The sequence below is a fragment of the Megascapheus bottae genome, chromosome 31, assembly GCF_031878675.1.
Source record: "Megascapheus bottae isolate mThoBot1 chromosome 31, mThoBot2.hap1, whole genome shotgun sequence".
NCBI classification, from domain to species: Eukaryota; Metazoa; Chordata; class Mammalia; order Rodentia; family Geomyidae; genus Megascapheus; species Megascapheus bottae.
In genome coordinates this window covers 1,535,369-1,604,065 of record NC_143539.1, presented here as the reverse complement: position 1 = coordinate 1,604,065, position 68,697 = coordinate 1,535,369, and the positions used below count along the sequence as shown (strand labels likewise).

Genomic DNA, 68,697 nt, shown 5'->3' with positions numbered 1-68,697 from the left:
TTCTCTCGCTAGGCTGGAGTTCCATCTCTGGAGCCATAGCTCCACTTCAGGATTTTTGGTGATTAAGCGGGTAGGAGTCTCATGGACCTTCCTGCCCTGGCTGTCTTCACAGCATGATCCTCACAGCTCAGCTTCCTGAGCAGCTGGGATGATAGGTGTTGAGTCACCACAGCCTGGCAAGTCCGTTTTTGGAGGGATGGTTTTGAACTAATGATCCAAGCTTTCCAGGCGAGCATTCTACCACTGGAGTCTGGATCCCCACAAGTCTGAGCCTCCCCCTCTCCTCTTGTTCTTACTGGAGTTTAAACAGGTCTCATGCCTGCCAGGGCACTAGAGCTAAGTGACTGGGTGCTTGTAATGGTGAGGACTGGGGCAGTGGTCAAGGGATGTCCTCGACCTCCTTCCTTGTCTTGTGTGTCTCAAGCGCTGAACTCTCGCTAAAGGATCTGTTGCAAGGCTGGCACTGGTAGGGTTTCTCTCACATGTGAATTCGCAGATGGTTTCTCAGATAGGATGAGCACTTAAAGCACTGGCCACACTGCTGGCATTTGAAAGGCTTCTCCCCCGAGTGAATCCGTCGATGGTCCTGGAAGTGACTGTCGTACCAAAAAGCTTTCCCACATGCCTCACATTCATAGGGTGGCTTTTCCCAGTGGATTTTCTGGTGCTTAATGAGGGCGGAGAGTTTCCCGAAGACTCTCTCACACGCAGTACACGGGAACTTCCTCCCATCTGAGACAACAAGAACAAGAATTTTGTTTTGTTTTATTTTGGTCTGTCATGGGGCTTGGACTCTGGGCCTGGGCTTGGTCCCTGAGCTCTTCAGCTCAAGGCTTCCACCCTACTCCAGGAGCCACATCACCACTTCTTGGTTGCTAATGCTTAATTGAGATAAAAGTCCCACTGATTTTTTTTTTGTTTTTAGTTCTGGGTTGTCTTTGAACCACAGTCCTCAGATCTCAGCCTCCCAAGTAGCTAGGATTATAGGCATGAGCTACCGCACCCCACTAAGAACAAGAAATTCTAAAACCTCAGTCCTGTTATCCTAGCTACTCAGGAAGCTGAGCTCCTAGGATCATGGTTCAAAGCCAGCCATGGCAGGAAAGTCTGTGAGATTCTTTTATCTCCAGTAACCTAGTGAGAAACCAGAAGAGCAGCCGTGGATCAAGTGCAAGAGCACTAGCCTTGTGCAAAAGAGATTCAGGGACAGCATCTAAGCCCTGAGTTCAAGCCCAGAACTAAGCAAATAAAACACCAACGACACTACGCATTTCTAGTTTAGCAAACTTTGCAATCATGTTTTGGGCCTTTGTTCTATCTTGTCCATTTGAGTGTGTTTTGAGGGTGCTATTTGGCTCCTTTCTACTTCCTGTACTTTTTCATGATGGTTCCTTTTTCCTCCCTCTCCAGGCTCTTTGTGTTGCTGCAGACATCTGATCAGGTCTGGTGTGGAGACAGCAAGACCTGTGCATTGCATAAAGAGGAAGGCATGTGTGCTGGAGAGCAGGAGAGAAGGCAGACACCATGGACCCCACGGGATTATTTCCATATGGGGCATTTGTGACACTAAGACACCCCTGCAATTTCACACCCTGACTTCAGCGTCCAGCTGCCGTGGAGTCAAATGTGTAGGGTGAATGGGAGGTGCTGAGATGGGGACATGGTGTCCTGTGTCACTGAGTGGCTGGCATTTCCACTCAGCTACAACGGGCATGCAGGCCGGGTGCCAATGGCTCCTGCCTGTCACCTTCCCTACTCAGGAGATTGAAAACTGGAGAACCACCATTTAAAACCAGCCTGGGCAGTAAAGTCTGTAAGAGTGCATCTCTATCTAACCAGCCAAGTGCTAGAATGAGTGTTTGGTAAAGCACCATCCATAAGCAAGCAAATCAGTTGAGAGTGTAAGACCTTGTGCACATGCACACGTACACGGACACACACACCAGAAGAAAATGAAGCAGCCATAGCTGGGAGCATGGCCTAGTGGTAGAGTGCTTGCCTACCATGCACAAAGACCTGGGTTCGATTCCCAGGTACCACGTACATAGAAAAAAGCCAGAAATGATGCCGAGGCTCAAGTGGTAGACTCTAGCCTTGATAAAGTCCAAGGATAGTGCTTAGGCCCTGAGCTCAGGCCCAGGACTGGCAAAAAAAAAAAAAAAAAAAAGAAGCAGCCACATTACCTTCCAAATGTGTTTTTTTTTCTTTATTCTCGTTAGTTTTGTATCTCAACCTACAGGATTAGGTGTTTCACTGTATGTCTGGTACCACTTTTAGCCACACCTCCACTTCTAGTTTTCTGGTGGTTAAGTGAAGATCAGACACTCATCAACTTTTCTGCTTGGGCTGGATTTGAACCATGGTGACCAGATCTCCTCCTCCTGATTAGCTAGGTTACAGGTGTGAGCCACTGGACACGGAATGAAATGGGTTTTTCTATCCCAATCCTTTCTAAGGATTGTTGAAAATGAGGTTATCTGAGAGGCGCTTTCACAAAGCTGGCCCCGTGTTTATGTTTTCTTTTTCTTTTGGAAGGTCCTGGGGTTTGAACCCAGCCTGGGTACTGTCCCTGTGCTTTCACGCAAAAAGCTAGCACTGTACCACGTCAGCCACAGCTTCACTTGTGGTTTTGGTCTTTAGGGACAAATAAGAGTTTCACAGACTTTCCTGCCCGGAGTAGCTTCAAGCCCTGATGCTCAGATCTCAGCCTCCTTACTAAGTGGATGACAGGCATGAGCCGCCAGCACCCAGCAACGCTGTTACAAAATAGTGTGCAAAGAAATTGTGAGGATGAACTAGAAATGGGGACACAAGATCCTCACCCACGAAGATCAGGTTACTGTACTTGTCCTGCATGATTATCTTGTACAGAATCCGCTGAGTCGGGATCAGCTCCCGCCACTCCTCCTTGGTGAAAACCACAGGTCTGTCCTTGAGCATCAACTGTCCAAAGAAGGAAAACCAAAAGCAAACATCTTGAGCATGTGACCATGGGCACAAGAGACTGAGAGCATTAAGGGTATGGGTGTGTTGAGCAAAGGAAGTGATTTAAAAACACATGTTCGATCTATATAACATTATGTCTATAGAGTGTTTATCCCATCATAGGTTTTTATGTCTATGTAGTTATGTTTCTATCTCCAAGACCATGTCAATAATCTGAATATTGAGTCATTTCTCTTGTACTGTTTGGATATGTATCTATGACATATAAACCCTCAGCTTAATTTTAATTATGTTCTAAATCTAAGTGCCAGTGATTGTATAGAGATTCTCTTCTTGAATACTTGTTTGTTAAACATGACATTTGAAATATGATGTAAAAACAATGTTAATAAATTCTTTGATTAAAAAAAAGAGAACTTAGGAAAAAAAAAAACCCAAAACCCCATGTTCAGCCAGGTGTGGCGGCTCATGCCTTACATCCTAGCTACTCAGGAGGCTGCCATCTGAGGATCAAAGTTCAAAGCCAGCCTGGGCACAAAAGGACTGGAGACTCTTATCTTCAATTAACCTCTAGAAAATGAGAAGTGGAGTAGGGTAGTAGCCTTGAGCTGAAGAGCTCAGTGATAGCACCCAATGCAGGCTTAGTTCAAGCACCATGACCCGCCAAAAAACAAAACAAAACAAAAACACATGTTCAAAATGGAGTAGAACAAGAAGTTATTTCATTTTTCCTTTTTCTTCCTCCTTATGGTTTATCCTCTCTTGTCACTCTGAGTTTGCTATCCAGTGTATTGTATATACTTTTATTTATTTGAATTATGGAATGGAAGGGGAAAAGGAAGATGAGGAGACAAAGGACAAAGGAAGAACCAATGTATCCACAATAATCACAAGACTATTTTGGAAATGAACTTTACAAATTGGGAGGGGATAAAGGAAGAAAGGAGAAAAACATGGGAAGGGATAATAATATTCGAGAAGACATGTACTCACTACCTTAGCAAGGTAACTGTCACCCCTCTATACATTGCCCTGACAATTAAAAAAAAGGATATACCGGGAGTTTGGCCTAGTGGTTAAAGTGCTTGCCTAGCATGCATGAAGACCCGGGTTCGATTCCTTGGTACCACATATAGAAAAAAAAAGCCAGAAGTGGTGCTGAGGCTCAAGTGGTAGAGCTCTAGCCTTGAGAAAGTCCAAGGACAGTGCTCAGGCCGAGCTCAAGCCCAGGACTGTCAAAAAAAAAAAAGAAAAAGAAAAAAAAGGATATACAATGAAGGCATCACCATAAGGATGCTCTTTTTAATGACTCTGTTTCTGTTATATGCAGCACCCTGACCCATGCAAAGCTCTACTAGTGAAAATTTAGGAAGTCAGGGACTCCACAAGGCCAGAGGGGTCTGAAGGCTGTCAGAGACGATTCTGGGAAAAGACAACAGTTTAGCCTTCCTGCTGCATTGAGATAAACAAGGTCAGGATGCCCAGAAAAAAACCTGTCATACAAAATTGCTAACTGCAAAAGTTTTGCTCTGTGACTGCTTGCTTGCTTGTGTAGAATCTGCCTGGCAACCTGCGTGTGGTTTTGGCCTTTAAAAACCCAGCCCTGCTGAACTCAGGCACTGCTCTACTATCCAACTAGTGGGGTGTAGTCGCCCCACCGCTATGCGAAGATAACCAGGCTGAGTGTTGGTGATTTAATTGCCGTGGGTTCGAGTCTCACGTGGGCGGCCAGTATACAACATGAAGCAGGATCAACTATGTGTTCTTCTGACACGGAATGTTCTCGGGTGTGTCAATGTGTGTATTTATACATATAGGCACATTACATGTGTACGTACACAAATACATACCTCACATTTTACACTGCACAGTAATGAAGTAAATATTGTCCAGCTTTAGATTTTGATTCTTCCCAAGATCTGTTATTTGAATTTACATGGTCCATTTTCAAAGGTCTCGACTAGCCCAGCACTGGTGGCTCACACCTGTAATTCTGACTACTCAGAAGGCTGAGTGGTGAGGGTGAGGGTTCAAGGCCAGGCAGGCCTTACCTCCAGTGAGCCACCAGACATGGAGACTTAACAATACCTTGTTGCATGATGAGACACTGAAGAAAAAAGGAAAATTCCCAGGCTCACACCTGTGATCTTAGCTATTCAAAGTTCCAAGCCAGTCTGGCTAGGGCAGTGCATCAGACATCATAGGGGATTGTAAGCTCTTTGTACAACACCTTAATAACACTTAAAGTTATATTAAAAATAGATTGTAGAGAGAAGGGCAATGACAGAATGGAAATAGAAGCTAGGATCTCTGTTTCTCAATGTTTATTATATGTATGATTCTATATATTAGGATTTAAAATAGATAGAACTGCATTAACTCTATGCCTTTTGTTTCCTTTTCTGAAAATACAAAGATGTAACCAAGTATAGAACGAGAATGCTTGCCTAGCATGCAGGAAGCCCTGGTACCAGAAGTGTGGCTGTGGTTCAAGTGGTAGAGCGCTAACCTTGAACAACAACAAGAAAAAAACGTTGACGGACAGTGCTGAGCCCCTAAGTTCAAGCCCCAGGATGGGAAAAAAAATGAAATGCATGTCAGCAGAATGACAAGCTGCTTTGACATCTGCACCTGTCAGGCAACACATCCAGGAAATGCATGGTTAAGGAGCCTCTTCCTAACCACACAGGGGAGCAGAGGAGGGAGCGGAGTGAGGGGCTGGGGGCTGGGCTTCTCTACTGGAGGACATGGCACATGGCTCAGGAAGACCTCGACCTGATACTAGTTATTGGCTAAGAGAAAATGAATGGTGATGGGAAATGGCCCGGAGTCTTTGAGTGACTAAATGAAGTCATCAGCCAACATTGTCACTGCACTGACAGTAGAGGCCAGAGAAAGAACAAGATGTCACCTGAATCCACTCCTTAATAACCAGTGGGTTAACCAGGATTCAAGCCACACCTGATCTCTACACTCTGCAAACTCCAGTATGGCTCAGTATTTACATTTCCCACCTGAGGATCCAGACATCTAATTCTAATTCAATTTCTGAGTTAAAAAAATATATATATTTTTTTATTTTTGCCAATCCTGGACTTGAGCCCAGGGCCTGAGCACTGTCCTTGGGCTTTCTCAAGAGTAGCACTCTACCACTTGAGCCATAGAACCTCTTCTGCATTTTTTTCTTCCTGTGTTTGTGGTACTAAGGAATAGAACCTGGGTCTTCGTGCATACTAGGCAAGCATTCTTACCACTAGGCAAAAGTGACAACTCAATTTATGAGCTGTTTTAAGCAACAGTTGCCATCTTTTATCAATGGCTTTTGCTTGAACTCATGGCATGGGCACTGGAAATGAGCTTTTTCGCTCACGTCTAGAGCTCTACTACTTGAGCCACAGCTCTACTTCTTGCTGTTTGGTGGTTAACTGGACATGACAGCCTAATTTTCAGGTACCAGTGGCTCACGCCTGGAGGCTGAGATATGAGGACTATGGTTCAAAGCCAGCCTGGGCAGAAAAAGTCCCTATGAGACTCTATTCTTTAATCACTCTAAAATCAGTGTTAGAGCTGTGACTCAAAGTGATAGAGCACTAACATTAAGCAAAAAGAGTTCAAAGAAAAGTACCCAGCCCCTGAGTCCAAGCTCACAACCAACCACAAAACGTCTCACAAGGGCTAGGAGTTTGGCCTAGTGGTAGAGTGCTTGGCGAGCACGCACAAAGACCAGGGTTCCATTTCTTGGTACCACATACATAGAGAAAGTCAGAAGTGGTGCTGTGGTGCAAGTGGTAGAGCTCTAGCCTTGAGAAAGCCCAAGGACAATGCTCAGGCCCTGAGCTCAAGCCCCAGGACTGGCAAAGAAAAAACTCACAGATTTTCCTGCCTTGCCTGGCTTTGAACCATGATCCTCAGATCTCAGCCTCCTGAGGAGCAAGGATTGCAGGTGTGAGCCAGGGTGCCCAGGTCTAATCTCATCCTGGATGGAGCTACTACCACACATTTCCTTCTCCACTGAGGTCAGAGGACCTAGTTCCACTCCAAACAGCACCTGGCAATGCCTGTCCCATGTTCAGAGGGCAGTGATTGCTGAATCCCTTCGCAGGGATGTGAGTGAGCAATTCCTGGTGCCATTCTGTCCAGACAGAAGTGTGAGGAAGAGGACAGAATGGAGAGAGGGTTCTGCCTAGAAGGGAGAAGAATCTGGAAAGTTTCACCTTGACTAGCAAAGAAGCAAAGCAGAAAGGAAAGTCAGTGGGGCATGCTCACTGGCAAGGAAAGAGAAGCAGAAAAGTCAATGTTTTCCAGGCCCCTCTCTCTCTCCCTCTCTCTCTCCCTCTCCCTCTCCCTCTCTTCTCTCTCTTCTCTCTCTTCTCTCTCTTCTCTCTCTTCTCTCTCTCTCTCTTCTCTCTCTCTCTCTCTCTCTCTTGGTCTTAAAGCAGGGCTTGAACTCAGTATCTGAAGCTTTCACTCCTTGGCTGGTGCTCTACCACCTGAGCCAGGACTTGAACCCCATTCAGAAATAACCCTGTGACATTCCAGGAGAAAGTGGGGATCTCACCCTGACTTGGGCCGGAGGTTCCTTGGAAGCAGCCATCATCTCCTCCTCTTCTTCCTCCTTCTCTGAGTCAGATCAGCTGAATCGACCGCTCCTTGCTCTGGAGGGTCTGCCTTTAAGGCACTGGCCAATCCTCCTCACCTGCCTTCCTCACCACAGGTGAAGGCGCCTGGGGCTCTGCCGTGCAGATCCTGCAGATCCTCCATCTCGTGCTGTCCCCATGTGCATTCTCAAGGGAGGAGCTGGGAGCTGGAGACTGAAACATGACTTCCTCCATTGCTGATTCCTGGCTGCTTCCCCTGCCTGCAGAGGTAAACACGTTACAGCCATGGGAAAGTGAGTCCAGAGAGCGCGAGGGGGGACGAGCTGACCCCAGGGTTATCACCACTCAGGTGGATCTGGTGAAACTACTGGCTGCAGAGTATTTTATCCAACAACTGCACAACACACATTCTTCTTAGCATCCCTTAGAACTTTCTCCAAAACAGATCATTATTCTGGGACATAAAGTATCGGCACATATAAAAATATTGAAATACTCTCTATTCTAGCAGACCAGTCTGTCTTGGAGACAGCTTACCAGTTACATCTCCACCCTCTATCCTTACCTGTTTACAAAAATCTGTTAAGTTAGCCGGGCACCGGTGGCTCAGGTCTGTAATCCTAGCTACTCACGAGGCTGAAATCTAAGGATCTTAGTTCAAGGCCAGCCAGGGTACCAAAGACTGTAAGACTCTTTTCTTCAATCAACCATCAGAAAACTGGAAGTGGCACTGTCGCTCAAGTGGTAGAGTGCTAGCCTTGAGCTAAAGAGCTCAGGGACAGCACCCAGGCCCAGAATTCAAGCTCCATGACTGACCAAAAAACAAAATAAAATCTTCTAAGTTCTACTTTTGTGATGTCCCACTGTTTTGCCAATATGACAAGCATATTCTTGCCCCAGTTGCAAGTCTCATTGCACTCCTCAGAACAAGCCTCTCCCTCCAATTCCTGTAGCCACAGAACACCTCCTTCTCAGAACTGACTCTCCAAAATTCCCACAGTCCACGTAATGTGATGAGTGTTGATAGTTTAGTTTTTGTAGTCATCTGTCAGGATTTGCTGTCTAATTCTGGTTTTGTGTTTTGCAAAAATACTTAAAGTGCTTGACCATCCACATGTGGTGTTTTCCTGGCGCAGGGGACCCGCTGCGTGTGGCGCTCTCCTTTAAAAGCTCAGCCTCACCGAAGGTCGGGCAGGTCTCCTATCAGCCCAAAGGTGGGGAGTGGCCACCGCACTGCTATTAAACTGACTCCTAGTTCTGTTCACTGAGTGCTGGCGATTCTATGGCTGAGGAACTCAGAGGCCTCAAAATGGCTGGGTTATTCCAGTTTCATTCCGTGTGGCTCTTGAACTTGGGGCCTGGCTGCTGTCCAAGAGCTCTTATTGTGCAAGGCTAGCGCTCTACCACTCTGAGACATAGCTCCCCTTCCCGTTTTCTGGTGGGTAAATGGAGATAAGAGTCTCACAGACTTTCCTTCTCCAGTGTGCTTTCAACGGTGAACCTTAGTTCTCGGCCTCCTGAGTAGCCAGGATTACAGGAAGGGGCCACCACTACCTAGCTTATTTGTACCTTTAGATCTGACTCCACATAGGAGAGAAATACAGATGCCCTTCCTCTCTCAGAGCCCGACATAGCTTCACTCAGTGCCATTTCTCCAGGCTCATCCATGTCCTTGAAAATTTCTCCTCCTCCAACTGCTCTTCCTTCTTGGATGATCAGAATTGGATTCCTCTTAATGCATGAGCTATGGTGGGAGAATCATTGTGGAAGTGCAGTGGGATGGATGATTGATGGAGAATGTTTTCTTTTAGAGCCATGCATGCCTCACTCTCCCACAGCAGATCCTCTGCAGGACACAAGAGGAATGGAGAGGCGGGAGAGGCCTCTGTGCCTGTGGGGGTCGTGTTCTTCTCCCAGAGCAGGCTTGGGATCCTGGGTAATGTCTCTCTTCTCTACCACGATTCTGAGAGTCTCCTGCAATGCTTCCAATTTCCACTGTGTGGTAAGAGTCAGGGCTGACTGTGCTGGCTGCTGGGCGGGGCCCCATCAAGCCAGGGACTGCTACTGCCACTGGCCTCTTGAGCTACATCTCAGAAGGAGGTGGCAACCCTCCCAGGTAGATGCTCCTTCCCGTCCATGACCTGAAATCCACCCAAACTCCGCGCTGGACGCCAGCTACCCTTGTTCCACGTCTCTTCTCGCCCTACTGGGATCAAGGAGATGTAAGCCACTCTCCACTACTATTGTTCTCCCTCAAGAAGCACCAGTGAGAAAGCTTGAGTCCTTTCATGGTAATTGCCACTGGGGAAAAGGAAAACTTTTCTGTTAACTCGGCTTGCGAAGAGGTTTGCACAGAGATTGCCATTCCAGATGAAGGGATAACTACAGCCCCTGGGGAGGTGGCTTCAGCTGCTGTCACCCTCCCAGGACCGTATCTAAGGAGCCCGCTGTGCCCCTGAAGCACACACGTTGGTCTCAGTAAGGACCAGCCTGCCATCCACATCATGAGAGGAAAGGCGAGCATGGACGTTTGCTGCTATCCTCAATGTGCAGCCTGCAGGAGAGACGCCATGGTGAACACTCTAGGTGAGGGATCACCTCTAGGTCGGGGATCCTGGGTGGAACCAGGTGCCATGACAAAGCCACAGAGGAAGGATAGAAAGAGGTGGAGCAGTGACCACATGTGGGGTTCCGGGCCTTCCACTCCCAGGCTCTGGTGGTTCCGATCTTCCTGTCCCCTCACAGCGTCTCTCAAGGTTCATGACAAGTGGTGAGGAATCCTCACTTTCCAGGTGCTCAGGGATGCTGTTTTCCCATCAGTCTGTAGTATGAAATACTTGCACACCATTCCCCATGCTCTCTTTTTCTCTGTCTTCCTGCTTCTCCTCCTTAAACTGTATCATCCCCATCAATAAAATCTTCCTGGTATTTTGTTACACAGTGTGTTCAATGTTAAGAAAAGGGCAGCAGCCTGGGACTCTCTGCAGTCAGTGTGTTGGTGCATAATGCATATGAACCAGGCGCATATCATGGATGTTTATAGTTATTTTGAGTTGGTTGTGGGGTGAGGCCTGGGTGCTGCCCCTCAACTGGCTTTTCTCTTTGGTTTGTTTTTTCTCAAAGCTAGTTCTCTACCCCTTTTTAGCCAGAGCTCCACTTTGAATTTTCTGGCGGCTAATTGGAGATCAGAGTCCAGGGATTCTCCTTTGGGGGGCTGACTTTGGACTGCAAACCTCAGATGTCAACGTCCTGAGTAGCTAGGATTATAGGGGTGAGCTATCAGTGCCCTGCTTGTTTATACTGTAAATCTGATTCTACATAGGAGAGAAATACACATCCCCTTCACCTCTCAGAGCTGACTTTCCTTCGCTCGCTGCCCGGTCTCCAGGTGCCCCCATTCCCCTGATAATGCCATGAGCTTCTTGTTGTTGGATGAGCAGAATTGGAATTATCTTGGTCCATGACAGATTATAGGACAATATTTCTGCTGGGATGAATGCTGGCTGGGGAATGCTGAGTTCCCTTGGTGCCATTCCTGGCTCAGTTTCCCAGGCAGATCTCTGGATGGGACACAAGGAAGGGAAGCCTGAGAGACGCCTGTGTGCCCGTGGGGGTGATCTTCCTATCCCAGACCTGGTGGGGCTGCTGGGAAATTTCTCTCTTCTCTACCGTTATCTATCCATCCGTCTCCTGCACGGGGAACAGAATGAGAGCCACAGACTTCATTCTTAGGCTCTTGATTGTGGCTAACGCCTTAAGGGTTCCGGGCAGGGGCATTCTCCAACCATGCTGGCTTGGGGCTGGAGAGCCTTCCTCAGTGATTCTGGGTGCAAACTGGTCTTCCACGTCCCCCGCGTGGGCAGGGGGTGGCGATGGGAAGCACTGGCTCCCTGGGCGTCTTCCAGCCGTCAGCACCACCCCCGGGGACGGCAGGTGGGCAGGGTGAAGGGGAAGCCCACAAGCACACTGTCTCCCCAGCCACCTCAGCTGGGCTGGGAGCCTCGTGGGGAACCTTCCTTTTCTCAAGCTCATCACCGGACCCCACACACACGACAGCGTAGCCACCTTACGAGCCTGTGGATCCTGCTCCTCCGGGCGGCAGGGCCCGCCGCAGATGTAGTCCATGCGGCCGTGCCCTCAGTGCCTGACGCGCTGTGTCTGGGGCTCAGGCTCTGGGCCAGCGCCTCCATGCTCTCCCTCCTGTCCAGACAGGAGCCCCTCCAGGCCACGCCCCTTCAGGCCACGCCCCTTCAGGCCACGCCCCTTCAGGCCACGCCCCTCCGCGGCCACGCCCCTCGCGGCCACACCCCCAGGCTGTCAAGCTGGACAACTACAGGAACCTGGTCTCCCTGGGTGAGGACGACCTCCCAGCACAAGTCTTTGCCTTGTTTTCCCCTGAATGTCTGGAGAGCCCGAGGTTCCATGGCTAGACGTAGAGCTCCACCAGTTCAGAGACGGCAGCATGCTAAAGTGACCTCTGGACTTTAATAATAACTGTCCTGTGTCCTGCCTGCTGTGCAGTGCATCTCCACGTCCTACAGCTTGAGTGTGCAGGAATGCATGTCAGCAATGGCAGGCGTCTCTCATTTTATTTTGCTCCTTTTTTCCCTCGACCTTCTTCCCTCTCCCTTCTCCAGTCTCCTTTCCTTTCTCTCTCTAGAGCTTTGCGCAGTCTAGGCAGGTCATCTCATCACTGAGCTACATCTCAAGTACCATGACACACCTTCCCTCCCTCCTTCCTTCTTTCCTTCCTTTCTTCTTTCTTTCCTTCCTTCTTTCCTATTCTTCTCCTCTTCATTACCTTTCCTTTTTTGTTGTTTGTTTGTTTGTTTTGAGAAAAGGGGTTGCTTTGTAGCCCTGGTTGCATCACCTTGCTGGGATTTCACACATATGACACCACACTGGGCCCATGGCAGGTGTTGAATGTATGAATTTCCTTGTGCTTCTAACTCAGCAGTGTTGAGATGGAGGCAGTCAGGGAAATGTGTGAATTGTCTTTGTGCATCCATCTGGAATGGCCCCTTCTCACATGTTCCTGGGACTGGGGATTCTGGAAACCCCGCAGAGCATTGTCTTTCTATAAACAGGAATCTGCCCTTCCAGCGAGAGTGTGATTTCCGTGTTGGAGCTTGGGGAAGAGCCCTGGGTGGCACAGAGTGATGTGAACACATCAGGGGAGCTGAATGGATGGGATGGCACAGAACATGGGAGCGCAGGTAAGAGCTCAGATGGGCAGAGATGGAGCTGGGGAGGCTGGACACCAGTGGAAGTTTCCTGTAGGAGAACACGTGTTTCTCTGCTGTGAGCCCTAAAGGACTTGAGGATTTCCCCCTTGTCACCTGTCCTGCAGAGTAAGTGCCATTCTGTGTCTCCACTACATTTCCTAATCCATTGAAAGAGCTTCCAGGCTGACTCTCCGGCTAATGCTGGCTGTGCAGGGCCTGCACTGTCTCTTCTGAGTAGTTTGTTGGACATAAGAGTCTCATATACTTTCTTTCCTGGCTGGCTTTGAACCACCAGCACCTGGCCTGGGCTGTCTCTTTTATATGGGGCCTTTAATTCCTTCAGATGCAGACCTAGAGGTACATGGGTGGACATTTCACTTCTTATAGTTGGTGCTTTTTTTTTGCCAGTCCTGGGCTTGAGCTCAGGGCCTGAGCACTGTCCTTGGACTTTCTCAAGGCTAGGGCTCTACCACTTGAGCCACAGCATCACTTCTGGCTTTTTCCTACGTATGTGGTACCGAGGAATCGAACCCAGGTCTTTGTGCATGCTAGGCAAGCACTCTACCACTAGGCCAATTTCCTAGCCCCTAGTTGGTGCTTTTTCTGCAGCACAAATTCTTTTGTATTTTTTAAGAGAAAACTACTTGATTATTTTATCACGGTTTACTATTTCTTTTTGGTGTTGTTTCGATAACTTCACCAGCATGCATTGTGCAACACAACTGCTAGATATATCTCTTGTTCATGTTAAAATCTGCTCACTTGAGTGGGTATGGGAAGTTTATAGCACATATTCCAGGTTTTTCTGTTTGGGGTTTCTTTTCTGGCATTGTCATATTGTTTCCCTTTCTTCGCACTTCAGCTTTGCAATTCAAATTTACCAGTAATTTCATTCTGTAAACTGCTTTGGGCTTGAGTTATTACAACACATGGTGTGATATGTGGTGATATTTACCTGAACACACTCAGTATGTTGTACACTGGCATTTTTTTCTCTTTGGTTATGATATAACCATGTGGCTTTTGGCACTTACATGTGTTATGGGACCCTGGGGGAAAATCCTGTCTTCCTGTCAATGAGATTGGTTCAGGATACACCTTTTCCTCACAGGCTGTTTGAAATCAGGCTTACCTTCTCTTCGGGTGGATTCCATGTGATCCACTTTGCCATGGAGGAATCCTGTTCCTTCTGTGTTCCTAAATATTGGATTTCATGGTTCTCAGAGTCCCTGTGGCGCCTCAGTGTCTGTGTAATTTTTGCCCTGGTGTTCTCTCCTTCAGCGCGCAGTATTTCACTCCGTGATTAATGAGATGGAAACCTGTTATCTTGCAGATCCTGGACGTGTAATTACAGAATTACCACCCAACAGGGGCAGCAGTAGGGGAGAACTACCTGAAAGGCATGAGGACGGCAGCGCTGAGGAGTTGTCCTGCAAGGAGGTCCAGAAAGACGCAGGGAACTGTGAGTGGGAGTGGAGAGACGCTGAAGGCAGAGCTGACGGGGAGCTTGTGGTCCCTGCAGAAGATGGCGGTGGCAGAGGAGAGCAGGAGGGCGGGAGTGCCGTGGGGAGGCAGCCCAGGAGGACGTGGCTGGGACGGCACCTCCAGGAGCAGCTGTGTCTGCCTGAAGGGCCAGGGGTGAGGAGTGGAGTGGAGAAGTCCTTCCTCACCAGGCCCCCCATGTCTCCCCTCAGGGGAGCCCCTCCTGTGGGAAGACGGACATTGTCCCCGCAGGTGACATTGTCCCCAAAGGTGACGGTGCCTCCATCTGTTCTTCTTTAGACATGTAGAGACCCATGGCCCACCTTGGGGAAAATCCTCACAAGTGCCGGGCGTTGGGCTTTCCCAAAGATGGACATTGTCCCCGCAGGTGACATTGTCCCCAGAGGTGACGGTGCCTCCATCTGTTCTCCCGTAGACACGCAGAGACCTAAGACCCACATTCAGGAGAGGCCTTACAAATGCCAGGAATGTGGCAAGTCCCATGGCTTCCCCCTCTCTCTGGGGTGTCACCTGCGATCTGCACTGGGGAGAAGCCTCACCTCTGCACGAAGACCTGCTCAGTACCAAGTGTGAGAATGCTTTTCCCACGCATAGTGACCTCTTGATTCCTGAGCGAAGCCATCGTGACCTGAATCCCTACTCGTATGCCGAGTGCAGGAAGGCCTTCCACACATGTCTGGAGATGTGCCAGTGAGCGCTGCCACGGCAGTGTGGAGTTCTGTCCACGCACCCAGTGTGGGAAGGCTTTCAGCCAGAGGTCCCACCCGCCATGCACTGCAGGCCGCACACCGGGGAGAGGCTTGGTGGTAGAGCGCTAGCCTTGGCCCAGAGCAGCTGATCCTGGGGTTGGAGCTTCTGTCCCACCCAGCCTTGCTCTTCCCTGCATTTACCTGGTCCCATGATCACACATGTGCACAGAATATTCGTGGTCCCCTGGCAGCCATGTTTATGGAATATTAGGTGATGCAGAGGCCTGGTACTCATTCAACCCATGAGGAGAACTGGAACCCTTGCTATGGCTACTTCAAGGAAATGACCAGCCCCTCTTGAGGGACGCACTGTCAATCTTCCCCTCAGGAGGCGGGGCTTCCTCCTCAGCAGTGCTGCCTGTCTGAGCCCTTGTTTCCTACTGGCCTCAAACCCTTCTCCATTTGGTAAGATGTCCACACTCACCGGGCCTATGAATGGCACCTGTGCAGCATAGGGCTTCGTGCTGTCCTCCTGGCTCCTCACTAGAAGCCAGGGCAGCACTGGGGTTTTCCTGGTAGAGGGAAGTCTCCAGAGCCAGGGCAGCTCTGCTGGGGCTCACCTGCTCCCAGAGGCCAGGGCTGCGGGCTGCGGGCCCTGCCATGTGTCTCTGCAGTGGAGGTGGGGTGGTATCTCCTTGGAAGTCTCATTCTGAAGGTGAGAGTTGTGGTATCCCTCGCCCCCTCCTTCCCTCTTCTTGCAGCCCAGAACCCTGACACTAGAGGTCTGGGGATCCCAGAAGTGGGAGAGGGGTCAGTGTAGGGACGGACCCTGCAGATTTTGTTCCCTAGCATTGTTAGTCTGAGAAGAAAAGAAATGAGAGTTGAGTGCTAGGTTCATAATGAATTTATTGACATTCACGCTTCAAAACTAAAAGTAATTCCATGGATGAAAATTAAAAGTCATTCCCCAATAAAGGGAAATAATTAGTAAAATTAATTACAACTAATTAAGCATCTGCATACCCTTATGTGATACCTCTTGAAAGCATAGAGCATTGCAAGTGTTCTTCAATAGTCCTGTCGATTACAACTAATTAAAGTTATCAATTCAGGGACCTAAGAACTCTGTGCTCCCAATTTTACGTCAGGAACCCTACGTTTTAGATACATTTATAATGTTTGGAAGCGATTTGTTTTCACTTTATACTCATTTCTGGAAAGATCTATTAATTATTCCACCACAAATACTATTGAAACTCTTCCTACTGTGATTTTGCCTGCATACTTCAGTGGCCAGGCTAGTTTTCCTGAGTGAAACATTGTTCTTAGACTTGGTTTCTTCACCTCGGAGCCTGGGCATTATCCCTCAGCATCTTGAGCTCTAGCCTGCGGTTCTACCACTTGAACTATAGATCTACTTCAAGAATTTTCACGATTAACTGGCGATAAGGGTCTCGTGGACCTTCCTGCCCTGGCTGTCTGCACACCATGATCTTCAGATCTCAGCTTCCTGAGTAGCTAGGATTAGAGGTGTGAAACACCAGAGCCTAGCAAAACCTGTCTTACTGTAGGGTTCCTTTTCAATGAATGATCCCAGGTGGGGAGGCAAGCATTCTACCACTGGAGCCTTGGCTCCCCACAAATCTGATCCTCCTTCCTCTCCTTTTGATGTTACTGGAGTTTAAACTCTGAGTCTCAGGTCTGCTAAAGCGAGTGGCCTCATACTTGAGGTATGAGCTGGGATTCTCCTGATTGTGAAGACTGGAGCCGTGGTAGAATGATGTTTTTCTCCCTGCCTAGTTTCTGTCTTCTCTCCTTCCTAGATTCTCTGATGTGTTCTAAAGCCCCAGCTGTCATGGGAGCCTTTCCTGAATTCTCACCTTGTGGTGTTCTGGTGTGGCTTGCTCCATGTTACTTCAGGCTTGAGTAGTACTGAAAGTCCAACCCGAACTCCTGGCATGGGTAAGATTCCAGCGAGGTGTGGATTTCCTCGTGTTTCCTCAGGTGTGAGCTCTGTAAAAATGATTGTCCACAGGTATGGCATTTGTAAGTTATGTCCGCAGTGTGGCTTCTCTCGTGTGTGTTGAGGCTGTAGCTGTGGTTGAAGGATTTGTGGCACTGCTCATAGGTGCAGGGTTTCTCTGCTGTGTGGGTCTTGCAGTGGTGCTTCAAGCTGGAGAGATACCTGAAGGTCTTGCCACAGTGTGTGCACTCATGAGGCTTCTCTCCCGTGTGGATTCTCTGGTGGATGGTCAGAGTCCAGCGCTGAGTGAAGGCTTTGTCACACACAGTGCATCTGTAGGGTTTCTCTCCCGTGTGGATTCGATGGTGGGTGATCAGAGTCCCTTGGTGACGGAAGGCTTTGTCACACACATTGCATCTGTGGGGTTTTTCTCCTGTGTGGATTTGGTGGTGGGTGATCAGAGTCCCTTGGTGACGGAAGGCTTTGTCACACACAGTGCATCTGTAGGGTTTCTCTCCCGTGTGGATTCGATGGTGGGTGACCAGAGTACTAATACGAGTGAAGGCTTTGTCACACACATTGCATCTGTGGGGTTTCTCTCCCGTGTGGATTCGGTGGTGGGTGATCAGAGTTCCTTGGTGACGGAAATCTTTGTCACACACATTGCATCTGTAGGGTTTCTCTCCCAAGTGGATCCGCTGGTGATTTCTAAGATGTGAACATTGTCGGAAGGCTTTGCCACACACATCACACGGGTAAGGCCTCTCTCCTGTGTGGGTCCTCTCATGTCTCTTAAGCTCAGAGACTTGTCTAAATGACTTGGCACAGTATTTGCACTGGTGGGCTTCTTTGCCTGTGTCGATTGTCTCGTGTGGTTCAAGTGCTGAACTCTGGTGAAAGGCTTTGCCCCATGCCTGGTACTGGCAAGGTCTCTCTCCTGTGTGAATCAGGAAATGACTTTGCAAATGGAACAGTTTGTGAAAACACTGTCCACACTGCTGGCATTGGAAAGGTTCCTTCCCCGCCCCAAGCGTGCACTCCTCAATGGTTCTCCAACCTAGAGTATCAGTGAAAACATTGCCCTCATGGTCTGCATTCATCGTGTGGCTTCTCCCAGGGGTCGTCTGGTGCAGAGCGAGGCCTGGGAAGTTCCTGAAGGGCCTCCCATATGCATTATATGGTTCCTGTGTCTCTGCAGATGGCCCATCTGAGACAGCAAGAAAAGAAAGTTCTTAACACCTCACCCTGTCATCCTAGCTACTCAGGAGCCTGAGATCTGAGGATCATGGTTCAAAGCCAGCCAGGCAGGGGAAGTCTGAGACTCTTTACCTCCAGTAAACCACCTGAAAACCAGCTGTGGCCGTGTGATTCAAATGGTAGAGCACTAGCCTTGCACACACAGGCTCCGGGATAGCATCCGGGCCTTGCTAAATAAAAAACCACCACAACACATCTCCAGTTTAGCGAAACTTTGCAATCACAGTTTGTGTCCTTGTCCTTTGCACATTTGTTCTGGGGGTGCTGTTTTGCTCAGGGCCTCTTACCTGTACTTTTTGCTGATGTGTCCTCTGTCCCTCCTCTCCAGGGTTCCTTCCCTTGGCCCATACAGTGGATCAGGTCTGGTTTAGCCTGCTGAGCTGGGATCAGGCACTGCCACTGGGTCAGTGGGCCATTCACGTCTCTGTCCTCAAATGTCCACTGTCCCGAAGAAGGAAAAGAAGAGGTGAACAGTGTTAGCACGAGCCTGTGGGCAGTTTTCTCTCCATGGCACCAGAAATGGAGAGAGTGAAGATTCCATTTCTGATATAGGTGAGAAAAGAGAGTCATTTTAAAAACACACTTCCCGGCCAAGAGTTTAGCCTAGTGGTAGAATGCTTGCCTAGCATGCACTAAGGCCCAGGTTCAATTTCTTGGTACCATATACATAGAAAAAAAAAGCTGGAAGTGGTGCTGAGGCTCAAGTGGTAGAGTCTAGCCTTGAGAAATCCAAGGACAGTGCTCAGGCCCTGAGCTCAAGTCCAACCTGGCAAAAAAAAAACAACACACTTCCCGATGTAATGGAATTCCTCGAGTATACTCTTGTCATCTGAAAATATAGGATCATATTCTCAAAATCATGGCACCCAAGAATATAAAATATAAAATTGAAAAAAAGATGAAATTTTACATAGCATATAACGTTAAAGTGTCACCATAAAAATGTGTGTTTTGTTAGTATGTTTGGATTATACAGGATGCTCTGCTTATTTCTCTACTATAAAATGTACAGATCTGTGTATTTTATTTACAAATATATGTTTATATGTATATTATACATATGGAGGCCTCACATTTTACAATGTATAGCAATGAATTAAATGTCATTCTAACTTTTTGATTTTTTTTTTTTTTGCCAGTCCTGGGCTTAAACTCAGGGCCTGAGCACTGTCCTTGGATTTTCTCAAGGCTAGAGCTCTACCACCTGAGCCCCAGTACCACTTCTGGCTTTCTCTATGTATGTGGTACTGAGGAATTGAACCCGGGTCTTTGTCCATGCTAGGCAAGCACTCTACCACTAGGCCAAACTCCCCACTTCTCAATTTTTGATATTGATTCTTTTGAAGATCTGTCATTGGGATGTACATGGTCCATTTTAAATGGTCTTGACTAGCTGGACACTGGTGGCTCACACCCGTTATTCTAGCTACCTAGAAAGCTGAGATTTGAAGGTCCCAGTTCCAAATCGGCCAAGGCAGAAAAGTCCATGAGACTCTTATCTCCAATGAACTAGCAGGAAAACAGGACATGGATCTGTTGCTTAAATTAGTAGAGAACCAGCCATGAGTGAAATAGGTCGGGAGAGAACCAGACCTTTAAGTTCAGTTCCCACCACTGACAATAAATAAAAATCTCTAATGTCCATCTTCCCAGTCCCATACACACATCTGTTTAGCCAGAAGTGCGTGTTTGAAGGTCAAGTTCACCAGAGGCTTATGCTGAAAATTTGTGGACTGCAGAGCCTCTTCCACAGTGCTGGGTGTTCATTGACACTATTTTCTGCAGAGTATTTTACCCACCAAATACACCAGCCACATTCTTCTCAGCAGCCCATAGAACTTTCTCCAAATCAGATCATATTCTGGGACATAAATCAAGTCTCAACACATATAATAATATTGAAATACTCTCTGTATTGTATCAGATCAGGATGGATTAAAACTAAATTTTAAAATTAACTAAAAGGAATATTCCAATGAATGGAGACTGAACAACAGGTTGTGTGGTCAGTCACTGAAGAAATCAGGAAAATTCACCAGGTTCACATCTGTGATCTTAGCTGCTCAGGGTTCAAAGGCAGCCTGGCCAGGGAGTTCCATGAGACATTGTAGAGATTGAGAACTTTTTTGAGCAACACATTAATAACCCTTCAAGTCAATTAAAAATACATTGTAAGGTGTCTGGAACTTGGCTTGTGGTAGAGTGCTTGCCTATCATGCACCAAGTCCCAGGTTTGATTCCTTGGTACCACATACATAGAAAAACCAGAAGTGGTGCTGTGGCTCAAGTGGTAAAGCTCCAGCCTTGAGAAAGTCCAAGGACAGGGCTAAGGTCCTGTGATGAAACTCCAGGATTGGCAAAAAAAAAATTGTGTTAGAGAAAAGACAATGATAAAAGTTCAAGGACAGGGCTGGGAGTTTGGCCTAGTGGTTAAAGTGCTTGCCTAGCATGCATGAAGACCCGGGTTCGATTCTTTGGTACCACATACATAGAAAAAAAAAAGCTGAAAGTTGTGCTGAGGCTCAAGTGGTAGAGCTCTAGCCTTGAGAAAGTCCAAGGACATTGCTCAGACCCTGACCTCAAGCCCAGGACTGGCAAAAAAAGAAAAGAAAAAAAAAGTTCAAGGACAACGCTTAGGTCCTGAGTTCAAGCTCCAGAACTGTAGTACTCACGGTTCAAAGTCAGGCTGTCCAGGGAGGACCATGAGACATTGTAGAGAATTGAAACCTCTTTTTGCATTTCCTTAATAGCAATTCAATTACATTAAAATTACAGTGTAGAGAGACGATCAATAGTAAACTGGAAATAAGTTGTATTATTTCTTTTTCTCAATGTTTATTATGTGTACCATGTGTACCATATTATGAATTTTAAAACATGTAGAAAGTTATGAAGTCTGTGGCTTTGTTGAACTTCCTGAAAACCCAAAGAGGCAACTAAGTATAGAATAAAAGACAAGCTGCAGAATGGAGAGCCGCTTTGGGATCTGCAGCTGTCAGGACAACACATCTCCATCAAGCACAGCTGAGAGCCTTCCTCCCCACACCAGGGCAGCAGAGGAAAGAAAGGAGTGAGGAGGGGAGCTGGGCTTCTGTATTGATGGTGAATGCACATCACCCAGGAAGACCTCTGCCTGATGTTTATTAGTGGCAAATAGAAAAGTAAGCACACATACGTAATATAAAATATATATGTGGTGACAGGACGGAGCCCGGTCTCATTATGCCAGTGAATAAAGTAATTATCAGGCAACATCATCATTGCACTGAGAGTAGAGACCAAGGAATTAAAATGATCTGTGTCTCCTAAATATACTCGTTAATCACCATCAATTTTAGGTAGGATTCAAGCCACACCTATTCTCTGTATTCTGCAAATTCCAGTATATCATAGCATTTACACTTAGCTCCGGAGAAACTGGAAATCCTCCAATTCCAATTCAATTTGAGCTGTTTTAAGGTATGGCTACAATTTTTGTTTCCTTTTCTTGGTGAGAGTCATTTCTGGGGCTTGAATTCAGTGCTTGGGCACTCTCTCTGAGCTGCTTTGTTCAATGCTTGTGCTCTAGCACTTGAGCCACAGCTCTACTTCTTGCAGTTTGGTGGCTGCATGGAGATGACAGTGTAACTTGCTGTGTGTTGGTGGCTCATGCCTGTAATCCTAGCCACTCAGGAGTCTGAGATGTGAGAATCGTGGCTCAAAGCCAGCTGGGGCAGAAAAAGTCCCCACGAGACTCTAATTTTAAATAACCACTCAAATGCAGTAGTGAAACTGTAGCTCGATGTGAGAGAACCATGAGTATAAAGTGCTCAGGGACAGCACCCAGCCACTGAGGTCAAGCTCCATGACTGTCAAGAAGTCTCAAGGATCTCACCCTGACCTGGACTGGAGGTTCCTGGGAAGCAGCCATCACCTCCTCCTCTTCCTCCTCCCTCCCTGCGTTTCCTCCCTGAGTCAGATGACCTGAATCAACCCCTCCTTGCTCTGGAGGGTCTGCCTTTAAGACACTGGCCAATCCTCCTCACCTGCCTTCCTCACCACAGGTGAAGGTGCCTGGGGCTCAGGGGTGCAGATCCTGATGTCCTGCCCTGTCACCATGTGCATTCCCAAGGGAGGAGCTGGGAGCTGGAGAGTGAAACATGACTTCCTCCATTCCTGATTCCTGCCAGAAACCCACCGAGATGTTAGGTCAGTTCAAACAGCAAAGGTGTCAGAGGTCCACTCAGTGGTCACTCAAGTATGTTGAGATTCTATGGACCACATGTGTATGGTAAAGCCCAACCATATGGCTGGTGACCTATAAAAGAAGCCTGTGAGATTAAGGGGTCTCTCTCCCCCCTCTCCATCTGCACCCCTCCCCTCTCTCCCCCTCCCCCATTCTCTCCTCTCTTCTCCCCCCACCCCTCTTCTCTTAGGGCCCTGGCCAGTCACTATGATTCTCAATGCTTGACATGGAAGAATAAAGCTCTGTTTAACATCCCTTTTTTTTGGGGGGGGTCATGGAGCTTGAATTCAGCCTGGGCTCTATCCCTGAGCTTTTCAGCTCAAGGCTACCACCTTACCCTTGAGCCAAGCCCCACTTCCCCTTTTCTAGAGGTTAACTGGAGATAAGAATCTCAGGTTCTTTTGTACCTGGGCTGGCTTTGAATCTTGTTCTTCAGTCTCAGCCTCCTGAGTAGCTAGGATTACAGGCGGGAGCCATCACACCCAGCTTAACCTCCACTTTTGGGTCAGACTCTTTCCTTTGATCACAGACCTGGGGGCCTCATTGGGATCCAATGTTGAGAACTGAGCCAGCATCAGATTTTTTTTTTTTTTGCCAGTCATGTGGCTTGAACTTAGGGCCTTGAGCACTGTCCTTGGACTTTTCTCAAGGCTAGAGCTCTACCACTTGAGCCACGGCATCCCTTCCAGCTTTTTTCTAGGTATGTTGTACCACCACTAGTCCAAACTCCTGACCCTGCAGCATCAGAATTTTGAACAAAACCTCCAGAGATAAGATCTTGAGCGCAGGTTTTATCTTTGTGTTTGCAGAAGCAGCTCCAGACTTGTTGGCTTGTTCCCTTTGTGTTTGTGAGAAAAACTCCAAGCTTGTTCTGTTTGCGGACTTCCAGGGGAGTGACCCACTGGGAGAGAAACTGGATGCAGTTTTGCTCCCCAGGGCTGCATGCTCCATCTGAGCCATTGCAGGTTAGGGAGTCTGGTTTGGGACGTTGCAGGTTAGGGAGCGTGAGTCTCGGGGGCAGGACATCTGGACTGGTGCAGGCTAGCAGGCGAGGGAGAGGGAGGGTGTCCCGGGGTGGCAACTTTTGGGTTTGGGTTGTTGCAGGTTAGGGAGTGCAAGAGTCTGGGATATGGGGTACAGTTGTGTTTTGTATTTGTACGTCTTAGAGTTGATTCCTTGTTCAGCAGGGGCCATTGTCTTCACCTGTGTGTTGGCTGTCTGTGTCTCACAGCTTGTCAGGAAATGGGTCAGAGAAAGGAACCTGCGAGGCCCCTAAATTTTGTCCTTTGGCATTCAAAGGATTTCCAGGACAAGGCTGCCCAATCAGGTGACCAAGTTTACCCAGGAGAACTTAAAATGCTCTGCCAGCTGGGATGGTCCACTTTCTTTCCAAGATGACCACTGGAGGGACATTCACCTTGGCCCATGTTATGCTGGAGTTCTAAATCCTTACCCAAAAGACCATCAGAGACCAGAACCAGTGTAAAAATAAAGGAGTCTTTATTGCAAGCTCGAGCCTGATCTCTCGTGCACGCACGGCTGCCACCGGTGATGCTGAGAACCCCGAGCCTGGAGTTACAGCATTTTTATACCCTTGAGCAGGGACTTTACATATAGCATAGTGATGGTTACACACTGTGGGAAATTCATTAAAAAAAAAAAACTCTAACACTAATTAGGGAAGAACTTCATGAGGGATCGATCCTTGGAGAAGAACTTCAGAAAGGGCTGATATGGGGGACATAATTCTGATTTGTTAGTAGGGGGAACTTTAAAGGGATCCTTGGCTAAGTGGAAGGACTGATGGCTGACAAACTTCTTACTGATCTGTTAACTTGCTCTGGGGCGTCTCAGGAAGATTTATGCTTATCTGCAGGGTTCTGTCTTAAGCAAACACCATATGTGGTGTCTTCCTGTCTTAGATAGGCCATTTGTCTATCTGCAGGACACTCTTCCCTGAGTAAGCATCATCCATCCATCTACTGTTCTTTCTGAGAATCATTAGTACAAGGCTCTCTATAGGACTACAGTGGATCAGGGGGTTTTGTTTCAGAAAGAGATCTCAAGTAGAATGAGGTTGCTTAAGTCTCTTTCATAGATATTGGCATCTTAGTCGCCATCTGTGATTCCTAGAGTCGCTTTGCACACGCTAGGCTTTTCCTGGTATCAGGGCAGAAAGGGGTGAAGGGTCTCAGCAATAAGGCAGTGAAGCGGGTCACAGAAGCAGAATTAGCAGTTAGTGACTAAAAAAATGGTAGTTACAATTTTTAGCCTTTCAGGTCAGAGTAAAATCTTTGACATCCATCGAGACCAAATACCATACATTGTGGCCATACTTGGTGGAAGAGCCACCATCCTGGTTGAAACCTTACCTTCCCCTGCTAACAAAACTGTTTCCCTCTAAGGCAGATCAGATCTCCAAAACCAGAAAAGTAGGAGAAGGGGGAGCCTGAAAAGGCCATTCTACTTCTGTCGGATACAGAGAACTCAGACCCGCTCCCTATCTGTCCCCTAGATGGAAATCCCAGCCCCTCCTAAGTCTTACGTTGTTTGGTGCATATAAAAAAATGGTGGGCCAAGGGCATCCCGATCAAGACATGGTCTTGCAACATTTTAAAGGTTTTAAAAGGAAAAGCTTCAGAGCCCAGTTCTGTCACTTTGCAGCAAGACATACCATTAAAATTTGGGGGTTACTTAAAGGTCTCTGTTTCTTTGCGCTGTTTTGTGCTTCCCTGAGGTGATTTGTCTTGTCCTGTGTTGGTTTTGAGATATGAGAAGTCTAAATTAATTTTGAAGTTTGATCAACTCCAGTAAAAAGTTATTTTTAAGTAGGCCCCACCAGAGAGTCACTCAGACCCAATTCTAAACCAGCAGAGCAGCTTCAAGGAAAACAGCAAATTCCAGACAACTCCCTGTGTAAAAACCACCCCCAGTGATCAAAGGCAGTGATCAAAGATGACTGATGCGAGATATTGGGAGCAGCTGCCCTGCGGTTTGGCATGCATCCCCTAGCATGAAACTTTCAGCTAATCAATTCCTAAAACGTTAACCCTTTGAACTAACCAATCACTTCCAGCCCAATACCTCCTACCACTGGCTGCACAAATCAAGTTGAGTATTGTTCTTTGATTTTTCTGCGGTGTGTTATGGTTTGCTCAAACTTGTGACTATGCTTGGTAAGTTCCCAGAACCCTATAAAAACTCTGTACAATAGGGAGTTCGGGCTCTCAACTCAAATCTGCTGCATCAGTGACGGCTGATAGCCCAGGCTCAAGCTTGCAATAAAACTCTGGTGTGCCTTATATGGGTCGGCTCCCTAGTGGTCTCTGGGGACACCGAATTCTGGGCACCTCAGTATCAGTCCTAAATAATGGATTCTTGTTTTCTGTGTCTTTGTCAATGTACAGCTCTAACCCACCATTTTAAACTCACACTCCATTTTACAGGAAAGCCTGTTACCAAAGATATAGACTAAAGTTCCCAGAAAACCCACAGAGTGTCTCAAATATGTTTTCCTCCAAACTGACACAGCAAAGGCCAGTCACCAGGTGAAGTGACAAGCCCCTGAGCTCCATATGTTGCCAGAAGATAGCATTGTTAACGTTCTTTACTGTTTAACTTATGCCCCCCTCAGCTAATAAGATTGTGATAAGACTAGCTTGTGAAATATTACCCAATTATGTAGTGACTTAGCTGGACATCCCCTAACCCTAATTCTGTGACTTATAAAAACCCTTCCATGGGGCTGGGAGTTTGGCCTAGTGGTAGAGTGCTTGCCTAGCATGCACGAAGACCCGGGTTCAATTCCTCAGTACCACATATGTAGCAAAAAGCCAGAAGTGGTGCTATGGCTCAAGTGGTAGAGCTCTATCCTTGAGAAAATCCAGGGACAGTGCTCAGGCCCTGAGCCAAAGCCCAAGACTGGCAAAAAAAACAAACAAAAAAACCCTCTAACTGGAAGACTGGTACTCTCAATTCTGACCCACTGCATCAGTGTCGGTTGTGAGTCCAGGCTCAAGCTTGCAATAAAAGAAACTTGTGCTTTTATATTGGATTCAGCTCCTTGATGGGAAGGGGAGTATTTATGGGTAGCAGAAGCATGGTTACAGAAGCAGAAGCATGGTTACAGTGTAGAGATTGGTTAATTCAAATAAGGCTGGGGGTTTACTCTGGGCAGAAGTGGAATTTTCCTTTTTGGCTAGAGAAGGGCTTACGTGTCCTTCTTCTGGTCACAAGATGTTTTTCACATACTCCTTATCCTACTCCTTATCCTGGAATTTCCCTGTTTATACAATTCCAGTTCTCGGTGACCCTGACCGCGAACATCTTGCTGGTTATTTTTCAATTTCTTTTTATAACTAAACACCAGCTGCTACACAAAATGGAGGCACTTCTGCTATCCTGGTAATTACAGTTAAGGCTATACATTTCTCAGTGGTCTCTGGTGGTCTTTCAGGGGGGATCTCAAACTTAGGGTACAACAAAAGCTCTTGACACTAAAAATTCCAGAAAATGCACAGCTGATAATTTTGCACGTTTTAAAATCCTTGTGAGTATGAATGTGTGTGTGAGCAAACATGTTCTGAGGAGCTAAAAAGCACCTCCATTCTGAGGCAGTAGCCATCTTGTTGTTTATATGAACTATGAGTGACCCCAAGTGCACATAAATTAAAAGAACAGAATTGTGGCACCCATAAATTCCAGGAACTGACCTGTCCGGGTTCAAATTAACCAGAGCTCACATAAATTTCAGAGACAGCACTGCTTGCTAAGCCATAAAACTACCCCCAGATAGGACTCAATTGGCATGGAAACTTCCCTTTAGCTCTGATCCCTGGAATGTGCCTAACCCCCACCTTATCTTGCTCAAATACCTGGTTGCTGTAAATCTGTGGTCTTTTCCTTTATAAGCCCTGTAAAATTTCAGCTCGAGGGCCCTACTTCTCTGTGGCCTTCCTGCAGCACAGGCATTAACAGTTCAAGGTTAAATTGTCAGCATGCTATGTAAAACAATGGGTGAGTTTATACTTGAAACACAAAAAGGCAATTGGGTAAATTTAAGTGGAAACTCCAAGAAAAAAATATTAGATTTGGGTGTTTCGAATATCTCAAAGGATTGTTGCATTGTTTTCAAGAGGAACTACTTTAAAAAGGATCTTTCTAAAGATTCTGAAATTTGCATTTAAAAAGACAAATCTGGTATTATAATCTGGTATTTTCCTGGGTTAAAATTTGGGGATAAGTATTAGAAATTTAAATGTGATATGTGTTTATTAGTGTCAGAAACTTTGCCTGTCTGTCTTTTAAAACTGTTCAGGTAATCAAATGCCAAGAGAAAAGGCTGGGAAAACGTAGGATATGAAAGACCACCCTCCGTAGAGGGGTCTCTCAGGTTGGAGACCCTTCCCAAGGAACAGCCGAAACCACACAGTCGGATGCAACAGCAAGAGGTTTATTCAGGTGTCGGGCGCCCGGGCGACAAGTCTCCTAGAAGACTTGCGCGCCGGTTGGGGAGCGAGGGTATATTTTATAGGCAGCTAAAGCAGGCTTACAGAAGCAGAGGCAGCATAGTTACAGGGTTTTGATTGGTCTATTATAATTTTATTACTGGAACACTGGGACTTTCTATTTTAACACATCCCTCAACCACAGGCCTGTCATTAACCCGGTGTTACTCCATTTCTTGACCACTGATGTTACAAAACATTTGTTCCTGTTGGTTCCTGGAACCCGGGTCAGATGTTGGCCCACAGAGTTCCTGTAATTATACCCTATTTTTATTTTAAAGCTTACACTACACTTTTTATTTCTTGGTTCAAGCCTTGCAAGATGGCATTACTACTGCTAAGCTGCCAATTATATGAAAAGGCTTTATTTTTGGGGAGGGGGATCTTTCATTCCCCCCTTTTTCTTGTGCCCAAATAAAATCCTTTATTTTGGAAGAACAATTTTAAGGTAATTAATATACTGTTGTATAAAAATTTTCTTGAGGTACCCGGTCATATTGGTCATATCGCTGGGTTAATACCAGGGCTTGGACTACCGCCATTCGGTCTTTAACAAATTGTACTAATTTGTTTAATATACAGGGACCGAATAACAAAATTAGAAGAACAATAATTAGCGGGCCCATAATAGTTGAGAATAGGGTGGCAAACCATGGTGACTTATTAAACCATCCTTCAAACCAACCTTGTTGAGAGTCAAATATTTGCTGTCTTTGTTTGAGTCTTTCTCTTAGTTTGGCCATGTTATCCCTTACTATTCCAGTGTGGTCCGCATAAAAGCAACATTCCTCTTTAAGGGCCGCACACAACCCCCCTTCTTTTAGGAATAGTATGTCCAATCCCCTTCTATTCTGTAACACGACTTCAGACAGGGAGGTTAAGGATTTTTCTAAGGCACTAACAGATTCTTCCAAAGCTGTGATATCTGAATGCATTACCTGTTGAAGTATTTTAATTTCTTTGCTGGCCAAAAGGGCAGATGTTCCAGTTCCAACTCCAGTAGCTATTCCTCCCATAGTTATTCCCCCCAATATTATTGCCATGGTTAAAGATATGGGTTCTCGACGTACTCGGTTGCTTCCTTCATAATATTTATACATAGCATCTGAATTATGATAGGTTATTTTAGGCCATAGTTCTACAATTACACAAAAGTCTGAGGTGTCATCCAAAACTTTTGATGACACGCAGGGGGTTAATCCAGTGTTGCAAGCCCACAGGGTATTATTGGGGGGTACCAAAAAATAGGATTCAGTTGGTACTTGGACAACCTGAGCACACAATTTTTGATAATTTTGAGGAACTGTTCCTATGCACAATCCTCGACCTGTGATCTCTGAAAGGGTTAGTTTGTGCTGAGCAAAGGCCCTGCATGGAAGAGGAGGTGGTGGAACCATTTTGAAGAGACTGAAATTTTTATTAATGGCAACTCCTTCATAAAAAGGGGGTCGGGCCCCCAAGCATAGCCAACATTCTTGGGTTAAATTAGGATTTGTGGCATTTAGGAATAAGTAAGTACCGTTAACTAGTTCTTGTAATCGCTCAATGTCTTCTAGCCGAGCGGGGGTTGATGGGCCTTGTTCGGTCTTAGTTTCATTTACTTTTTTTACTAGGATTCCTATTTCTGATATTTTTAGGGTTTCAGTTTTGGTTACTTCTTTGGCTTGGGTCCCTTTTTCTGATGTTACTAGGGTCCTCTGTCTATATATTTCAGGCCTAGAGAATATTACAGGGGTCCTCTGTGTTACAGAATTAGGACCTTGACTCAGAACCGGAGTTTTCTGTCTAAATATTGCAGGATTAGGTTCTGGAAGTCCTTGGACTTTTAGTCTGATCTGAAAGAGTACTCCGGGGTTATATCCTGAAACATATAGCCTAAGGCCCCAAAAAGTTCCCTGGGTCCACCCCCTAAATTTCTTTCCCTTTTCTGTGAAGCTTATTTTTAGAGGTAAGGAGAGTCCTGAGTAGAATCTGTCTTTCCCCTTTAAACAGGCCGTGACCGGTCTTTTTCCAGTCTCTTTTTTGAATCCTCTTTTGACTTCAATTAAATCTCCCGGTAACTTCCAACTGACTTCTCCTGTGGTCTCACAGCCCCATCTCGCACAATAGAAATCCCCTGGTCCCCCGCACTGTGCTGCCTTGAGATTGGATCTTCCCCCTTTGGGACAAACATAGAAATCATAATGTGCCCATCTGCATCTTGCATATGGGGTGCGACACCCGGCTGCATCAACTACCCCCGGGTGGGTGCTTCTGTCAAGGTCTTCTAATTTTACATTTTCTACTCCCCATATAGGGTCAGCTCCAACTGCTATTTGGCAAAAATCGGGGGTAAGTGTGGGCCACCAGGTATTAAGGGGGGCTTCCTGGATAGTCTCCCACACTACCTCTGCGTTACCAGACAGAACTTGCCAGGTCAATAGCTTAAGCTGGTGGGGAGAGCCTTGACAACAGATGACATTGATGTATATAAGAACTATTATTGAGAGTTTGCTATAAGTCTTATCTTGAGGGGGTTTTGGGTTCGCTGAACTCGCCATGTCTGCTCTCCGGTCCTGGATTCCACAGGTGTTGCTGGTTTGACGTGGGAGGCGTGGATCCAGGCGGCGATCCCGTCTACTTTGAGAGCGGTGGGGGTGGTCAGCAGGACAGTGTAGGGTCCCTTCCACCTGGGCTCAAGGTTCCTGGTTTGGTGTCGGCGGACCCAAACAGAGTCACCAATCTGGAACTTGTGAGGCACCACAGGACGATCCTGTTGCTCTCTGTATGCTGCCGCCAGAGGTCTCCAAACCTCCTTTTGGACCAACTGGAGGGCCTGTAAATGGGCTTGGAGAGTTTGACTATTAGCAAAGCTGGCAATATTAGGATCCAAAAAGCTAACAGCAGGTGGGGGAGCCCCATACAGAATTTCAAAGGGGGTCAACTGATGGGGTCCTGGAGTATTCCGGGCCTTATACAGGGCCAAGGGGAGGAGGAGCACCCAATCCCTTGAGCCAGTTGCAAGCGTTAATTTGGTTAAAGTCTCCTTTAAAGTCCTGTTCATCCTCTCTACCTGTCCTGAACTTTGGGGTCTATAAGCACAATGTAATTTCCAATCAATCCCCAATAATCTAGCCACCATCTGACTTACCTGAGAGACAAAAGCGGGCCCATTGTCAGTCCCGATTACCTTGGGCATGCCATATCTAGGAAAAATTTCTTCTAGAAGCTTCTTGGAAACCACCTTAGCGGTTTCTTTTCTGGTGGGAAAGGCCTCCACCCATCCCGAAAAAGTATCCACAAATACCAATAGATACTTGTATCCATACATTCCGGGCTTGATTTCAGTGAAGTCAATTTCCCAATGAATTCCTGGCCGATGTCCTCTTTCTCGAGCCCCTTTGGAGGCACTGTGTTTTCCCGCGTTGACCTGGGCACAGACCTGGCAGGAATCTGCAACTTTCTGGAGTATTTGATTTTTATTGGGAAAATAAAAGAACTGTTCATCTCTATCCAACAAGTCTTTAAGCTTTTTAGGACTGAGGTGAGTTAACTTATGGATTCTATCTATTATCTGGTGCTCTATTGGGGTAGGCAGCACAGTCTTTCCTTCCTTCAGCCAGTCTCCCGTTTCTTGGTCTAGGGTGGCTCCCAAGGTTTTCAACAGTTCTTGGTCCTTTGGCCCGTACCAGAAGGACGACCTATTAGGTATTTTTATAGGCAAAGTTAAAGTTGCTGTGATTTCAGGCATGGGCTTCAGTGCCACTGAGCGTGCTGTCTCGTCGGCCAGTCTATTTCCCATGGCCACGGGGTGGTCTCCTTTTTGATGGCCTGGGCAATGCATGATGCTGAGCCTGGCTGGCCGGAATAAGGCTGATAGTAGGGCCAGAATTTCCTTTTTATTTTTAACCTCTTTGCCTTCCGAAGTCAAAAGCCCCCTTCTACGATATATTTCCCCATGTACATGAGCAGTGGCAAAGGCATACCTGCTGTCTGTGTAGATGTTGACTTTCTTTCCTTTGGCCATCAGGAGAGCCTGGGTCAATGCCACAAGTTCTGCCCGTTGTGCTGAGGTCCCTGGTGGGAGGGGTTCTGCCCAGATTACCTCCTTCTCTGTAGTCACCGCAGCCCCCGCTTTCCGTTGTCCGTCCTGTAGGAAGCTACTCCCGTCCGTATACCAGGTACAGTCCGCATCAGGGAGTGGAACATCGGTGAGGTCTGGTCTGGTTCCGTGCACTTCTGCAAGGATTTCTAGACAGTCATGAGGTTCCTCCATCCCCTCTGATACCGGAAGTAGGGTAGCAGGGTTAAGGGTGACTACTGGGCCAAAATGGATTTTATCAGTGTCCAGTAGCATGGCCTGGTAATGAGTCATTCTGGCATTAGACAACCATCGTTCAGGGGGCTGCCTGATTATTGCCTCTACGGCGTGAGGAGCCAGTAGAGTTAATGGCTGTCCCATAGTCAATTTACCAGCATCCTTGGTGAGTATTGCAATTGCTGCCACCATTCGAAGACAAGGTGGCCATCCGGATGCTACTGAATCCAACTTCTTTGACAGGTATGCCACAGGGCGTCGCCAGGGCCCAAGTTTTTGGGTGAGAACCCCTTTAGCGTATCCAGACTTCTCGTCCACAAACAGATCAAAAGGTTTAGTTAAGTCTGGCAACCCGAGAGCTGGAGCTGACAGGAGGGCCTTTTTAATTTCCTGGAAGGCTTTTTGTTGTTCCTCTCCCCAGGTATAGCTAGCCCCTTGCTTAGTAAGAGGATATAGCGGGGCCGCTGTCTCAGCAAACCCAGGGATCCATAATCTACAAAATCCAGCAGTCCCCAGGAATTCTCTCAGCTGCCGTGGGGTGTTGGGAACTGGCATTCTGAGGACTGTCTCTTTTCTGGCTTCTGTCAGCCATCTCTGTCCATTTTTGATGAGATAGCCTAAATAGGTGACCTGTTCTTGGCATATCTGTGCCTTTTTAGCTGAGGCCCGATATCCCAGCAAGCCCAAGGCCCAAAGCAAACTCTTTGTTCCCAGCTCGCATTGCTGGCGGGTTGGGGCTGCCAAGAGAAGGTCATCTACATATTGAAGCAGTGTGAGAGATGGGTTCTGGATCCGGAAATCAGCTAGATCCCGGTGCAGGGCCTCATCAAAAAGGGTGGGGCTGTTTTTGAACCCCTGAGGAAGTCTAGTCCAAGTCAATTGCCCTGATATTCCCAGCTCGGGGTCTTTCCATTCAAAAGCAAAGATTGACTGGCTACTGGGATGTAATCTTAGGCAAAAGAAGGCATCTTTCAGATCCAGCACAGAGTACCATTTATGAGCCGGTGTCAGAGAACTCAGCAAATTATAAGGGTTAGGCACTGTGGGGTGGATGTCTTCCACACGCCTATTTACTTCCCTCAAATCTTGTACTGGCCTATAATCCCCAGTTCCGGGTTTCTTTACAGGCAGAAGGGGGGTGTTCCATGGGGACTGGCAGGGGATTAGAACCCCTTGATCTATCAGCCGTCTAATGTGGGGTCTTATACCCTCCTGCGCTTCCTTTGACATAGGGTACTGTTTAATGGAGACTGGACATGCAGTTGATTTGAGGGCAATTACTAAGGGGGCTTGTTGCACTGCTAATCCTAGACCCCCTGTCTCTGCCCATGATTCAGGAAATTCCTCAAGCCAGCTTTTTAGATCTGAAGTCTCTGAAGGTTTTTCATACAATCTATATTCTTCTTCTATATTTAGAGCCATTACATGTAGGGGCTGCCCTTCGGGTCCCATTACCCGGACCTTTGTTTCTTCAAAATAGATCTGAGCTTTTAATTTTTGTAGCAGATCCCGACCTAGTAGTGGGTAAGGACAATCAGGTACATGTAAAAAGGAGTGAGTCACTTTACCAGTGGCCAGCTGCACTCTTCGTTCGGTGGTCCATCGATAGCTTTTTCCTCCGGTCGCGCCCTGCACCCACACAGTCTGGTTACTGAGCGGTCCAGGGTTCCGGGTGAGGACCGAATGTTGCGCACCTGTGTCTACTAGAAAAGTCACTGGCTGCCCCCCAACATTAAGAGTTACCCTGGGCTCAGGGGGGGGCTCCTGGCCCTGACAATCCTAATCTTCCAAATTAAGTAGGGAGCTGGTGGGAGCCTTAGGCTTCTGAAAGTCCTTCTTTTTGGGGCAGTCCCTGGCCCAGTGGCCTCTTTCTCTGCAATAAGCACATTGGTCCTTGCCCACTCGGGGCCCACATCCTCTTTCCCTACTTCTGTCTTGCTTATTCCTGTCCTGGCTTCTGTCAGACACTACAGTGGCCAGCAACTTGCTAATTTCTCTGGTCCTCCTCCTATCTCTTGTTTCCTCTCTTACTTCCGCCTCTTTTCTTAACCTTTCATCTCTTTCCTCTGCTTCTCTTTTTAGTCTTTCATCCCTTTCTTCCTGAGTTTCACGCTTATTAAAAATCTTCTCAGCTTCTTTTAATAAGTCAGAAAGAGTACTTGCTCTTAAATTTTCAAGGCGCTCCAATTTCTTTCTAATGTCAGGAGCCGCTTGCCAAATGAAGGACATGACTATGTTAGTCTCCACAGCGGGGTCTTCAGGATCAAAAGGGGTGTAGATTCTAAAGGCCTCTTTTAATCTCTCCAAGAAGGCGGAAGGGCTCTCATTTGCTCCCTGCATAACTTGCTTAACCTGAGCCAAATTTGTGGGGCGCTTCGCTGCCCCTTGGAGACCCGCTACGAGCAACTGGCGATAGAGATGCAGGTGATTCCTACCTTCCACCGTGGTGTGGTCCCATGCTGGCCTCTCCAAAGGAAAAGCGGCATCTATTTCATTGGGCAACTGGGTCAGGTGTCCGTCAGCCCCCCTAACATTTTTCCGGGCTTCTAACAGAACCCGCTGGCGCTCTTCCGAGGTTAACAGAGTCTGTAAGAGCTGCTGGCAATCATCCCAGGTGGGCTGATGGGTCACTAGAATAGACTCAATTAAAGCAGTAAGCTGTGAGGGGTCCTTTGAAAAGGAAGGGTTATTGTTTTTCCAGTTGTACAAGTCTGAAGCCGAGAAAGGCCAATACTGCCATCTACCGTCTATCCCAATCCTAAGGGGGAAGGCTTGTGAGGTGGAATCAGCGGCCGGTGGCTCGCGCCGCCCTCGGAGGCGAGCGGCCATCGGGGATGCAGGGGGTGGCCCCGGAGATGGGACTGGGGCCAGAGGTGGGTTTGGCGGAGGAGCTGGTTCAGCTTCGGCTCCTCTGTTCTGAGGGTACGGCGGAGGGTCTTCCTGGAGAAGGTTAATCAAATTATCATCGGGTGGGAGAACAACAGGGGTGGTTTTAACCTGCTTCCGGGAGGGAACGAGAGCTGGGTAGAGGGACGAGGTGTTTGGAGAGGGAATAGGAGCTGGAGGTGCAGTGGCCTGGAGAGGGGTATTGGGGGGAAGGAACGGCCTGACCCAAGGGGGGGGGTCAAGGGCAAGTGACTCCCAGGTGAAGATATAGGCCATCTGGTCGGGGTGTCCGTGTGGACCAGGATCCAGGATCTTAGATTTCACCTGCTGGATTAACGAGGGGTAAAAACTACCCTCGGGGGGCCACCCCACCCCAAACGTTGGCCATTCGGAGGAGCAATAAGTGATCCACCTATCCTTGCGTATTTCCACCGATAGGTTATGGGCGGCTGTTTGAACCTCCTTCCAGCGCTGCAAAGTCAAACTTAGGGGGGTAATTACAGTCTGAGTCTGTCCCATTTTAGCAGTCAGTTCCAGTCCCGTCACAATTAATACAAATACCACAAAGACAAAAAAACAAAAGAGCTTTACAAGACGACTTTTTTCCAAAACTGAAAATGAACCAATTGTTGAAGGGGGCCCAGATGCCTCTCCCAGCAACTGAACTGCAGATTCCTCAGGCTGAGATAGGGCCCCAAAGGGGGAAATAGGGCGGGTCAGATATCTGATCCCAGACATTAAACAGAAAGTAAATAAATTCAGACGGGAGTCCGAGGGTGGCCAATCCTCCTCCCTTACAGGTTGTGAGCGGATACTCACTTCAGAAGGGGTGCCAGGCACCCCACCAGACAGACGGGGGCTTTTCCAAGCTCCTCTCACCCCTGGGACGTCTCCCAGGGGCTGCGGTTGGGAGTCCGAGCCCGTCAGCTCCTCCTCAGATCCGCAAGGTACAGACCGCCACGGCGAATTACAGACGCGCATGCGCATATGACAGAGAACGAAATTACAAACAAACAACAAAGAAATCGCTGGCCAGCTTACCTCCCGGAGGCGGGTCGGTGGTCCCTGGGTGAGGGGTCTCCTATCCCGGACGAGCCCCCAATGAAAGACCACCCTCCGTAGAGGGGTCTCTCAGGTTGGAGACCCTTCCCAAGGAACAGCCGAAACCACACAGTCGGATGCAACAGCAAGAGGTTTATTCAGGTGTCGGGCGCCCGGGCGACAAGTCTCCTAGAAGACTTGCGCGCCGGTTGGGGAGCGAGGGTATATTTTATAGGCAGCTAAAGCAGGCTTACAGAAGCAGAGGCAGCATAGTTACAGGGTTTTGATTGGTCTATTATAATTTTATTACTGGAACACTGGGACTTTCTATTTTAACACATCCCTCAACCACAGGCCTGTCATTAACCCGGTGTTACTCCATTTCTTGACCACTGATGTTACAAAACATTTGTTCCTGTTGGTTCCTGGAACCCGGGTCAGATGTTGGCCCACAGAGTTCCTGTAATTATACCCTATTTTTATTTTAAAGCTTACACTACACTTTTTATTTCTTGGTTCAAGCCTTGCAAGATGGCATTACTACTGCTAAGCTGCCAATTATATGAAAAGGCTTTATTTTTGGGGAGGGGGATCTTTCAGATAGGCCTGTGTGCTTATTTTTGGGGGTGAGGGAGAAATTGGCAAAGGCCGTGGCTCTGGTTCCCATGGTGGACAGGCCTTAGTGGGGTCCATGCATGGTGAAAGAAGATAAGGCTGTCCACTTAAACTTGGTCAAGTGGGCTGAATGGACCATCTTCATGCTCTTTCCTTGTAGATGGACACTGGAAATCCAATGGTGAAATGTGGGTGATGTGATTAGTATTTCTTAAACTGCCCCCTAAAATGTATTAAATTGTGGAAAAGGTCTTTAAAGGAATGCTTAAAGGTTTATCTACTTATGAGTTGGTTTCAATTTTAGAAAAAGGAAAAAACTAAGTCTGGACTTTTGGTGCAGTGATGATGTTTGTAATTCTTGCCTTAAGGAAAAACTATTGAGTTTAAAATGTTATTGGAGTTCTAGGCAGTAACTCAAACAGCAGGGGGGAAAATGCCTCTTTTAAAAGGAGGCCTCGCCTGGCACAGCACGGTGGCTCACACCTGTCACCCTAACTACTCAAGAGGCTGAGATCTGAGGATCAAGCTTCAAAGCCAGCCCAGGCACAAAAGGACCTGAGACTCTTATCTCCAATTAACCTCTAGAAAATGGGAAGTGGGGACTGGCTCAAGGGTAGGGTGGTAGCCATGAGCTGAAGAGTTTAGGGACTGTGCCCTGGAGGAGTTCAAGCTCTGGGACTCACACACACAAAAAAAGAGGCCTGGAGGCAAAGGGGAGAGCCTTGAGCCTACAAGAGTTCTTCAAATGCAAATAAACGCTAAAGTGTGAAGTGTTAAAGCAAAGATCAGTAAAAGTTTTAAAGAAAATTAGAAAGGGGTTTCTGGACAAAATTTGGAAGTGAGGTTGTCCTGCATGTTTGTTTCAAAGAAGAGAAAAAAAGGAAAATTAGGACTACCAAAATGATTGTTTAATTGCTATTTCAGCTTGCCCTTGTAAGTTTCTTTGTAACAGTTTCCAGCAGGTCCACAGAGAAGGACAGCAGATTCTTCTTCAGATGTGATTTTGGCCCTTAACAAGTTCCAAGTAAGATCATGATTATCGACTACTTCTGTGTTGACCACCTCGTTGCTTGACTTGGAGTAAAGTGGCCTTTTAAAGGACTCATTGATCTGAAAACTGCAGTTTTGAGCCAGCCGGGCAGAGCAAAAGTCCCTGTGAGATTGTGATCTCTAATCTGCCAGCAGAATGCTGGTGAGTCCCAGTTGCTTTGGAGCTCAAAGTGGCAGAGAACTTGGCCACTCAAAGTAATCAGAGCCAGGAGGTCATAGACTAGTTTGTAAGCATGCCTTACTATAATGTCCGTGTCTCTTTACTCCGTAAGTGGGCAGGAACTTGTCAGTCATCTGTAATAGTGGGTAGTTTACAATCCCGACCCCCCCCCCCATGTTTGCTCAAAGCCCTAACTGAGAGAATTTGGGATTGATACCAGCCACCGATTCTGGAAAGAAGACTGTGGACCTGAAGCTGTGTCCGTACTGATCTGTATATAGGCCTACATAGGCAACTTAGGCATTGTTAGGGTTGCAGAGATTCAGTTCCCCAGAGAGTCACGATAATGTCTTTGCAAACAAGTGGTAAGTAAGCTGCATTGTTGTAGCCAAAGCACAAGTGACTCTAGGATCTGCCACCATCTCTGCCATCCAAGCAGTTGCTTACTAGCCTCTGGATGCTTCCTTGCTTTTGTCCCACGAGCATCCTTTCCATACAGGGATAAATGTCCCATTGGCATTTCATTTAGTTGGTTGCTGGACTTGAACTCAGGGCCTGGGCACTATCCCTCATCTCTCCAGCTTAAGGCTACCACAAAGTAAGTCATGGGAGAGAAAAGCTCAGGCAGAAATTCAGCTCTCTTACAGAGAAGTCAATAGTATGATTTCATGTGAGGAGGGAATAAAGTAAGGAGGCTGACCTAAGTAGCTTTTTGCAGTCATCTTGGTGCCTCTGGCTGGGTGAGGGGAATTCTCCACCCTGTGCTGAACAGTGTAGAAGTGAGAGGTGCTAAATGTAAATGAGGGCTATGGTTGAAAGACCCCCCCCCCGGAAAGATAGAATAAAGTAATAACTTACCTTATGCTTAGCACTAGTAACGCCATTTTGCAAGGCCTGTACTAAGAAGTAAAAAAAATTCAGCCTAGGGACAAAAACAGGGTACAATAACAGGATATCTGTGGGCCAACATCTGACCCGGGTTCCAGGAACCGAAAGGAACAGATGTTTCGGAAAAATAGAGCAACAGCAGGTCTGCGGTTAGGGGATATGCTAGGACGGAAAGTCCCCAATGCTCCAGTAATTGAAACTTAATAAACCAATCAGGACCCTGTAACCATGCTGCCTCTGCTTCTGTAAGCCTGCTTCAGCTGCCTATAAAATACACCCCTCTCCCCAGTCTGGGGGCGCAAGTCTTCTAGGAGACCTGTCGCCCGGGCGCCCGACATCCTGAATAAACCTCTTGTTGTTTGCATCCGATTGCGTGGCCTCGCTGCTCCTTGGGAAGGGTCTCCAACCTGAGGGACATCCTCTAAGGAGGGTGGTCTTTCATGGTCAAATGAAAAAGAGAAAGGTTAGTAAAGAAAACCTTGAGAAAGGAATTGTGAAAAAAAATGGTGTCTTCTGGAAAAGACAGGATCTGAAAAGAATGGTCTTAAATGTTTTAAAAAGGGATGAAGACAAATCCTAGGGAGTTTGAGTATGTAGCAGATGATATGAAGCATGGCTTAAGAATGGAAACTCTCGGGGCTGGGAGTTTGGCCTAGTGGTTAAAGTGCTTGCCTAGCATGCATGAAGACCCAGGTTCGATTCCTCGGTACCACATACATAGAAAAAATCCAGAAGTGATGCTGAGGCTCACGTGGTAGAGCTCTAGCCTTGAGAAAGTCCAAGGACAGTGCTCAGGCCCTGAGCTCAAGCCCAGGACTGGCAAAAAAAAAAAAAAAAAAAAGGAATGGAAACTCTCCACAAATAAAATTGGTATGTAATTGAGTTAGCCATCATATAAACAGGGTCAGGATTGGTACACTGATGTGGAACTATTCTTTGTGCCCACCTGAGGGGTTGTTATGCTTTGATGCATCTTTCCCAATTGTGAGGGCCTTCTTGGGTGCAGAACTAGGAAGACACACTGTCAGCTCCTCCAAACCAAAGAATGCCATCTGCCCAGGTATGATAACAATTGTTGACCCCCTGGGCCAAATGTTATCTCTGATATCCAGAGACAGCTGTAGGAGTCAGTTGAAGGACATCTTAGCTATTGGTTTAAAGTTCTCCTGATTGGAGGGACACTTCCCCTAAAACTTGGGGAAGCTGAACTAGCTGACAGCGCTAACCACAATTCAGTCCAGTCTGTACAGGCGTTACAAGTTGATTTGGGGACATGTTCATCCTCTGTTTCCAGTACCCTGGCATTCAAGTGTACCTACACTGATTCCCAGCACTCCAACCACTGTGAAGGTAGCCAGAAAGAGATACTGGATTTATCCCTCCCAGGTGGAGACAGTCTGTGAGGACCCTGGACTTTCAGACTCCCACAGAAATGGACTTTGACATTCTTGGGTCATAGGTTGGTGTGTCTCCCTAGGAGAAGAATGTCACTTTTGGGCAAACCACACTGGAGTAATAAAAGGTAACCTGATAGCTGTGAAAAGGACACTTGAGCAAGAGAGGGAAGCAGGGATCCCAAGGATGGTATAAAAGCTTATTCAGCAAGTGCAGGACCCCTAGTTTTACTATTATTAATGTTGCTTTTTGGCCCCTGCATTGTAAACACCCTAATCTCAGGTCCTTTTGTGCCCAGTCTGGCTTTGAAGTTTGATCCTCAAATCTCAGCCTCCTGAATAGCTAGGATTACAGGCGTGAACCACCACGCCAGCTCTGGATTTTTTTTTTTTAAATCCAGCCCTGCAAAATGAATTCAAGGCCTGGGCGCTCTCCCTGAGCATTTTGGCTGAAAGCTAGTTTGTGCCCTGCCCCTGAGCCACAATGCCACTTCTGGCTTTTCCTGTGTATGTGGTACTGGGGAATCAAACCCAGGGCTTCATGGGTGCTAGGCATGCATGAACTCAAGGCCTGGGCACTTTCTCTGAGCTTTTTAGCTGAAGGCTGGTTAGTGCTCTACCACATGAGCCCACAGCTCCACATCTGGTTTTTGGTGCCTAATTGGGGATAAGAATCTCATGGACTTTATGCCCAGGCTGGCTTTGAACTTTTCATTCCCCAGATTTTAGACTCCTGAGGAGCAAGCAAGGATTACAAGAAGACCTTGGCTTGAATCATGATCAGTTTTCCTTTTCCTTCCTAATATGAACAGGTACACCTTTAGGTAACATAGATTTATTTATTTATTTTGCCAGTTCTGGGGCTTGAACTCAGGGCCTGAGCACTCTCCTTGGGTTTTTTTTTTCCTCAAGGCTAGAGCTCTACCACTTGACCCACAGCACCACCTTCAGCTTTTTTCTACATATGTGGTATGGAAGACTCAAACCTGGGTCTTCAAATACGCTAGGTCAAACTTAGGGCCCGGTAATGTAGTTGTGTAATCTATTGTTAGCAGAGATACTTTTGCAATGAATACTAGAGTAATTCTCCCAGACATATGTAGTGCTTGCAGGATAGGAGTGTCTGAATTTTGATGCTAGAATGGGGATTTCTCACACTCTGCTGAGTGTGTTCCCGAGTCAGTGCATGGGCATCTCTCTGGAGAAGGCCTCTGAGACCAGGTCAGGCCCTGACTGACTTCGGAAGTCACCCTGAGTAGCATTAACAGAAGAGGTAATAATCCATTTTGAACAGCCATTTTCAGCCCAGAATACACCTTTGTTATCTGCTTTGTAAACTTTCGTGCTCTCATCTCTGAAAATGGCAAACTCCTAAGAGGATGGGTATGTTAATGAAGCTCAAGGCGCATTGGAAAGGCAGGAATATTACAGAATGTTACATCTCTGCCATATAAATCATTCTTTGCAAAAGGCATTTAATGGGGGAAAATCAAATATTAACTACCAAACCTATCTTCTTTTATTATTATTTTTTTTGTGGGGGTCATAGAGCTTGAACTTGGCCTGGGCTCTGTCCCAGAGCACTTCAACTCAAGGCAACCAGCCTACCCCTGGAGCCACAGCACCACTTCTGGTTTTCTGGTGGTTAATTGGTCCTTTTGTGCCCAGGCTGACTTTGAACCATAATCCTCAGATCTCAGCCTCCTGACTAGCTAGGATTACAGGCAAGAGCCACTGTGCCTGGCTCCTCCTCCTCCTCCTCTTCCTTCTCAATTTCTTCTCCTCCACCTCCACCTCCTCCTCCTCCTTCTCCTCTTCTTCTTGTACTTCTTCTTCTTCTTCTTCTTCTTCTTCTTCTTCTTCTTCTTCTTCTTCTTCTTCTTCTTCTGTCTTCTTTTAATAGTTGTGGGGGCTTCATCTTAGGGACTGGGCATTTGGAAGCAATTTTTTTTCAAGACTAGCACTTTCAGCCACAGTGTCCTTCTAATGTTCTGATGGTCAATTTGGAGAGAAAAGTCTGAAGGACTTTCCTGCCCAGGCTAGCTTTAGAGTAGCTGGGATGACAGGTGTGAGCCATTGGTGTCTGGCTTCTGTGTGGCTTAATTTAGCATCCCCAGCAGGTTGACTGGAGCTGTCTCCAGGCACCACTGCATGCTAAGCAGGGGTTGGCTCCTTTGTGTTCAGGAGCTGAGACCTCCACATCGGCCCCCAGGCTTTGCTGCACCCAAGGGAGGAGTCAAAGCTCTCTTCACTTTCTCAGAGTCTCTTACACTTTCCTGCCCTGGCTAGCTTTGAATCAGGATCCTAAGATCTCAGCCTCCCAAATAGCCAGGATTACAGGTGCAAACCTCCAGCATCCAGGTTTATCCACTCTCCTCCTCAGCATCTGAACTCGATATGATCAGAAATTGGCCCTTCACACACACACACACACACACACACACACACACACACACACACACACGCTTGTGGACCTAGACACGTCGTGGCGGGATTAGCTGTTTTGAGATCAGATTGTACTTTGTGAGGTATGGACATTGAAGACTATATGTGAAGAATGGCCTATTTGCTTTCACCTCACCCCACCCCACCTTACCTTATTGGGATCTGTGATTAAAGGAAGGAGACAGACACAAAAGCAAATGTCAAGCAAAGCTTTATTTTGCCCTAGGATGTAGAATCATACTGACCAGTCAGGGCCATCCCTAGGGAGAGGAGTGACCCCACCTAGTCTCACAGGCTAACTTTTGAAGGGCACAGGCCATGTGGTTAAGCCTGGTCACATTCAGGTGGCTGATAAGATCGTAACACACACAGAAAGGTTGCAGAATCATGACAGGCCATATGTGGGGGACCAAGGGCTCATAATTTACCTCACAGGCTGATTACACCAGCCCGGTACACCACTCAGATGTGGTACACAAGTTTTTGCTGGCATCACATTCTTTTGTGGTTAGGAGGTTGCATATGTACTTTTCACTGACTGGATGCCCCCACCCTCTCTGGCTGCTGGGCTGTTTTCTGGGAAGTGCAGACCAGACTTTATGGCTCCTTTTTTGAAGTTCCCTATGGACTGAATCAGTTCCTTAAGGACAGGGTCGAATCCAGTTTAAGGCACAAACAATGAAAGAGCTGCTTAGTTAAAATGGAGTTACAACCTCACTGAACCAACCTAACCTCATCCCTCCCCACCCCACTCCCCCTCCTCACCCCTCCTCACTCACCTTACGCAATCTCATCCCACCCCCTCCCACCTCACCTATCCTCACTCACCTTACCCAATCTCATCCCACCCCCTCCCTCCTCACCTCTCCTCATTCACCTTACCCAATCTCATCCCACCCCCTCCCTCCTCACCTCTCCTCACTCACCTTACCCAATCTCATCCTACCCCCTCCCTCCTCACCTCTCCTCACTCACCTTACCCAGTCTCATCCCACCCCCTCCCTCCTCACCTCTCCTCACTCTCCTTACCCAATCTCATCCCACCCCCTCCCACCTCACCTATCCTCACTCACCTTACCCAATCTCATCCCACCCCCTCCCTCCTCACCTCTCCTCATTCACCTTACCCAATCTCATCCCACCCCCTCCCTCCTCACCTCTCCTCACTCACCTTACCCAATCTCATCCCACCCCCTCCCTCCTCACCTCTCCTCACTCACCTTACCCAGTCTCATCCCACCCCCTCCCTCCTCACCTCTCCTCACTCTCCTTACCCAATCTCATCCCACTCCTTCCCTCCTCACCTGTCCTCACTCACCTTACACAATCTCACCCCACTCCACCCCACCTCACCTCTGCCTTCCCCGCCTCTGCACCCATCCCTGGGCACCCCACGTGGGGTGGGGGGAGGAAGCCAGGCCTGCGTGGTTCCCTGGATCTGAACTTGGGATTCTGGATCGATGAGGGCAGAGGGTCCAAAGAAACACGGCCAGGAACACAGGAAGAGAAGACAGGGCCTCCAAGCAGGCGGCAAATAAAGGAGGAGGTGAGGGCTGTGCAAAGAGTCAGCGGACAGAGCAGAGGGGAAGCAGAGAGACCGCTCCACTGGCTCCAGGTACACGCAGCACACACCTCCCCATTCCTCTGTCATCCCCTTGGCATTTACGCCGTCATGGCATCCGTGGATGGCGACTATTGCCTCCCCGCTTGGTTAGCTGGAGTCCAACTTAACTTCAAGACGGAAAACGTTGTTCAGCTTCGGATTTTCTCCAAACTCCTGCCTCGGTTTCCATTCTTTGTGTCCGAATCTTGTCACGAAGGCTGCAATCGAGATGACAGTTCTGCTGCACGCGGACGACGCCACCCTGCCATCCTCGCCCCTGAGAGGCTGCACTCTGAGGCTGCGGTTCGGAGCCAGCCCGGCGGGAAAGGCTGACTGTCTTCTCCAGTGGATGCCTCAGAAACAGCCCTGGTGGAGCTGCTGAGCACCAGGACTCCGCCCCTCCGCACCCGGCCGGACCCCGACCTCTCCCTGGAGCCGACGGCCACGCCCCTCGGCCTTCCGACCCCGCCCCGGCAGGGAGGCCCCGCCCCGCAGAAACCTTCGCAGCCTGGAGTCGCCTGGCTCCACCCCTTTTCCCTCTGTCACTCCAGGCCCGTCCCCCACCACTCGCCCTTTCCGGTCTGGCCCCGCCCCGTCCTCCCAGCCTATCCCGCGAGGCCGGATTCCCTCGTCCCGCCCCTTCAGGAGGCCCCGCCCCTCCTCGGCCCCGCCCCCTCTTCCGTCCTGGCTGCCCGCTCACTTCCCGGCAGATCCGGAAGCGCGCGGCGCGGGGCGGCGGTGTCTGCGCGGGCCACGAGTTTCTCTCCGTTCCCGAGTAAGTCGGCGTTCCGGGAGTCCCCAGCCTCCACGGCGGCCCGGGTGCCCCGCAAGTCCCCGCGTGGCCCCCACTGCCCGGTGTCCTGGGCCGCCCGGCCGGTCCTCCCTGACGCCCGCCGACCTCGGCGCGGCCCGCGGCGCCCGGACTCGGACGGCTCCGGAGTCCGTCAGCGAGGGGGGACCCGGCTCCTCCCGGCCGCGGACCCCGCTGCGGCTCCTCCCTACCCCGAATCCCGCTCCGGCCTCTTCCGGCCCCGGACCCCACTCCGGCTCCTTCCGGCCCGAACCGCCTCCTCCCGGCCCTCAACCCCGCTCCGGCTCCTCCCCATCCCGGACTCCGCTCAGGCTCCTCCCTACCCCGGACCCTCGCACCGGCTCCTCCCTGTCCCTAACCCCGGTCGGGCTCCTCCCTACCCCGGACCCCGCTCCGGCTCCTCCCCATCTCGGACCCCACTCAGGCTCCTCCTTACCCCGGACCCCGCTCCGACTTCTCCCTGTCCCGAATCCCGTTCCGGAATCCCGTTCCGGCTCCTCCCCATCTCGGACCCCGCACCGGCTCCTTCGGCCCCGGCTACCCCGGCCCCGGCCCTCCGCCCGGTCGCTGGCCTCCAGTCTCCCACTCCGGCCTTTGGACCCCGGGCCCCGCCCTTGGGTGATCGCTCCGGCCCCGCCCCTGCCACGACCCTGCTCCCCACCCTCGGCCCCTGGGCCAAGGCTGCATCCTGGTGCCCTCATGGCCAGGCTCCCGCCAGACTTTGAGAGACTCCAGGACACTAATCACTGTGGTCATGAGACCAAGCTACCTCTCCCATCCCACCCCACCCCACCTCATCTTCACCGCCCACCCCACTCCATCCCACCTCACCTACCTCACCTCTGTCTTTCCCTGCCTCTACATCCCATCCCTGGGCACCCCAAGTGGGGTGGGGGAAGGAAGCCGGGCCTGCATAGTTCCCTGGATCTGAACTTGGGGTTCTGGGTAGATGAGGGCAAAGGATCCAAAGAAACACGGCCAGGAAAACAGGAAGAGAAGACAGAGCCTCCAAGTAGGCAGCAAAGTAAAGGAGGAGGTGAAGGCTGTGCAAAGAATCAGTGGACAGAGCAGAGGGGAAAGCAGATAGAGAACTGCAGATTCCCCCCTCCACAAGGATCCCAGACATCACACATGGGGAGGGGTGCAGGAGACCCGGGAGCCCCTCCCTGAGTAGGAGGAGAGAATGATTTGCAGAGCAATGTGGTCAGTGGGAAACAGGGGTCCTGGGTAGCAGGAGAGTGGAGGGGGCAGCGCCGTGGTTTAACCCCAGGCACTCAGGAGGCTGAGATGTGAGGATGGAGGTTTGAGGTCAGCCTTAGGTCCCAGACCTGGACTCCACTTGGGACCTGATGGTTTTTCACTCAGTGACTTTGGCTCTTCAACCCTCAACCCCACCAAGATCTCCTGACTTTTTATCTTCAACCAACCCCCCAAAACTCCAGTGGAACTGTGGCTCAAGTAGTAGTAAGCTGAAACACAGTGCCCAAGTCCTGAGTTCAAGCCCCAGTACAGGCATTTCCCATCATCTTGTGAATGTGCTGCAGGGGACTGTCCTCTGGGTGAGGTCCTCCCTGCCCTGGGCACAGGGAGTGGTTGTTGGGTCTGAACATTAAACAGGATATTTTCAACATGCAGGACTACTTCTGGAAAGTGGTATCACCTGAGGAAGAGGAAAGAAAAGAAGCCAGGGATGGTGGCTGTGACTCAGGTAAAGCTGTGTGGCATCTCCTTCCTGGCAGAATTGCTGGGCCTGGGTACTGACTGCTGTCACCTGTCTGCCACATCTGCTCAGGCTCCCCGCTCCTTCCCTCAGCTTCTGTCTCCACTGGGAGTAGGCACAGGAGGGCCTCACCCAGGCAAGCTGTTCCTGTGTCCATGTTGAAACTTCTCTGCTGGTTTTCTTTTCCACTTCGGGTTCTTTTTGTAACCTCCAATCCTGGGACTTTGAATGCAGGGCCTGAGAGTGAAGCACCAGCAAACCCCAGACTCAATTTAAGTTGATGACTTTCTCAAACTAATTCTGCTATCATCACTTTCAGTTATATGCTTACTAAATAGTTTCACAAGGATCCTCAAAAACAAGCTTGCTGAACAGTTTTGCCAAATAGTTTCACAAGGAGGCAGAACAAGAACAAGAACAGGGAAGAACAGTTTGTATGAAACATGCTTGTGGCTTTGGCCCGAAACTTCTGTCCCTGCTTGCTTAAGCAGCCGTTTGTGTTTTTTGCCTTTAAAAAGATTGGGTGGGACTTGACTTGTCTAGGAACTTCTCTCAGCTTCGCTGGGCCGAGTAGCTGAGGACGAGTTCACTGCCTAGCTTGTATCCTGCAATGAACCATTGCTGTTGCATTTTGATGCCTTGATCTCAGTGGTCTTCTTTGGGGACCCCTCCTATGGGCACAAGAGCAGTCCTTAACCTTTTCATGGGGCTTGAACTGTGGCCTGGGTGTTTCCACTGAGCTCTTCAGCTCAAGGCTAGAGCTCTACTCTTGAGTCACCTCCCCACTTCTCTTTTCCAGTGATTAATTGGAGATAAGATTCTCAGGCTTTGTATTTCCAGAGCTGGCTTTGAACCTCGATCCTCAGATCTTAGCCTCCTGAATAAGTAGGATTACAAGCAGGAGCCAGAGTGCCCAGCTGCTGCTGCTGCTTCCTTTTTTTTTTTTGGTAGGTCCTGGAGCTTGAAGTTTGCCTGGGTGCTGTCCTTGAACTCTTCAGCTCAATGCTACCTCCCTACCCTGGAGCCACAGTACCACTTCCCCTTTTCTAGAGGTTAATTTTAGATAAGAGTCTCTGGTTCTTTTGTGCCCCATGGGCTTTCAACCTTGGTCCTCAGATCTCAGCCTCCTGAGAAGCTAGGATTATAGGTGTGAGCCACCACGCCCAGCTTGTCCTGAGCTTTTTTGCACAAGGCTGCTGCTCTACCAATTGAGTCAAGGTTCTACTTCTGCATTTTTTTTTTGTAGTTAATTGGAGGTAAGAGTCACTACATTTCTGCTCCAGTTGGGTTTGAACTGTGGTCTTCATATCTTATACATCCTGAATGGCTAAGATTGTAGTCCTGAGCAATTGGTGCTCTCTCCCCCCACCTCCTTTTAACACAGGTTCTCATGTGTCCTTTCTCAAAATAATGCTGGGATGCACCATTCCACATAGCTTTTTCCTTTAGTGTCATATCAAAGATTCCATCACAACCTGACATCCTAAATCTTCCTCCTGTTCCTGGTGTGTTGATTGCTTTGTCAGGATAAGCATCTGACTATACTTTCATCTGATTTCACCTTTTCTGAGTCCATGGATGTTTCTTGGTGAAATGCTTTTCTTTTTCTTCTTGGGGACAGTTGACATTCCGGGACGTGGCCGTGGATTTCACCCAGGAGGAGTGGCAGTGCCTGACCCCGGCTCAGCGGGCTCTGTACAGGGACGTCATGCTGGACAACTACAGGAACCTGGTGTTTGTGGGTGAGGACGACCTCCCAGCACAAGTCTTTGCCTTGTTTTCCCCAGAATGTCTGGAGAGCCCCAGGTTCCATGACTAGGCGTAGAGGCTGACAGATGAAAAGGCCTGAAGGTGGCCTCCTCTGTCCTGCCTCCTGTGCCATGCATCTCCATGTTCACAGCATAAGCGCGTCCACGTGCGTGTCAGCTATGGCAGGCTTCTCTGTTGATTTCTTTTCTTCCTTCTCTGTTTCTCACTCTTCTTTTCCTTTCCTTTCTGAGACTTTGTTCATGCTAGGAGATGGAGCTGAGCCTTATCACTAAAGTCCATCTCAAGCACTGTGGGCCGCCTGCCTGCCTGCCTGCCTGCCTGCCTTCCTTCCTTCCTTCCTTCCTTCCTTCCTTCCTTCTCTTCCTCCTCCTTTTTTTTTGGGGGGGGGGGTGGATCATGGGGCTTGAACTCATCTGGGGCGCTGTCCCTGAGCTCTTCAGCTCAAGGCTACCACCCTATCCTTGGGCCAAGCTCCATCCATTTTTTTTCTTTTTTTTGCCAGTCCTGGGCTTGAGCTCAGATCCTGAGCCCTGTCTTTGGACTTTCTCAAGGCTAGAGCTCTACCACTTGAGCCTCAGCACCATTTCTGCCTTTTTTCTATGTATTTGGTACTGAGGAATGCAACCCAGGTCTTTGTGCATGTTAGGCAAGTACCCTACCACTAGGCTAAACTCCCTGCCCACCATTTCCCATTTTCTAGAGGTTATTTGCAGAGGCCCGTTTTGTGCCCAGGCTGCCTTTGAACCTTGATCCTCAGATCTCAGCCTCCTGAGTAGCTAGGATTACAGGCGTGAGCCACTGCATCCGACTTCCTCTTTTGTCTTTCTTTCTTTTTCTTAGAAAAGGTCCCCCTGTAGCTCTGGCTGTCCTTGAGTTGTTCCTGCACTTCTCAGTGCTGGGAGTACACACGAAACCCCACTCAGCCCACAACACATTTGAGCATACAGATTTCCTTGCACTTCTGACTGGCTACTTCCTTCATTGTGGTCTGCATGTTAAAGTATCCTCTTCACTGCTTTTGTGGAGGCAGTCTGGGGAATGTGTGAATTGTCTTTAGGCATCCATATGGAATGGCCCCTTCTCATGTGTGTGGCACTGGTGCTTCCAGAAAGTCCATAGTGCATTGCCTTTCTATAAACAGGAATCTCCCCTCCCAGCGAGAGTGTGATTTCCGTGTTGGAGCTTGGGGAAGAGCCCTGGGTGGCACAGAGTGATGTGAACACACCAGGGGAGCTGAATGGATGGGAAGGCACTGAAGGTGGGAGCGCAGGTAAGAGCTCAGATGGGCAGAGGCGGAGCTGGGGAGCCTGGACACCAATGGAAGTTTCCTGTAGCACACGTGTGCTAGATGGCTGGATATTCCAATTATATTTTCTTCAACCCAAGTTCTTTTTGTTGTTGTTATTTATTTTTTGGGTCAGTCGTGGGACATGAGTCTGGGCCTGGGCACTGTCCTTGAGTACTTTATCTCAAGGGTACTGCCCTACCCCTTGAGCCATAGTTCCACTTCTGGCTTTCGGTGGTTAATTGGGGAGGAGTCTTACAGGGACTTTTTTGCCCGGGCTGGCTTTGAATTGCAGTCTTCAGATCTCAGCCTCCTGAGTAGTTACGATTTACAGGCGCCCTACTATTCCCCCTTGGGTCATGGCGCTTGAACTTGGCCAGGGTGCTGTCCTTGAGTTCTTCATCTCAAGCTACCACCATGCCCTTGAGCCAAGCCCCACTTCCTATTTTCTAGAGGCTAATTGGAGGTAAGAGTCTTTAGTCCTTTTGTGCGGGCTGGCTTTGAACCTTTATCCTCAGATCTCAGTCTCCTCAGTACCTAGGAATACAGGCATGAGCCACCTCGCCAGGCTTATTTATTTTTTTTAATTTTTTAATAGTAAATTACTTCTTCATCTTTCTCATGGGTTACTATTTTTCTTTTTGGTAACTTGTCTACCATGTCAGTGTAATCCACATGTATTTTGCAACATAAGCAGTAGCTATTTTTTTATTAAAGAATTTCTTTATTGTGATTAATAGAAGGGTTACATTATATTCACTAGATAGAAGGTGCATAACTTCACTAACATTGATACCCTTTCTCAGGACATGGTCCCCATTTCCCTTCCCCTCCCCCGCTTAGTAGCTATTATTTATGTTAAAATATGCTCTCTGTGACTGGGTATACGCAGTTTATAGCACATATTACAGGTGTTTTTCCTTTCTTCTCTGGAGTTTTATTGAATTCTTCCTCCCCCCCACCCAGCTTTGCCATTCAAAATTACCAGTTCAGTCTGTAAATGAGATGAATCATTACAGTATCTTGTGTGGTATGTGGCATTTATTTGGGCATAGTCGGCATGTTGCATTCTTTTCCTCTTCAGTTATGATATAACCATATGGTTTTTGGCAGTTTGGTGCACTGTGGGACCCTGGTGTGGTGGAGGGGAAGGAATCCTGTTTTCCTATCAATGCATATTTTCCTCACAGGCTGTTTGAAAAGAAACTTACCTTCTCTTAAATTGCTTCCATCTGATATACTTTCCAGTGAAAGAATCCTATTCCTAAATATTGGATTTTACATAGAGTAAATATGGTTCCTCCGTGTGTAATTTTTTCCATGGTATTCTGTCCTTCAGCATCTGTGGTTAATCAGATGGAAACTTTATATATTGCATATATCTCCCCTAGATGTGTAATTAAAGAATTACCACCCAACACAGGCAGTGACAGGAAAAATATCCCAAAGTCATAAAGATGGTAGCACTGACGAGTTTTCCTGCAAGGAAGTCCAGAAAGACACGGGGACTGTGAGTGGGAGTGGAGAGACGCTGAAGGCAGAGCTGACGGGGAGCTTGTGGTCCCTGGAGAAGATGGTGGTGGCAGAGGAGAGCAGGAGGGCGGGAGTGCCGTGGGGAGGCAGCCCAGGAGGACGTGGCTGGGACGGCACCTCCAGGAGCAGCTGTGTCTGCCTGAAGGGCCAGGGGTGAGGAGTGGAGTGGAGAAGTCCTTCCTCACCAGGCCCCCCCATGTCGCCCCCTCAGGGGAGCCCCTCCTGTGGGAAGACGGACATTGTCCCCGCAGGTGACATTGTCCCCAGAGGTGACGGTGCCTCCATGTGTTCTCCCTTAGACATGCAGAGACCCATGGTCCACCTTGGGGAGAATCCTTCCAAGTGTCAGGAGTATGGCGAGGCCTTCAGCTACTCCTTGTCCCTGGCCCAACACCTACAGATCCACACTGGGAAGAATCTTCACTGCACTGCATGCGGGAAGGCGTTTTCCTCACGTTTTGAGCTCTTGGTTCACGAGCCATGCCATAGTGACACGAAGCCCTACCTCTGTGCAGAGTGCGGGAAAGTGTTCAGACAGATCTCCCACCTCCAGCAGCACCACAGATGGAACACCGGGGAGAGCCCCTACCTGTGTGGTGAGTGTGGCAAGGAATTCCTTATGCTCTGTAGCCTCACCAAGCACCAGGATATGCACACGAGGCAGAGGCAGTTTGTGTGTGACACGTGTGGGAAGGCTTTCAACTTTCACAAGTGCCTCACCAGGCACCAGGCTGTGCACAGCAGCCGCAAGCCGTTCAAGTGTGCCACGTGTGGCAAGGCCTTCCGCTTGCGTGCCAGCCTCGCCGCACACCAGCCTGTGCACACCGGCCTCAAGCCTTACAGGTGCACGGAATGCGGGATGGCGTTCAGCTATGCCTCCCGCCTCTCCCAGCACCGTAAGACGCACACGGGACAGCTTCCCTTCCAGTGCATGTGTGGCAAGGCCTTTGACGGGCAAGCCGCCCTCGAGACCCACCAGGCTGTGCACACCGACTGCACGCCGCATGAGTGTGCCCAGTGCGGGAAGGTGTTCCGCCAGGCTGCCACCCTCGCCCAGCACCACAAGTCACACACCAGAGAAAGGCCATACCGCTGCGCCCAGTGTGGGAGGGCGTTCACACAGAAAAATGACCTCAAACGCCACCACAGGACGCACACGGGGGAGAGGCCGTTCCAGTGTGGCGAGTGTGGGAAAGCCTTTAAATCCGGCACAGAGCTCTGCAGCCACCGCGCCATCCACACAGGAATCAAGCCCCATCGGTGTCCAGAGTGCGGGAAGGCATTTGCACGGAAGACAAATCTCGTGCGCCACCAAGAGTCGCACTCTGGGGAGCCACCATATGTGTGTGACATATGTGGCCTGGTGTGCATCCGGCGTTCCAACTTCACGTGCCATCGCAGGCTTCACTACAAACAGAAGCCCCACAAGTGAGGCCAGCAGGGCGCAGTCTGACCCCCCTGCCCCTCGGTCTCCAAGGCTATTCCCCAGGGATTGCTAAGGCAAGGAAGGCAGATGTGGCTGCGGTGATGCAGGAGAATGGCCGCCTTGCGCTGAGTGACCGTGGCTGTCGAGTAACAAAGAGTGCTGACCCGTTTTCAAGTGAGATGAGTTCATCTTTTGAGATGGAGAAAAGTGTTTCAAAAGTAGGGAATGGCATTTTTTTGTGGATAATTATACAGAACTGCTGCTATCTATATTCAGACTGTATCCATGTTTTGATCAATAAAATATCCTTTCTTTAAAAAAATGAATTTCTGAGCAATTGATTTCTCAAGTTTTATTTCATTTCTGTCCAATTCTCCATGACAACAATCAAATGATAACGCTACGCTCTTTATCCTCATTGTTGTTCTCTACACCGTTAGGGTATTGTGTGGGAAAATGGCAATGACACCCAAGTGGGTAAAACCAGTGCCACACACGTTTTTATATTGCAAGGAGTGGTTGCTTAGGAAAATTAAACATTTTTCATAAATAACAATTAGAACAATGATAGTTGGCTGGGCATTGTTGGCTGTCATCTGTCACCCCAGCTACTCAGGAGGCTGGGATCTGAGGACTTTATTGGCGCCAACCCAGGTAGGAAGTGTGCGAGAACTGGACGCTATCTGTTATCTATTTTGCTGAAGGTGCAGCTTTTTGCTGGTGAATTATGTGCATGTCTCATGAGGAGACTTGATTACAGGTGTGAAGCACCAGTTCTGGGCTCAATTGAAATTTAAGACATGCTTTTGAAAACTTTCTCCTTGGAGATGGAGAAGACGGTGGTGAAGCAGTCTCTAACCATCAGGATCCTCTCACCAAGAAATCTAGAACAAGGAGCCAGGAGTTTGGCCTAGTGGTAGAGTGCTTGCCTAGCATGCATGAAGACCCAGGTTCAATTCCTTGGTACCACATACATAGGAAAAAGCTGGAAGTGATGCTGTGGCTCAAATGGAAGAGTGAAAAGTCAGTGCTTAGGGTGAGTTCAAGCCCCACAACTGGCAAAAAAAAATCTAGACAAAACATGTAAACATACAGGAACAGAAAAGAGAAAATCTCTCATAACTGGTACACACCAGGGAGTCCACCCTTCCCAGAGTCTCATGCCCAACTTGGAGGCCTGACTAACCTCACAACCTCATAACCTCTACTCCAGATGAAGGGCCCAGCTGGTAGAGTGCTCATTGGCTTTTATGGGTACTTTATTGACAGTGTCAAGGACTTTTCTGCTGGCTGAGATCTGAGGATCTCAGCCACTGGAGTAACTGCAATTACAGCTAAGTGCCAGCCATCAGTGACTTACGATTATTTTTCCAAGTACTGGTTTGTTTTTAAGGACTTTGTGCTTCATCATTTGGTTGTATACTGAAGACATTGTGACTGTAGTTTCATGTCAGGCATGCGCAGAATTCCGTAAATTCCCTCACAGAAAAACCTTTTGCTGTATCCCAAAGTTTCTGGCAAGTCATGCTATGGTTTTGATTCTAGAATTTCTTAACTTCTTCCTTCACTTAATCCTTTAGTCTTATTCCTGAATTGGGGCTGGACAGTCTATCATGTGACGAGAGAGGGATATCAAGTCAACATTCTAACCTCATCTGGACCTACTGGTCTGTGGACATCTAGTAGTACTCGCTCCACTGATGCCTCTCTGTTGGCATATGGCGATGTTCTTTATCTCTTCAGCCTAACTTGGGTTTGATGTCTCCCCTGCTCTCGTGAGTGAAGCAGCTGGGGCTCCCTTTCAGGTCTGGTCCCTCCCATAAACGTCTGTTTTGAGGGCAGTGAAGGTTGACGTCTCTGCAGTGCTGGTTTGTGACTCAGCTGAGCAGCTCTTCCCCGGCTGACAACCTCAGGTGGATGCTGTCACCGGGTTACAAAGTGGGCAGCTGTCCACAGACAGGGAAAATACTTTGTCAGCTTTACAACCTTCCATCTCCACTCCCCCTTGCCACGAAGCTCTTAATTCTTAATGTAGTCTACCTTGGTACCTTCCCCTTTCTCTCGTATTTGTGTGCTCTGCCTAAAAATAACTTTCCATAGGGGCCGGGAGTTTGGCCTAGTGGTAGAGTGGTAGCTTAGCATGCACCAAGACCCAGCTTCCATTCTTCGGTACCACATATATAGAAAAAAGCTGGAAATGGTGGTGTGGCTCAAGTGGTATAGTTCTAGCCTTGAGAAAGTCCAAGAACAATGCTCACGCCCTGAGTTCAAGGCCCATCACTGGCAAAAAAAACCCAAAACCCAAATCCATAAAGAACAAAGCCTGTCATCTGCAGGAAAATGGATGGAACTGGAATTCACCACACATCCTGGGAAGGAGGCCAGACTGGAAACTCACATGTTTTTCACAGGTGGAGTCTAGATTTAAGACTGACCCCTCCTACCACAGCGGCTCCAGGCAGGCTGCAATACCCAGCTGGAAACCCGGGATTTGATCAATGACTCTGTGCTAATCAAAATAGTGAATGATTTTCTCAGGGGATGAGGCTCCTGGCACAGTGGTGGGTTCAATCCCCAACACTGACAGCACGACTGTAGCAGATTCAGTGGCCTCAGCTGCAGCGGGCAGCATGGCACTGGGTCAGCAAACCAGTATGGGTGCTTAGGACTAGGTCTCCCCACAGAGAGGGTGAGAGAAAAACCCTGGGACTGCCCCCCCTCCCCCAAACAGGCGATGACTAAGACCAGAGCGCTGACTACTGCTACTCCTTTATTTGTGTGTGAAAAGACGGGAAAAGAATAAAATAAAAACGACACAACTGACACAAATCACCAGGGGAGGGGAGGGGATGAGAATGAAGGGGAGGGGAGGGAGGTGGGGGCAAGGCCCAACTTGGACAGGGGAGCCAGCGATCCGCATGCCTGTGTCTCTCCCCTGACGTGGGCAGTGTGGCCCCTTCCTCCTGGCCGCTGTCCGGTCCCACCTCGTGTCCCCAGCCCCTCGGGAGAGGGTGGTTTGAGGCTCCCCCCAGGCTGGTGCAGGACTCGTGCAGTGGGCCAGGGCCAGGATCAGGCCAAACATAGGGAGAGGGTCAGCTGTCCGCTGCTCCTCGAGGGAGGAGCTCAGGGAGGGCTGACCAGCAGATGGACCGGAGCCCAGCACCCGAGGCCCAGCACTGGCTCTTCTTCCAGCCTCAGGCAAGAGACAGAACTGGGGGGACAGCAAAGGGCAGGACTCAGAACCCCAGCCTCCTGAGCCACAGCCAGGCCCCCTCCCCTCGTCATTGCCCACCCCCGTCCCCTGCCCGGGGCCTCACCAGTCAGGGCCTCCAGGGCAAAGTACTTGACATCCACGTCTTGGTCCTGGGTCAGCTTCTCCAGGACCGGCTTGACCTCGCTCTGCAGGGTGCTGCGGGCAGAGGGCAGAGGCTGCAGTGTGAAGCGGTCCGGTGCCCGCACGGAGAACTCGGGAACTCAGGTCAGAGCTGCCCGGAGCCAGGGCTGGGGTCCTGCTCAGAGAGGAGGCAGAGCCATGGCTGCCCCCCCGCCCCCCAACAGGCCTGGGCCGTGCGGCCTCACCTGCCGTCAAGGATGGGCCCGATCTTCTGCAGGGACTTGGCCACGTTGAAGCGCACGTTGGCGACTGGGTCCCCGGCCATGCGCACGACGGTGGGCAGCATGTGCTTGGTGGTGATGTCCTGGCCGCACACCTCCGACAGCACCTGGCGTGGGGCGCTCGTCAGCACCGCCCGGCCCGGACAGCCCCGGGGGACTGCAGGGAGCTGCTCGGACCCTGCCCAGCCGTGACTGAGGTCATCTCCCCATGAGCCTCAGCCCACCTCAGCCCTCTGGACGCCGTGACCTGTCCACCCACCCAGCCTCAGCTCTGCCCCAGCCCTCCGGGACCCCATGACCTGTCCACTGCCAGGCCTGGGTCCCTGTGGCCCGCCCTCCCCAGCCGGCAGCGCTCACGTTGACGCAGAAGAGCGTGGTCATGCGGTGCAGGTAGTTGGGGTCCCCCGACATGGCCAGCACCTTGGGGATGATGGTGGCGTGGGCCCACTCCTTCCCGAACTTCTCCACCAGCTTCTTCAGGTTGCTGGTGGCTGCCTCGCGGATGGCGTAGACTGTGGTGGCGGGGTAGGAAGGGCGGGGGAGGCCTGGTCAGAGGAGCTCCGGCCCCCATGCCAGGCTCCGCCCAGGGCTTCACCCGCCTTGGGGTTGGCACCCCGCCCAGTGGGACTCACCGTGGTCCACCAGCCAGGCCATGCACAAGGAGTTGAGCTTCTCATCGAAGAACTCCACTCCCTGCAGGAGAGGAGGTGAGGCCCGGCCTCGCCGGCCCTCCCATCCCCCCCCCCCCCCCCCCCCCCCCCCCCCCCCCCCCCCCCCCCCGCCCCCGGGCCTTGGCCTTGGCCCTGGACCCAGCCGCACTCACCAGCTGCCCCGCCAGCAGGGGCATGTACTCGATGATGGCGAGCCGCACCCTCCACTTGGCGTCCTCCGCCAGCTCCACGATGGCGGGCAGCAGCGACTGCGACAGCTGCCGGATGCCGATCACCTCGTTGACGCAGTCCAGGTTGGAGATGATGTTCAGCCGCACCTCCGGGCACTGCGGAGGACAGCGCCGTCCGCGCGGTGAGGGCGCCGCCGCCCGCACACAGGACCAGGGCCGCCCCCGGGCCGCGGACACCGGGGAAGGGCTCGGGTCTCACCCACGCGGTGCCCAGGGGCCACACAGCAGGTGCGCCACACTCTGCTAAAGGAGGTGGAGTTGCTTCTGCCTCCCAGGCCCCTTCCCCGCCCTCCACGGGGAGGCCTGCCCACTGGAGGGGGGGCTGACCTCGTCCTTCAGCTGCGCCAGGAAGAGGGGCAGGAGGTGCTCGATGGTGTTGTCCTTGCCCAGGATGGGGGAGAGGCCCATGATGACGGAGGCCAGGGCGGACTTCACGTGCTGGTTGGCGTCTGACACCAGCTCCTGCCAGGAGGAGCAGGAGGAGGAGGAGGTGAAGGAGGAGGTAGAGGAGGAGGAAGGCAACATGGAGGGGGAGGGGAGGAAGAGGCGGACAGGGAAGGGGAGCAGGAGGAGGGGGAGGGGAGGAGCAGGGTCAGGCCTGCAGCAGCCCAGGGCTGGGCCTAGGGCAGGGGGGTCTCATGGCTTCCTCCACCCACCAGCTGCAGCCCTGGGTGGGGGCCTGGGGGGGGGGGGTGCGGGCTCCCCTTGCCAGCCCGAGTAGAGCCACTTCAGGCCCTGTGTGCTCCGGGTGCCCTGCCTTCTCCACAGCCCGTCCTGCGGCCTCTCTGGTGCCAGGCTGACGGCCTCCGCCAAACCCGTTACCTTGATGCACGGTAGGATCTGTGTCATGATCACGTTCTCCCGGCAGTCCGAGGACAGGTTCTCACAGAACTCTGCAGGTCGGGCAGGGGATGAGATGACGGCCAGTCACCACCTCCCAGCCCCCCACCATCGCGTCAGCGACCCAGCACCAACCTTTCACCTTGTGGGAGGCCGCTGCCCTCACCTCGGCCTCACAGTCCTTCATCAGGTTCTGGAAGGCCGGCACTAGGTCTGTCTTGGTGATTTCAGGCCCCACTGCTTTCTGGAGCTGGAGACAAATGGGAAGAGGGGGTGTGAGTGGAGTAAAGGGGGTCTGACAGCCTCTCTGGACTAGTCCAGCAAAGGCCAAAATCCAAGGAGAATCAGGGTGGAGACCTGGCCCGGGTGGGCTACAAAGGCCACGCCCAGGCAGATCCTCCGGCTCAGATTATCCCCCATTGGTTTTCTCTGTAAAACAGGCAGTGACAGATCCTGCTTCTAAATCTACACCAAGGAGAGACTTCTCAGAGGAAGAGGCAACAATGGCAAAGAAACACGAGCAAATGCTCATCTCCCTGGCTATAAAGAAAATGCAAATCAACAGAGCCTGGAGATTCCATCTCACCTTGCTTGGAATGGGACAACAATGACTGCTGGTGGGGTGTGGGGAAAAGGAATCCCACTGCAAGCTGGGATGTAACCTAGTACTGGTACTCTAGACAGCCATCTGGAGGACTCTCAAGAAAGGATTCCCTACGACCCAGACCCAGCCAGACATCTCCACCCTGAGCCAAGAAGTCAGGAGATGACAAGGACACCTGTGCAGCCACGTTTATCGCTGCACTGTTCACAACAGCCAAGAGATGGAAACAGCCCAGATGCCCCACGAGATCAGTGGACCCCCAAAAACGTGTCACCTGTGCACAATGGAATTTTACACAGCCACTAGAAAGAATAGAATAATGTCACGTGCAGAGAAATGGGTGGAGCTAGAATAAATCACGTGAAGTGAGGCGAGGGAGGCCAAGGTCAGAGACGATGGAGCGTGCTCTGTCTGCTCTCTCTGATGTGCACGAACTACACTGGAGTGTAGACATTCACACAGTGAATACTTTTAGGAGAGAATCACAAACGTGCAATGTCTAAGCGCCTCTTCGTGTTTATATAAAATGATATGCATACTAAAATGAATTCCAAGACATGGAAACTGAAGTGTTGTTGTTGGCTTTTTTTTTCTTTTTTAGTTGTTGATGAATCTGTGTTCTCTATTCTATGAACAGTATATTTGTGTGTACAACTTCAAGAGAGTGAGGGGGGACAGAACTCAAGGAGAAAGGGTGAAAAGTCCAGCAGTGGAGCTCACTGGACACAGATGAATATGAACTATATAATTCATGGTGGAGATGGGAGGGGGAAACTGGGAGAGATGAGGGAACAGAGGACACTGTACAAAAGGAAACGCAAGGCTGGAGAATGGCCTAGTGGTTCAGTGCTCCCCTAGCATGCATGAAGCCCTGGGTTCAATTCCCTAACACTGCATATGCAGAAAAAGCCGGAAGTGGTACTGTGGCTCAAGTGGTAGAGCGCAAGCTTTGAGGAAAGCCCAAGTGGCTTTCCTCATTACCTGACTCATGTAACTGTAATCCCTCCATACACCACCTCTACAATAGTAAACTTTGATTTATATGTGTATAATGGGCGACTCACACCTTAGTCTGCTGGCTATAAGGAGGCAGAGCCAAGAGGACTGGAGTCCAAGGTCAGCCCAGGCCAACACTTGAGGCCCTAGCTGAAAACTGAATCCACAAGGGCAGGGGTGTGCCTCAAGAAATAGAGCGCTGCTCAGCAAGCTCGAGACCCAAGTTCAGAACCCCAGCCTTCCCAGATCAACACTGGCGTGCACTAGAGACTGGTTGGCAGAGACCAGGAAAGCACACGGCTCCACACTGAGGATCTTCAGGGCCTGGTGCGCCTTCACCAGTAGCATTGCCTCAGCAGAGCTCCCTGTCTGCCTGCAGCCTCTGCTCCTGGGTGGGACAAGGGCTGCCTGAGCTGCTCGTGCCCAGGACAGGGAGCCTGCCCTTCCCGCCTTCCCCGTGCCCGCCCCATTTGCACAGCCAGGGGAATGATGGCTTCCCTGGGAAATGCGCACTGCTCCAGGATGGAGTCTAGCTGGACGCCACGCAGGCCTGTCCAACCTCACCTTGCCAGGACCCAGCCCTGGCCTCTGCCAGGGGATGTCAGAGCGCAGCGACCCCACGGATGGACAGGCGACCCCCTCCCTCCCAGGCCTTGGTCCCTGTCCCAGTCCCTCAGGCCTCGCCTACCTCCGTGAACTTGTCGGCCACCATGTAGCGGACACGCCAGGACTTGTCCTCGGCCGCCTGGCGCAGCGTGGGCATCACCAAGGCCTCCAGGTCCTCCTGGGGCAGGAGCTGGGCGATGTTCACGCAGGCCTCCACCGCCAGCAGCCGCACGGAGTCCTGCGGGGCAAAGGGGGCGCTGAGCAGGGCGGGGCTGGTGGCTAAAGCCCCAGGGACTGAGCTGAGGGGGCAGGGCTAGCTGCCAGGGATAGGGCAGAAGCAGGGTGGGGCTGTCGGCCAGGGGCAGGAGGGAAGCAGGGCAGGGCTGTGGGCCAGGGGCAGGGCGGAAGCGGGGCGGGGCTGTCTGCCAGGGGCGGGGCAGTCTGAGGGGCGGGGCTGTCTGCCAGGGGCGGGGCGGTCTGAGGGGCGGGGCTGTCGGCCAGGGGCAGGGCGGAAGCGGGGCGGGGCTGTCTGCCAGGGGCGGGGCGGTCTGAGGGGCGGGGCTGTGGGCCAGGGGCAGGGCGGAAGCGGGGCGGGGCCGGCCCACCCACCTGCTCGTCTGAGGCCAGGTTGGAGAACATGGGGATGATCTCGCTCTTGACGTTGTCCAGCTCCAGCACCTTGGCGAACTCCCCCAGCTTGGACGCTGCGGCCCGCCGCACCATCGGGGTGTCGTCTGAGCAGAGGTTCCGGAAGTACCTGGGGGTCCAGGGCGCCACTCAGCAGGAGGACCGGGGAGAAGGCAGAGAGCCCGGGCCCTGGGCGCCATGGGGCCGGCGTGGTGCGGCCTCAACCGCACGAGGGGAGGTCAGACACGCGACGGGACGGACCCAGACACCGAGCCCGAGCGGCTCAGGAGCCGGCCTGGGCTCCGTGCTCAGGTCTGCGTGCTGGAGGAGGGGGAGGTGGGAGGTGGAGGGGAGAGGGGGGGGAGGGGGAGAGGGGGGAGAGGGAGAAGAGGGGGGGAGGAGCAGGGCCATCAGCCCGTCCACCCCAGGGGGCAGCAGGTGTGGTTACTGCCTGCTCAGGCACCCATCGGGGGAACCACCGTGGTGAGCCCCAGCGGGGACAGCGGGGAGCCTGCGAGTGCCGAGGCGTCAGAGGGGAGGGCCAAGCCGGTGTGGTGGGATCCCCAACAGAGGGGCGGGTAGGGGGAGCCGGGGACTCACTGCCGGAGCTCGGCCTTCACGGCACTGGACACTCGCGGGTAGCAGACGGAGAAGAGGCCGCAGGCCGAGGTGCGGGAGGTGAACCAGTCGCCCCCCGCCAGCCGTTTCACCAGTGGCACAAAGTGGGCTTCCAGGTCGGAGGGCGAGTGCTCGTGGGAGATGGCTCGCAAGGACTCCACTGCCTTGTCCCGCACGACCGTCTCCTCCACTGTGGCCAGAGACTCCAGGGGCGGCTGCGGGGCGGAGGGCACTGAGGCTCCACCCGGCTCCCCGGCTCCGGGGCACCTCCCTGGGCACCCACCCTTCACCCAGCCAGGCCCCGGGCCCTGGGGAAAGGGGGACCCCCACCCCAGACTCACCAGCAGGCAGTGCACGTACTCTGGGCCCCCCACCAGGCCAGTGAAGGTCCCCAGCTGCTCGGCCAGGGCCAGGAGGACCTCATCCTCATCGTAGATGGTGTCTGCGGGGCAGGGCGCAGCCGTCTCAGCCCCCCTGGCCCCGCCCCAACACACCCAGGCTGTGCTGGCGGCACCCACCCTTTTCCTACATGGCGGGCACAGAGACAACACACAGGCTTGGTGGGGGACACTGGCGCGTGCCAGGGCCACTCCGCACCTCTCAGTGAGGGGAGACCGAGTCACAGTGTGTGCAGGGCTGCGGCACGCAGATGTCCTGTTGAGGTCCAGCTTCCACCTCAGCACTGACCTCTGCTACAAACCCTTTTCCATCTGTCCAGACTCCTTGCAGCTACAGCTTCCCGGAGGCTTTCCAGGATAGGCCTCCCCCAGTGGGCCCCCAACCTCCACCCCTGGACCCCAGCTCTTGCTCAGGTCAGGTTGCTGGGAGAATCAACAACATCCCACGTGAGGGCAGTGCCAAGCCTGGCACCGTATCTCAGGCCTCAGGCTCCGCTGCAGGGCAGGCAGCAGCACCAGCACTCACTGGCATTCTTCCTCTCTGACCTGAGACTTGTCACCAGCAAGCCCAGCCCAGGTCTCCTGGTACCCAGGGCTCAAATCGCCAACCTCCAGGACTGTCTTTTAAGATGCCAGTCTGGCATTTTGTTCTTAACCAACTATCATGCTGTGGCAATCAACACAAAAACAATCCTGTGTGTTCTGCAGACGTGAGGCGAGGCTTCTGCTGTTTTTGTTTTTGGCTACACTTGGGGCTTGAATTCAGGGTCTGCGCACTGTCCTTGGGCTTTCTCAAGGTTAATGCTCTACCACTTGAATGAGAAGGACAGCACCACTTCCGGCTTTTTCTATGTATGGTACTGATGAATCAAACCCAAGACTTTAGACAGGCTAGGCAAGCACTCTACCCAAAGGCCACACTCTGTTTTTCTGTCAACAGCCCCAAGGCAGGAAGCCCAAGGGAGGAGAAACCTAACAGCACTCGGATGGCTCCATGAAATGCTTGTCAGGATCCCCGATTGCTCTTGGTTTCGGGCTCCCACAGCCCCTGCCCCAGTTCTTCGCATCTGAGCAGATGAAACATTATCTGGTGCCACTGTCCTAACAGCCACTCCTTATGTGTCACACTTACTAAATGCACTCAATGTCTCCAGCATGTGTCATTGGTTATGTCCACTGGCAGAGCGAGAGGCATGCCTGAAGCTCGGAGATGGACTGCAGGTCTGTGGCTGGCTTCTGGTAGACTTCTAGTGGACACCCCGCCTCCATCTGCCTCCTCCTCAGCCGGCCCTCCACACAGACCCGCAGCACATACAGCTTGTCTATCTCCACCTCAGCCTCTGTACCCCATCATCCAGGCAGGGGGGTTCAGACGCCCCCAACCCCGCCACAGGCTTCTCAAGCAGGAGCCACCCCCGGCTACCCCACTGCCCTGGGCCCCGAGAGCCCCCACCTGTAAGGAAGGGCAGGAGTTCACTCCGGGTCCTTTCCACCCCCAGGGCCAAGGCGATGGTGGACAGCTTCTTGATGCTGTTGAGGCGAAGCTAAGGAGAGAGTGAGGAGGGGGACGTCAGCAATCCCAGACCCTGAGGAGTCCAGAGTGGGAGCAGACGCTCACCCCCCCCCACGCCCTCCTCTGACCCTGAGCGTGCAGTTCACACGAGATCACACCCACTGTCCACTGCTGGCTAATAAGCATGTGTTCCTCTTAGTGGCAGTTGCCATGTTGACAGCATCATGCTCAGGGCCAGGCCCTGAACAAGGGACACACACTTGAGACCACGCTGAACCCTCACAGCAACCTACAGGGTGAAGCAGCTTACAGCTTCAATCTGTGAGGCTCAGCCCCGTCAAACAGAGCAACAGACGCAGGCGAAAGCTCCTGGGAGGGCGGGGCCAGACGCAGAGCACAGCAACGTGGGCCTCACAACTGAGGAACTGAGCTGGACAGGACAGTGCCTGACTGCGTCTGCTGCTGCAGGACGAAATGCTCAGGGCTGGAAGTGTGGCTCAGATGGTGGAGCACCCACCAGTGAGCAAAAGCATCAGATACCCAGTTCAAGTCCTTGTGTCAGACAAGAAAAAAAAAGAAAAGGCTTGCTTGCTAGGGGAGAGAAACGCTCACACTTCTCAGGGCCAAGGCTTTTCTGTTGACTGTGGTGGGAAAGTGGAGAAAAATTAGGGAATTTTGTTTTTCTGCCCACGTGGCCTATGAGCAATCTCCAGGTCCGGGGCCAGGGCTTGTGAACAGGGCGGCAGCGTCTTTGCCTGAGTGTGCAAACACCCTGGGATGAGTTCATCCTGAATGGAGAGTGGGCCCCAGAGCTGGCGACAGCGTCCTCATAAGCACCCACATGGAGAAGACAGATTCAGAGGTCACGGCCCCCGCACAGAGGCAGAGGAGGCCAAGGATACATCCAGAAGCCAAAGATAACCAAGAACCCCAACAGGGCCTAAAGGGAGCTCGGAGCTCGGAGGGGATCCACGCTTCAGACTTGTGAAGAAAGAATCTGAGCCATAATCAGGTGAGGGGATCTGCCCCAGCAGCCTGGAGAGCAAGTCCTCCCCGCGTCCTCACACACACAGCTGCCAGGAAGTGCTCACATGAAGAGACAGGGCAGAGAGACCCTTCCTCCCCACACCACTGGGAAGGTGAGGTGTGACCTTCCTGCAGAGGACTTCAAGGCAGTTAAGCATCTCTTAGGATCCCAATGACATGGAACTGATGAAACATTAGAGGAAACATGCAGCTGGGGTTCCTGGAAGACACCTGAAGTTCCAGCACTGATGAGGCTGAGGCAGGAAGATCCTAAGTTCAAGGCCAGCCTGGGCTACACAGTTAAGACCCAGTATTAAAAAGCAAAAGAAAAGTGAGGCTCTGGTGGCTCACACCTGTAACCCTAGCTACTCATAAGACTGAGATCTGGGGATCATGGTTCAAGGCCAGCATGGGCAGAAAAATCCAGGAGATTCTTATCTGCAATAAACTACTCAGAAAGAGATGGAAGTGGTGCTGTGGCTCAAGTGGTAAAGTGCTAGCCTTGAGCACAAAGAGGCTCATGGACAGTGCCCAGGCCCTGAGTTCAAGGCCCAGGTCTGGCAAAAGTAAAAGAGAGAAGAGAAATGAAGGAGAAGAAAAATGAAGAACAAAGAAGAGGGAGAGGGGCTGGGCGGGGTGGCTCATACCTGTTATCCTAGTTACTCAGCAGGCTGAGATCTGAGGATCCTGGTTCAAAGCCAGCCCTGCACTAAAGACGGTGAGACTCCCATCTCTAATTAATTACTAGAAAATAGGAAGTGGGGCTGTCGCTCCAGGGTAGCCTCGAGCTGAAGAGCTCAGGGACAGTGTCCAGGCCCAGAGTTCAAGGCCCAGGTCTGGCAAAAATAAGAGAGAAGAGAAATGAAGAACAAAGAGGGAGAGGGGCTGGGCGGGGTGGCTCACACCTGTCATACTAGTTATTCAGCAGGCTGAGATCTGAGGATCATGGTTCAAAGCCAGCCCTGCACTAAAGACAGTGAGACTCCCATCTCTAATTAATTACCCTGTCGCTCCAGGGTAGCCTCAAGCTGAAGAGCTCAGGGACAGTGTCCAGGCCCAGAGTTCAAGTTCCATGACCACACACATACACACAACATTGGAGAGGGAAGGGAGGAAGAAAGAAAAAGAAAAATACTTCCAATTTGTCATATATACTATCTCTCTCTGAGTCTTTTGACAACCTATGGTTCAGGCGGTAAAAGAATTGCAGCAAAATTATGTTCAATGCCAAACAAATGTGCAAAGACACAGACCTACAGGGATACCAGCCAAGTACTGCAAACACTGCTGGTCACCAAGCTGGGTAGAGAGCATGGGGGTCCTCGGTCACCGACATGGGTAGTGAGCCTGGAGGTGCTTGGTCACTAAGCTGGGTAGAGAGCCTGGAGGTGCTTGGTCACTAAGCTGGGTAGTGAGCATGGAGGTGCTTGGTCACTAAGCTGGGTAGAGAGCATGGAGGTGCTGTCACTGGGCAGAGAGCATGGGGTGCTATCTCTGGGTAGTGAGCATGGGTTCACCGCTATTCCAGGGAGGGTCCCTTAACAGATCTCAACTTCAAGGGCCTGCAGTCCCAGTCTGACCACTCAGCAGGAGCCAGGTGTTATGTAAACAAACTGGCTGCATCCAGGACTGGATTCCCAAAAGCAGCAGTGGCTGAATCTGGTCCATGGGTTTTGCTTTCTTGACCCCTGCACTAGCCATGCAATGTTCTCTCCAGCCTGAAATGTTCCCTAAGGAAAGCCATCGGGAGAACCACCTAGTTTCCCCTTCTCCCTGCTTTGTCTTCAGGTGAGCTCTCAGCCTACTTCTCTGTGGGGCTGTGTCAGGGCCACAGGAGGAGAGCAGCAGCCCCGAGGACAAAGCGATGGCCAGTGACCAACCACAATCGCCACCGGACGGCCAGTCCTAAGAGCAGCCAGCATCCACTGGTGGCTTCCTGTGAGCTTCCCCGGGCGGGCGATTCACAGGGAATCCCAGAACGGGCCAGGCCTCCTTCAGAATCCCTGTGCTCATGCCGAGAGGCGCCTGCAGAACGGTGGGGGGACAGTGAGCAGAACCGGACGGGCACCTCAATCCCAGCACGGCCTGTCACCGTGAGGCAGAGGCGCTCCAGGCCCTCCCAGCCCTCCTGCTCAGCCGCCACCCTCGGCGAGCGGCCCCCCGCTTTCTCCTCACTTCACTCTGACTTCCGTAAACCTGTGCTCCTCCCATCACTCCCGACCCCGTCACCCGCTTCTCTTCCAGGGGCCCGCGAGCGGGGTGACGCCCGACGGAGACCACCGCCCTGACCACAGAGCCAGAGCCGCCGGCCCCAGCCCGGGGCTGCGCCGGGCCGCGCGGGCCTCTCCCTGCCCAGCTTTCACCGCGGTAACCTGGGGCCCAGAGGGAGGCCGGGCCGCCCCAACCAGAGCAGCCGCGCCCCGGGCCCCCCGCGGGGCGGCCCCGATTCCTCCGACCACGCGGTCCGGGGCGGTGGGCCGGGGCCCCCGACGCCATTCCCCGCTCAGTGTGGGCCGGTGCCCCCGGGAGGGGCCTGAGCCCCGCGGAGGAAAACGCGGCCTGCGCCCGCCCGAGGGGGACCCCTCGGGGCCGCTCCCAAGTCACCCGGCCCCGGCGCGGCCGCCCCCCGTCCGGGCGGAGGCCCCCAGGCCCGGATTCCGGGCCGCCGCGCGCACCGGCCAGGCCCGGGACCCTCGAGGCCCGCCCTGTTCCCGCCCCCCGCCGAGCCAACACCCAATCCGGGACGCCGTCTGTGGAAGCCGGGCGACCCGGAGAGATGAGAGGCGGACGCTGATTGGCGGGCGCCCACTTGCGCCCCTCCCAGCGAACGCCGCGCTCCTCCGCGAGGGCCGTCCCAGGCCCCGCCAGGTCCGCCTTTCCCGTCGTCCCCGAGACCCCCGCAGCCTCCAGACCTGAACATCCTCGTTGCGGAGCTCGTCTATGAGCACCGCAATGGGGTAGAGCGAGTCGTCGCCGTCGGCCGCCGCCATCTTGGTTATGTCCCCGTTCTGTCAGACTGCGGCCATCGCAGTGCTGAAGCCCGGGTCGGGAGGGGGCAGGGCGGGGAATGAGAGGAAAGGCGGGCATCTACAGGGCTGCCCCGCAGTCATTGGCCATGGGACCGCCAAGGCCGCATATCTTTGGTCCGCAGAAGTGCAGTCCCGCCCACTGCCCTTTTCCAATTGGTGGAAACAACGACATTGGCTTGCCAGTCAGCTGGGGGCGTGGAGAGGAAGCGGAAGTGCCGAGCATCTTCGCGACCAAGAGTGTACCCACCCACGTCGCTACTAACGACGGCTGAGACGAGCAGCTCCCTCGGGCCAATCACGGGCGGGGGTGGGCGGGGACAAAGCCTCGCCCTCGGGCAGGTTCCGGCGGGAGTAGCCGAGGTCGGTCGGGTGTGGGGGTCGCTGGCGGGCGGTGAGGTCAGGGCGCCCGGAAGGTCCTGCGGGGTTCGGCTCGTCGCGATGAGGCTCCCCGGGTTCCCGCCGCCGTCGTGCGGGAGGAGGCCCCGAGAAGGGCGCCTTGCCCTGCTCCCCGAATACAACACGGCCTCTTGGAGGTGGTGTGGGGCTCCGTGGGGCCGCCTTCCTCCTCCTCCTCCTCCTCCCCCTCGGGCTCCGGAGGGCCGAGCTGGGGAAGCGCGCGTGCGCGTGCGCGTGCGCGGACGCCAGCCGGGGCCGCCGCCCAGGGTCCAGGCCCCGACCTTCAGGGTTTGGGGATTTTTTCTTCGTGATTCTTGTTGTTTTGTTGTTCTGGGCTGGTGTTCTACCCCTTGAGCCACAGCTCCACTTCCAGGTTTTTTTTTGCTAGTTAATTGGAGCTGAGAGTCGCACAGACCTCCCTGCTTGGGCCGGCTTTGAACCGTGACCCTCAGATCCCATCCTCCTGAGAAGCTACTATTACGGGTGTGAGCCATTACAGCTCAGTAGAGCGGTTTTTGTGTGTAAGTTTTGTTGTTTGGTTTTCTTTTTTGGCCAGTCCTGAGCTGAACTCAGGGTCTGGGCTTTCTCACAGCTAGCCCTGTACCACAGAACCACTTCTGGTTTTTTCTATGTCTGTGGTTACTGTAAAATGGTTCATGCATGTTAGGCGAGGGCTCTATCACCTGCTCTC

At 50.9% G+C, this 68,697-nt stretch overlaps 4 protein-coding genes across 4 annotated transcripts in view; 1 reads left to right on the top strand and 3 right to left on the bottom strand.

The window, feature by feature from the left end:
• LOC150043445 (uncharacterized) overlaps positions 1-8,177 on the bottom strand; it is an 8,445-nt gene extending 268 nt beyond the window's left edge. The window contains exons 1-4 of the mRNA XM_090322164.1: positions 8,110-8,177; positions 7,505-7,804; positions 2,823-2,943; positions 1-732 (exon numbers count right to left, since the gene is read on the bottom strand). The exon at positions 1-732 is cut by the window's left edge and continues 268 nt beyond it. Coding sequence (XP_090178290.1) covers positions 479-732; positions 2,823-2,943; positions 7,505-7,543 — 414 coding nt within the window. The 5' untranslated portion in view covers positions 7,544-7,804; positions 8,110-8,177 and the 3' untranslated portion in view covers positions 1-478. The remainder of the gene's footprint in view (positions 733-2,822; positions 2,944-7,504; positions 7,805-8,109) is intronic.
• An 8,484-nt stretch (positions 8,178-16,661) lies between these two features.
• Positions 16,662-36,077, bottom strand: LOC150043444 (uncharacterized). The gene is made up of 7 exons (XM_090321961.1): positions 35,976-36,077; positions 34,242-35,420; positions 33,779-33,989; positions 31,902-32,173; positions 31,044-31,355; positions 18,469-18,622; positions 16,662-18,131 (listed from the first exon to the last, which is right to left on the bottom strand). The coding sequence occupies exons 1-7, from the start codon at positions 36,075-36,077 to the stop codon at positions 16,873-16,875; spliced, it is 3,489 nt and encodes a 1,162-aa protein (XP_090178087.1). The 3' UTR covers positions 16,662-16,872.
• An 11,698-nt stretch (positions 36,078-47,775) lies between these two features.
• LOC150043443 (uncharacterized) lies at positions 47,776-53,159 on the top strand. The gene is made up of 3 exons (XM_090322312.1): positions 47,776-48,565; positions 49,735-49,863; positions 51,711-53,159. Exons 1-3 carry the CDS (start codon positions 48,532-48,534, stop codon positions 52,841-52,843), a joined length of 1,296 nt encoding a protein of 431 aa, XP_090178438.1. The 5' UTR covers positions 47,776-48,531; the 3' UTR covers positions 52,844-53,159.
• A 2,435-nt stretch (positions 53,160-55,594) lies between these two features.
• LOC150043442 (uncharacterized) lies at positions 55,595-67,738 on the bottom strand. Its single transcript, XM_090322310.1, has 15 exons — positions 67,494-67,738; positions 63,496-63,586; positions 61,986-62,086; positions 61,627-61,859; positions 61,009-61,156; positions 60,482-60,637; positions 58,329-58,443; positions 58,176-58,246; positions 57,681-57,815; positions 57,276-57,449; positions 57,085-57,145; positions 56,810-56,964; positions 56,417-56,559; positions 56,155-56,246; positions 55,595-56,048 (listed from the first exon to the last, which is right to left on the bottom strand). Exons 1-15 carry the CDS (start codon positions 67,569-67,571, stop codon positions 56,032-56,034), a joined length of 1,770 nt encoding a protein of 589 aa, XP_090178436.1. The 5' UTR covers positions 67,572-67,738; the 3' UTR covers positions 55,595-56,031.
• Positions 67,739-68,697: the final 959 nt, after the last annotated feature.

Bases quoted from the DNA above. Each gene is read 5' to 3' on its own strand.
- LOC150043442 (XM_090322310.1), bottom strand. From the start codon at position 67,571: ATGGCGGCGGCCGACGGCGACGACTCGCTCTACCCCATTGCGGTGCTC. The intron at 58,444-60,481 runs GTAGGCGAGGCC...ATTTGTCTCCAG, and splicing joins TGGCCGACAAGTTCACGGAG to CTCCAGAAAGCAGTGGGGCC. The intron at 56,560-56,809 runs GTGAGCGCTGCC...GCCCCACGCCAG, and splicing joins CCACGCTCTTCTGCGTCAAC to GTGCTGTCGGAGGTGTGCGG.
- LOC150043443 (XM_090322312.1), top strand. From the start codon at position 48,532: ATGCTGGACAACTACAGGAACCTGGTGTTTGTGG. The intron at 48,566-49,734 runs GTGAGGACGACC...TTCTATAAACAG, and splicing joins CAGGAACCTGGTGTTTGTGG to GAATCTCCCCTCCCAGCGAG. The intron at 49,864-51,710 runs GTAAGAGCTCAG...GTTCTCCCTTAG, and splicing joins CACTGAAGGTGGGAGCGCAG to ACATGCAGAGACCCATGGTC.
- LOC150043444 (XM_090321961.1), bottom strand. From the start codon at position 36,077: ATGCGCGTCTGTAATTCGCCGTGGCGGTCTGTACCTTGCGGATCTGAG. The intron at 18,623-31,043 runs GTAAGTCAGATG...TCTTCGGGACAG, and splicing joins GGCCCGCTTTTGTCTCTCAG to TGGACATTTGAGGACAGAGA. The intron at 18,132-18,468 runs GTAAGAGGCCCT...TTGCTGTCTCAG, and splicing joins CACATCAGCAAAAAGTACAG to ATGGGCCATCTGCAGAGACA.